Below are 72,089 nucleotides of genomic sequence, written 5' to 3' on the forward strand. Positions count from 1 at the left end.
CAGCTGATGGAATGTGGGATTCCAGACTTTGGTTTGGGCCTTTGTGCTGAAGTACAGCATAGTTACTAATGTAGAATTGATTCAAACATATCTGTTTCCCTAGGAATTGTTGCAGACCTCACTGCAAAAGCTATTAGCACTCAACAATATTCATTAACTCTTCATGTGAGGTAGTCCTAGAAAACTGAATTGCTCCTGAATATCTATTAGCTAAACAAGATGATACCTGTGCTATGGGTAAAACTACATGCTGTACCTTTATACATTTATCTGGAGAAGTCAAGACCCGAATACACAAAATACAAAGACAGGCCTTATGTTTATAGCAGGTTTTACCTACTTCTCCATGGTACTACAATTTATTCAATTGGTTAACTTTAAGCCTAGGTTTAGGTCTCAAAAATTCTGTGGCAATTGGGGCTATAATAGTACTATCAATTTTAGTCTGTACTATTTTTTAAAACTTTGTACCCTTTACCTTTCAAAATTCTGCAGAAATACAACTCCTAACAGAAAAACGTTGGCCCAGTGCTTTTTTTTTTTTTTTTTTTTTGAGACGGAGTCTTGCTCTGTCACCCAGGCTGGAGTGCGGTGGCCGGATCGCAGCTCACTGCAAGCTCCGCCTCCCGGGTTCCCGCCATTCTCCTGCCTCAGCCTCCCGAGTAGCTGGGACTACAGGCGCCCGCCACCTCGCCCGGCTCGTTTTTGTATTTTTAGTAGAGACGGGGTTTCACCGTGTTAGCCAGGATGGTCTCGATCTCCTGACCTCGTGATCCGCCCGTCTCGGCCTCCCAAAGTGCTGGGATTACAGGCTTGAGCCACCGCGCCCGGCGGCCCGGTGCTTTCAAATGACAGCCTGAGATGCCTACAGAATGGATCAAATTAAACTTAGCAATAAACTTTGGGCAGTCTTAGCCTGAGGTCTGCTCCTTCTAAACCTCTTTTGTTGCTGGAAAGTAGTTAAAATGGTTTTCACACTGACTACTTGTCACCAATCGCTTTCTTCCAATGTGGGATGAGACAAAGGACAATCAAAGCCTAAGCACATAATGATTAATCAGTGATACTTCTCAGAAGGCTTTGGATCAAAAGTTGTCAGTTCTAAAATGGAGTCACTTTTGTCAAACCCTCACAAAATAGAGCCAAGGAAGGCTAGGAAAGGAGCGGTCTCATGCATATTTGCCTGATAAACACTATCACAAGAGCTGCTGGCAGAACCACTACAATCTTGCACGCAGAAAAAAATATTTCTGTGAGGACATCTGCCCAGCAACTACTTATTTAGCCGTGGGATGATCTCACTCTTATTATTGATCCTTGTAGCCAAGGATTAATACTTTTAAACTATTTATGTAATCCTCTTCATATTACCTTTAAAAACCCTATGTTTTTTCTGCATCCCTGAATGTGTACATGGTTGCCATGGCATGCATATTTTCATTGCAATGCCCTGCTATTTTTGATTAAGCTGAATGTTTTTAGAGAGCCTTTCTCTGTTTATTATTTATGTTGACATTCAAAAGTAATAAATAATAAAAAGCCAAGTTAATTGTGATTCTATCAAATACAATCCATGACATAAATATTTTCAAATTTGCATTGTCTTATTTTAATTTATACCTCTGGGGGATGAACTTGTTCTTCACTTTATCCAGCTTCCTACACATGTAGGACTTACAAGCAGTTTGTTTACAAACAGAAAATAAATTACCTTTTAGCAGCATGGACGTATATCAAAAACTACAGCTGGAGGAATGAAGGAAGGGGTTCATTAATTTAATGACAATCAGAAGTACTGAAGATTTTAAGAACAGAAGTGACCACAAGTATTATAAATGTTAGAATAACAATTAGCACTATTGGTTTAATTTTTCTTTCCTATTTGGTAAAGTAACAAAACTTCATTTTTCTTTAGAGTTACTAAACATATAAATGCATATCTCTGCAATAAAGTACCATAGTTCTTTTCCAAACTTAAAAGTAACATTTGTTCCAAGTAGGCTAAAATGGTGAAATTTATTTTGAAGATAAATTCTCAAGAAATCAAAATTTTATTTTGTAGGGGTTTCTGTCATTTAATATTCCCTAAGTGCATGTGTACGTTTAGTCTTATATCATTCTTTACTTTCAGCACATTGTTGCTATCACTTGAATTTCCTTATTTTAATGGCACTTTACTTAATATATTTATTTATTTTATGTGAGCTATGAGCATATACTTTATAATAAAAAGTGTCATGTTTTAACACACACAAAAAAATACTTGCAGGTACCTTTCACGTTGAGATAAGTTTAAACTGTGTAGTAGCAATGTAGTAATAATTAGGCCTGAGACCATCATGGCAGACAAGAGTCAGGGCTAGTTTCAGCTCCAGACAAAGCAGCATGCTGATGCTCACACTGTGAATTTTAGCTCCAGATCAACTGCAAGAATAAACTGGCAATCCTGAGAGGACCCACGGACCCTCTGAAGGAAACAGACTGCGTCTGCAGGACCCTGGAGACACCCCAAATACTGTGAGTGCCCCCACTGAGGAATTAGGAAAGGGAGACCCTCCTCTTCCAAACACACACCCCCACTGGAGAACCTAAAGGCCTGTTTGCGGGAGAAATTTATGACTTTATCTGGAGTTGAGTCAATTTAGAGGGCCAAGCAAATACAGAGGTAAAGAAAACAGCAAAAAGGCCCTGGGAGCTCACTGGGTCTCCTAGCAAACCGTTCCTGTCTGGCACAACAGGGTCCATCAGGTGGGCAGCCAGAGGAGCAGGGGATAAAACTCCACGGGGAGGAGAAAATCTCCAGCTGAACTTCATAACAATTTGAATGGGGCAAGAAGCCTCCTGGCCAGAACTCAGGGGAGGGTGCAAATCTGGTGTGCAGACTCCACAGGCAGGGGAAGAACCAAGCCCTTTTCTTTCACAGCTGGGAGGCAGATAGCCTGGGGCAAGTTGTGAAGCCTATCTTGCTCTTTCCCTGGAAACATACTTTGGGCTGTTGAGTAAGGCACAGTGGGAGTGCAACCAGCCCTTCAGTTTGCATGGAAGCTGGGTGAGGTCTGTGACTGCTGGCCTTCCCCCACTTTCCTGACAACCAGCATGACTCAGTAGGAGTAGCCATATCCACCTCAGTACACAACTCTAGTGACCTTGGAATGTCACCCTCATCCTCCACAGCAGCCACAGCCAGACCCACCCCAGGAAAGTTTTATTTCAGACACACCTAGCCCTGCCCCCACTTGATGATCCTTCCCTACCTACCTTGGTAGCAAAAGACAAAAGGTATATAATCTTGGGAGTTCTAGGGCCCTGTACGCCACCACTCCCTCTTCATACTACTAAAGCTGATGCTCCCTGGAAAGCACAACGTCCTGGCAAGAGGCTAACCAGCACAAAAATAGAGCATTAAACCACCAAAGCTAAGAATCCTCACGGAGTCCATTGCACCCCCCCCCCCCCCGACACCTCTACCAGAACAGACCCTGGTATCCACAGCTGAGAGGCCCATAGACAGTTCACATCACAGGACTCTGTACAGACAACCCCTGGTACCATCCTGGAGCTAGGTAGACTCACTGGATGACTAGACCCAGAAGAGAGACAACAATGGCTGCAGTTTGGCTCACAGGAAGCTACATCCAAAGGAAAAGGGGGAGAGTACTACATCAAGGACACACCCCATTGGACAAAATAATCTGAACAACAGCTTTCAGCACTAGAAATTTCCTCTGACAGAGCCTACCCAAATCAGAAGCAACTAGAAAACGAACCCTGGTAATATAATAAAACAAGGCTCTTCAACAGCCCCTCAAAAACAAACTAGCTCAAAAGCGAGGATTAAAACCAGGAAGAAATCATTGATTTACCTGAAAAAGAATTCAGGAGGTTAGTTACTAAACTAAGCAGGGAGGCACCAAAGAAAGGCAAAGTCCAATGGAAGGAAATCCAAATAACGATACAAGAAGTGAAGGGAGAAATATTCAAGAAAATAAATAAAGAAAAAACAATCAGAAATCCCCAAAACTTTTGACACACTTTTAGAAATGCAAAACGCTCAGCAAAGTCTCAACAATAGAATTGAACAAGTATAAGAAAGAAATTCAGAGTTTGAATACAAGGTTTGCGAATTAATCCAATCCAACAAAGACAAAGAAAAAATAAGAAAATATGATCAAAGCCTACAAGAAGTCTGGGATTATGTTAAATGACCCAACCTAAGAATAATCAGTGCTCCTGAGGAGGAAGGGAATTATAAAAGCTTAGAAAACATATTTGGGGGGATAATCAAAGAAAATTTCCCTGGGCTTGCTAGAAACCTAGACATCCATATACAAGAAGCACAAAAAACATGTGGTAAATTCATGACAAGAGGATCACTGCCTCAGCACATTGTCATCAGACTATCCAAAGTTAGGATGAAGAAAAGAGTCTTAAGAGCTGTGAGACTGAAGCACCAGGTAATCTATAAAAAACCTAAATCCAGCAGAAGAAGGGAAATAACCAAGATCAGAGCAGAACTAAATGAAAAAGAAACAATACAAAAGATAAATAAAACAAAAAGCTGATTCTTCGAAAAGATAAATAAAATTGATAGAACATTAGCAAGATTAACCAAGAAAAGAAGACAGAAGATCCAAATAATCACTAAGAAACAAAACAGGAGATATTACTACTGACCCCACTGTAATACAAAAGATCATTCAAGGCTACTATGAGCATCTTTATGCATATAAACTAGAAAACCTAGAAGAGGAGTCTAGGAAAAATCCAACCCTCTTAGTTTTAATCAGGAAAAAATAAGATACTCTGAACAGACCAATAACAAGCAGTGAGACTGAAATGGTAATTAAAAAATAACCAACAAAACAAATGTACAGGACCACATGGACTCACAGCAGAATTCTATCAGACATTCAAAGAAGAATTGGTACCAATCCTTTTGACACTATGCCACAAGACAGAGAAAGAGGGAACCCTCCCTAATTCATTCTATGAAGCCAGCGTTGCTTTAATACCAAAACTAAGAAAGGATATAACCAAAAGAGAAAACTACAGACTGATATCCTTGATGAACACAGATGCTAAAATCCTTAATGAAATACTAGCTAACTGAATCCAAACACATATCAAAAAGATAATCCACCATGATTAAGTGGGTTTCATACCAGGGATGCTTTAACAGATGCAAGTCAATAATGTGATAGACTACATAAGCAAAATTAAAAACAAAAATCACATGAGCATCTCAGTACCTGCAGAAAAAGGATTCAACAAAAGCCAGTATCTTTTTGTGATTAAAACTCTCAGCAAAATCAGCATACAAAGGACATAGCTCAATGTAATAAAAGACATCTATGACAAACCCACAGCCAACATAATACTGAATGGGGAAAAGTTGAAAGCACCCTCTTTACAAACTGGAACAGGACCACTCCTCTTCAAATTAGTACTGGAAGCCCTAGCCAGAGCATTGAGACAAGAGCAAGAAATAAAAGACATCCAAATTGGTAAAGAAGAAGTCAAACTGTCCCTGTTTGCTGATGATATGATCATTTACCTTGAAAATCCTAAAGACTCCCCCAGAAAGCTTGTAGACCTGATAGAAGAATTCAGCAAAGTTTCTGGATACAAGATTAATGTACATAAATCAGTAGCTCTTCTATACAACAACAGTGACCAAGCAAGAGAATCAAATCAAGAACTCAATCTCTTTTACAATAGCTGCAGAAAACACACACACAAACACACACAGACACACACACACACAAATGAAAGCAACAAAAAACCTTAGAAATATACCTAACCAAGGAGTCAAAGACCTGTATAAGGAAAATTACAAAACACTGCTGAAAGAAATAATAGATGACATAAACAAATGGGAACACATCCCATGTTCATGGATGAGTAGAATCAATATTGTAAAAATGACCATACTATCAAAAGCAATCTATAAATTCAATGCATTCCCCATCAAAATACCATCAGCATTCTTTGTAGAATTAGAAAAATCAATTATAAAATTCATATGGAACCGAAAAAGAGCTCACATATCCAAAGCAAAACTAACTAAAAAGAAAAAATCTAGCACCATCACACTACCTGATTTCAAACCTACTATAAAGCTGTAGTTACCAAAACAGTGGGTACTAGTATAAATATAGGCATATAGACCAATGGAACAGAATAGAGAACCCAGAAATAAACCCAAAAACTTACAGCCAACTGATCTTCGAAAAAGCAAACAAAAACATAAAGTGGGGAAAGAACATCCTTTTCAACAAATGGTGCTGGGATAATTGGCTAGCCACATGAAGGAGAATGAAACAGGATTCTCATCTTTCACCTTACATAGAAATCAGCCCAACATGGATTAAGGACTTAGAACTGATACCTGAAGCTGTACAAAATCTAGAAGATAACATTGGAAAAACTCTTCTAGACATTGGCTTAGGCAAGGCTTTCATGGCCAAGAACCCAAAAGCAAATGCAATAGAAACAAAGATAAATAGCTGGAACCTAATTAAACTAATTAAACTAAAGAGCTTTTGCATGGCAAAAGGAACAGTCAGTAAACAGACAAACCAGAGTGGGAGAAAATCATCACAATCTATATATCTGAAAAATGACTAATATCCAGACTCTACAACAAACTCAAATAAATCAGTAAGAAAAAAAAAAGTACCATCAAAAAGTGGGCTAAGGATATGATTAGATAGTTCTCAAAAGAAGATATACAAATGGCCATCAAATATATGAAAAAATGCTCAACATCACTAATAATCAGGGAAATGCAAATCAAAACCATAATATACAAAATCAGAAAACTGTAGATGTTGGCTTGAATTTGTCATCAGGGAACACTTCTACTCTGCTGGTGGGAATGTAAACTGGTACAGCCACTATGGAAAACAGTGTGGAGATTCCTTAAAGAACTAAAAGTAGAACTACCATTTGATCCAGCAATCCCACTAATTGGTATCTACCCAGAGGAAAAGGAGACTTTATACGAAAAATATGCACATGTGTGTTTATAGCAGCAAAATTTACAATGGCAAAATCATGAAACCAACCCAAATGCCCAGCAAAATTTACAATGGCAAAATCATGAAACCAACCCAAATGCCCATCACTGCATCAGTGGATAAAGAAACTATGGGGTGTGTGTGTGTGTGTGTGTGTGTGTGTGTGTGTGTGTGTGTGTGTGTGTATGATTGGAGACTATTTATTCTAAGTGAAGTAACTCAGGAATGGAAAATCAAACATCATATGCTCTCACTGATATGTGGGAGTTAAGTCGTGAAGACGCAAAGGCGTAAGAATGATACAATGGACATTTGGGACTTGGGGAGAAGAGTTGGAGGGGGGCAAGGGATAAAAGACTACAAATATATGGTGCTGTGTATGCTGCTTGGGTGATGGGTGTACAAAAATCTCACAAATCACCACTAAAGAACTTACTCATGTAAGCAAATACCACCTGTACCCCAATAACTTATAGAAAAAAAAAGAAAAGAAGTTAGAATGTTTAACTAAATAATTCAAGATATAACTATCTTAAACCAATATTAATATTTCCTTTATTACAATGGTTTTGGTTTGAGTTATAGTTTTGTAGCCTCTATGCCAAATTTTGAAACCTTATAATGTTTGGCAGTGATATGTATGAAACTGCTTGATCAATAAATGCAAACAAAAATGTATGCTGGCAACCCTTAAGACATTTCTAATATTACGTTAGCAATAATTTTTAAAGCTAGTTATTTATTAAAGATTTTACTTAAGTCACATAAGCTTGAATAAAATAATTTAAAAAAAAAAGTCCCTACTAATTAAAATTTGGTTTAGGTTTCAAGACTTACTTAGAATAGTGGTAAATGTTTAACTGGCATTCCAAAGAACAGGGTAAATGGGTGGATGGGGGTTGAGTAAGCCCTGTTTTCTAGCTTTTGCTGATTTCCATGATGTAAATATCTTCTACCATGATCAATTTCTACCTGTTAATATGATATCATCACGTTTATAAAATTTGTGAAAAATTAATAATTGACTCTTGCAAACTGATATGAGTTGGATCCAGCACACATAGTAACTGGATCCTACTGCTTTGAATTAAATAGCTCCATATATATGAAGGAACTGTTTTATATAATGTATATAATTTTGTACATAAATTTTATGTGACCAAATGTAATAAATACATTGTATTTTTTAAAAACCTTGTAACGGTTCAAAACACTGTTATGCCTCATTTCATAAAACTATTTCTGAAAGGCTTCAAGTGCATTGAAAATTTCCTAAATTCATTACAGGTGAAATCTGACACAAATTGTATTGTCTTAAAGAGATTCCTTCTATTTTAAAAAGTACATATTTTTTAAAAGAGAGAGAGACTTAGAAAACAATTATAAGGCCCAAATCATTAAGGACTATGATAACCCCCCAAAATAAACAATAAATATTACGGATGTAGATGTGTGCAGCTGGAAAAAAATACTGAATATAAGATAGATCAAATGGATCAAATGTGATAATAGAATAAAAATGGATATATCTTGTTCAAAATGTAGTCAATGTCTGAGCATATTCATAAGAAATATGAAGCAAATAAAGAAATAAAAATTGTGTTAAAGGAAAGTTAGATGGGGTTATGTTTTAACAAATATATATAGATTAAGCCTCAAAATCATAAATTGTTTCTATAAAGGATAAATAATCCCTGGCTTGTGACATAATTGCCAGTGAAAAATATTCTCTCTCCCAGTTTCTGTTCTAATAAAACAAAAGGGTTATTGTCTGAAAGGCACAGAAGACTTTAAGTCAAGCTTAGAGGTTGACTAGAGAAGGTCACTTTTGTAGAGCCTGTTAGATATTTTTTTCTAGCTTTATCCCTAGGCTCCAAAAGTCAAAGTGGGGTAAGGAAGGGAGGACAATAGATTTACAGAAACAGTATTTTCTCTCAGGTGACTTCTTGCATAAACTGAAGACAAGCAGTCTGACAATACCAATTCTCTCCCAACATTTTCTAAATCATTCAGCTTCAGAAGCTGGTCCCATAACTTGCAATGCCCCTATTTTCTTTGGTTTTGGCATCTCTACTTCCTGACTTTTGTCTCTGTACTACTTAGTGTGATTCACTGTGACTCAGGTGTTTCTACTGATTAATTTTTCTTCAATAGCCACTTCACCACTTAGTGGATAATTCAGAAAATTGCATTGAACAAAAAATAGTGCCATCCTGTGTCCTCAGTCTTTTGCAGAGATTCTAATGCTCTGTTTCATTCTTTTTCATTCAATGTATAACTGTTTTTCTCTTAAGTAGTGGATAAAAATGAGGGTTGGGGGAGGCATATTTAAGAAAACTGAGTGATGCGCTTCTGTACAGTCTTCTAGTCTCAAATTTCTTTTAACAGTAAAACCTGCTTTAGTCCTAAGCTTGCAGCCATTACATTTTTCTTTTACGGTAAACTTCTGCTCATAACCACTTCAACTTATTATTTATTTATTCAGCAACTTTCTATTGAGGACCTACTATCTTAGGCACTGGCTTGACACAGCATACCAGAACCCATCTATCATGCTTGTATCCACAGAAAATGAGACTGGAGTATGCTATAAGAGACATGATGTGGCTACAAGATTAATGATAGCCATAAAACCCACTCAAACATCTCACAGGGCCTATACTATGTGCCACTTGGCAGTGCGATGCAACCTGGCCTAAGGATTTCCTACCCTGGCTTATAGATTTCCAGGAGACAAGACCACCTCAGCAGAGATATAACTTGCATGAGCCTTGAAACAGAGCTTATCTTTACAAAAATGGCTTAAAATCCCTTATTAAAAAACATACCTGATAAGTGAACCAGACTAAATACAGGTATAGGAAAGCTAGAAGAATCCCCACCTCTAAAAACTGCCTCTGAATGGAGACCTTCTCAGTCAGGTGACTACCGACTGAACATAACTGATGACAATGACCCACTGCCATTTATCTGTCTTGCAAGAGCACTGCAAGGATAAACTGTCTGAACAATGGACTCTGCCTAAGACTCATCTTGGATGCAAATCAGACCAAATTAGAAAAGTTGTTCCCAGGGAAGCTGGCTAACTGAGACCATCTGAGAGCCCCAAATATGACAGGGATCCTGGCATTTACATTGACCAACACAATGTTCAATTTTTGATGTGCACATATCTTATATGGGTGGACTTGAAAATACAGTCTGCATATGCTAACATATAGAAATGATGGTCCATTGTGTAAGAAAACCAAGTATTAGAGATCTTTTTTGTATTGTTTTTATTTAAATAACAATAAAAGTTAAAATTTATGTCTAATTTATATAGAAATTAATACTAGCTAGCATCTTTACTCAACCGCAGGGCACATAGTTCTTGAGATTTCTTAAGATCAATGTGGTCCTATACTTCTGAGGAGTTAACTGTGCCACCTGTTTTATAGTGATTTTTTTTTTTAGCATCCATGGTAGCCAGAAGTTTAAGATTGCCCCCAGTATTGCTGCCTACCTGGTATATATGCCTGGGCTAATTCCTCCCCTCCCTTGAATATGGGCAAGACCTCTGCATAAAATGCGATATCATTCTTATGATTGGACTTCTAACAAATTGATGTTAAATTAATAGAAAGAGAGCTAGATAGGTCTGGCTCAATTATATGTGCACTTTAAAAGGGGTTAAGTCTTTCCTGAAAAAAAAAAAAAAAGAGATTCAAAATCTGAGAGGTCATATGGAAAAATCAAAAGGCAAAAAATAGTGGTTTCCCTTTATGAGTTGAGAGTCCCCAACTGACAGTCAGCAAGAGAAAAGTACACAAAATAACTGAGTGATGTAAAACTACTGCAAAGAAACTGTGAATTAAAGATGGATTTGTTCATACGACTGTTAGCAAAGAAGATAAAAGTAAAAACACTGAAAATTATCGGTCTTTTTTTACCACATGCAAATTTAAAATCACTACAATCTAATCATATATCATAAAAATTAATAAAAGTATGCAACATTTTCAAATATACTGTTGAAACAGATGTAAACTCACTGTATTAATGAAAGAATTACCTTTGTTAATAATAAAACCTTCCAAAGTTTATGTTGTGCCCTAAGATGTTAGCTAATTGCTTTATGAAAATCTTTACAAGATGAGTACTCAGAAAATCATAATCTCATTATGTTGGGAGTTTTCACAATTAAATTGTCACAAATGGCTGAACCGTGATCAAAGGAATGATGAACTGAAGTGGTTTCAGCCCAACTGGGTATGAGCAGATATGCCTTCTCTAAAGTCTCACTCTTTCCAATTATCTATTACTGCACAACAAATCGCCTCCAAATGCAATGATGCAAAATAACAATTTTATTATACTCACAGAGTCTGTAGATTAGAAATGTGAACAGGGATTTGAGGGATGGCTTGCCTCTGCTTCAAAATATCTGTGTCTTCAGCTGGCAAGACTTAAAGACTGGAGATGGCTCTGTAGCTGAAATCTTATCATCTGGAGGCTCCTTCATTTCCTTATCTGGCGATTACTGGCAATAATGTCAGAACTCAGATGAAACTCTGTAATAGAAGACCTATTGCTCCTAGTGCCCCAGGCTTCTTCATAGCACACAGGTTGGAGCATCCTAAAAGAAACAGACCTAATCTCAAAAGTCACATTGTGTCACTTCTTTCATCCTCATAAGCGTGCCCAAATTCAAGGGAAAAAATTGTATTAGTCATTTTTTGTGTTCTTAGAAAGGAACGCTTAGACTGAGTAATTTATAAAGAAAAGAGATCTATTTGACTCACAGTTCTGCAAGCTGTAGAAAAAGCATGGCAGCAGGATTTCTATCTGCTGAGAGCTTTAGGGAGCTTCCATACATGGTAGAAGGCAAAGGAAGTAGGCATCACATGGCAAGAAGAAGAAAATAAAAGAGGGAAGGAGATTACAGGCTGCTTTTTAACAGTAAAATATCATAGAAACTTAAAAAGTGAGAACTCACTCATTACCAAAAGAATGGTACCAAGCCATTGTTGAGGGATCTGACTCCAGGACCTAAACGCCTTCCACAAGGGCCACCTCCAACACTGGGGACCAAATTTCGACATGAGATTTGGATGGGACAAACATCCAACTATATCAATACCCATTAAACAACAACTGGAATGTATTTGAAACACAGAGATAAGGGCATTTGTTGAAATGGCCAGATATAGTGATTGACAAAAAGAAGCAAAAGGACACAAACATTTTGGTTTATGTACTTGGATAAATTTTTTTGCTATAAACTGAAATGTGTAAGACCAAAGAAGATGCTGGTTTGGAATGTACAGAGAGAGCAGAAGTTCCATTTGAATCTTCAAATTTGGGATTTATATTACATATTGAAGAATACATATATATATGCACACACATTCATATGTATGTGTATATATACACATATTCATATGTATATGTGCATATATGTATACATGAATGTGTCTGCGTGTGTGTGTATATGTGTGTGTGTGTGTGTGTGTGTGTATATATATATGTTCTGTTTTTCAGGCAGTTAGATAGATAGATCTTGATTTCAAGTAAGAGATCTGGGTTGGAGTTATATATTGAACAGTCATGCCCATAAATGTCATTTAAAGACATGCTATTAGATGAGCTTGCCAAAAGAGAGTGTCTAAACAAAAGAAAGAAGAGGTAGAAGAACACCACAATGGAACATTCCAATATTTAGAAGTCTGAGAGATGAAAAGTTTCATTGAAAGAGAGTGAGAAAGCATAGAATATGTGGTATCCCAGAAACAAAATGCAGACAATGTTTCCAGTAGGAGAGATTTATCAATTGTGTCCTATGCTGTGGTTAGATTAAGTAAAAATGACCAGAGGTTTAGTCATTTCAAGGTCATTGGTGACTTTAAGAAGAGAAATCCGAATGGTTTTGTAGGATCAAAAATCTAACCTTAAGAAAGTTAAAACAAACAAACAAAGAAACACCAAAATTGTAAATTTTAAATGAATACAATACTTTTTAAAGAAGTTTTCCATAAAAGGAAAAATAAATGGGGGTGGGTACTTGAATGGGAAAGTGAGTTAAAGACCCAGATGGCATAAAGTAATGTATAAGTTCACAGCTTAATTAATTTTATCAAAGAAAATCTTAAAGCATGATATACTAATCACTACACTTTGAAATTAAAGAAGGGTAGTAATAATTAATAGTATTTGCATCACACAGTAGCAGTTGATGATCTGATAATCTTGTGGCAAAGTTTTTAGGAGAGTTATTGTATATATGATGAATTATGCATTTCAAAATTTGCTGACCTTTTCTCTGACAACAATAACTGTCAGTCATTTGCTACATAGCTACATTTTAAGAAAATAAACACAAGCTGTCCCTGCAGGGTAAAAATGACATTATAACACTAAATGAGAAAGTAACTTCTTTTTGAAATTGCTCCCACTGAATAATTTTCCTCCAAGGGTGAGTACAGACCATTCCCCAATTCCCGTGATACACATGGATAGCAGTTGTTAACAGTTAACAGGACTTTACTAAAGACATGTAGAAAACAAACAGTTATAACTGCTACATGTAATCCATATTACATCCAAGATCTCAGTCTTTTACATCCTGGCTCTCAAGAACCCAGAAGACAGACAGCTCATCTCACTGACATACTGCCTATTGAAAATGCTACAGGTCTTTACATGCCTCGGAGTCCCTCTGGGACAAACTTACCATAGACCCAAAAGAGGGAAAAGGTTTCCCCCTCAACTAAGCTTCAGGAGGTCTTCCCTAATTCTGACCAAAGAAAAACAAAAACACTAATTCATTCCCAGAACAAAAGAAGGGGAATGTCCATTGCCTTTATTATAAGGCCATAGTCTGATTCCATTACAGAACTATGAAAATCACAAAAATGTTTGGCACTTGTACATTTTTTCAAAGTTCCAAGTTCATTCAATTTATTTCTCCATACAAAAATTTGAATCACTAACTTGGTGAATGACTATGGCCTGCCATAGATCCAGTATTAATAAAACAAGATCTTACTGGCAATAAATTTCAGTTTTCTTGCAAATCTGCTGACATCTAGAACTTCGTTTTCTAAGTCAGTGTGTAAGTAGAGCATTAAGTTATAAAATGAGGTTCTGTAATCTTTACAATATAACACATTGATTATAAGAAGAACCTTGAAGTCAGTTATATTTGGAATAAAATCCTGATCCCTTTATATGCAGTCTTTACTTCTCTACTCATCAGCTTCCTCACCTTTAATATTGTCATAATGCTACCTATTTCATAAGCTCTTGATAAAGATACATTAGAAATATTATCTGGGGACTTAGAATAGGATGCACCACATAGTAAATGATCAATAAATATTATCTACTATTGTTGATACTGTTATCAACATTGTTGACTGTCCTTTAAGCAAGTCAGGCGTCTTACTGTTTTCTCCTAAAGAGTTTCTGCTAATGGCAGAGAAGAGTAATTTTTTTCTGTGTGAATGTGAAGCCTAACACAAACCTACTCTCCTTGGTTTCATTCACTCTCAGTCATGGCACTGGTGAGGTCTCATTTTACAGCTTTTTAAAATTTATGCTAATTATATCTCCTGTATTATAATATATCTTTGTTGGTATATTGATACATATCTTCCAACTCACTCATCAATTACACTATTTTGTTTCCTCCAATTGTTTAAGTAAATGTAATATTTCAGGAGGAAAAACTGCATTCCCCCATTTTCAAATTACTGTAAAGAACTGCCAAGTCTGGGTAATTTATAAAGGAAATAAGTTTAATTGAGTCACAGTCCAGCATGTCTGGGGAGGCCTCAGAAAACTTAAACTCATGATGAAAGGCAAAGGGGAAGCAAGGTACCTTCTTTACAAGGCAGCAGGAAGCAGAATGAATGCAGGAAGAACTACAACACACTTATAAAACAAACCGTCAGATCTCGTGAGAACTCACTATCAGGAGACCAGCAAGAGGAAAACTGCCCCCATGATCCAATCACCTTCACCTGGTCAGTCTCTCCCTTGACACATGGGGAGTGTGGGGATTATAATTCAAGATGAGGTTTGAGTGGGTCCACAAAGCCTAACCATAGCACAAACCATGCTATGCGTCTCACAGTTTCATTCCCAAGGGTTTCCACGTGTCTCCCTTGAGAAGCAGAATTCTCATGATAAAATGTGCTCATTTCAACATGGCATCAAAACCCCACATTCTGCCACAAAGTTACCTTGCTGGCCTCATGCTCTGATATATCCCATCTCCTATATTACTTTTCAGTAGTGCCAAATTACCTACACATCCCTAACTCTATTCTTTTTCTTGCCTCCATATCTTTGTTTCTGCTGGTTCTTCTGCCTAGAATTATTTACCTGGTAAAGTCAACACTATGATAAAAGCGTCTCTCACTCTGAATCTAATCCTGCCATATAAGAGCAAGATGGCTGTTCTTTATCTTCTTTTATTTTTATTTTTATTTTTTCCTACAGTCACTGACTAAGGTGGTTCTTCTTAATACACAAAGTCCTCTTTTCTATTTGGCTTTTAAATATTACCTGTGATTATTTACTATAAAACTTATATTACCATATAATACATAATATAGAATATAGAATTAATTATTTAAAATTATCAAGGAATGAAGAGATATATTAATTTTCTAGGGTTGCTTTAACAAATTTGCACAAACTTGGTGGCTTAAAACAACAAAAATATATTTTCTCAAAATTCCATAGTGAGTAGTCTGAAATCAAGGTTTCAGCAGGATGACTCTTCTTCTGGCAGCTTTAAGACACAGTCCTTACTCACCTCTTTCAGCTTCTGGTGTCTCTAGGTGTTCTTTGGTTCAGAACTGCATACCTCTATTTTCTGCTTCCATTCTCATGTCTTTCACCTTTGTACATATCTCTCCTCTGTGTGTCTCTTACAAAAATATTAATACGTTAGATTTAAAATTGACCTGTGTAAGCTAGGAAAATTTCATCTGAATAGCCTTAATTTAACTACATATGCAAATATTGTTTTTTTCTCTAAAAAGTTACATTCATAGATTCCAAGGGTCAGGACATGGACATATTGTTTGGGGCCCACCATTCAATCCATCACAGGGAACATGGTGAATCGACTTGTTCTAGTTAATCTGTTACTCAAGGGTTACAGGAAGTTTTTAATAAACTGCAGACTACACTCATGAGGAGTCATGGCTATCACTAAGAATCCTTTGACGTGACTGACAGTCTGTTATAGCAAAAATAAATTTTAATAAAAATCCTAAAATATTTTAAATGTCAAGATAATGGAAAATTCATATACTACTAAAGCAGTTTTAGAAATAAAAATTTTCTGTAAATTTTAAGTTGCCTGAAAAATACTACCTCAACAAGAAATAATGGTGATAAGGTTTAGCTTCAGAAAAAGACATGTGTCTATACAAACATGTTATTTCTTAGAATTGAATCTTAGGATACATGCGTTGTGCTGTTTTTCACCTTTTTTTCATAAAGATGATGGCATAAAGATGGCATAAAGAAGTCATGAATCTTAAAAGTTGTCCCTTCATCTCAACAGCCACTTTTAGGGCCCAGAAAAGATTTGTCATTCAAAGAACCTGGCAAAGTAAGGGTCTGACTCCTGTGTTTTCACTGTAGAACTATCCTTAGCATAGTTGCTTCATTATATTTTCAGATTAAATATGCAGAGTAAGGAATAGCAGGAGAAGCTTTAAATGAGGGGTTTTGTGGTTTTTGTTTATTTATTTGTCCTTTTTGTTTTTTCACGGGTTTGGTTGTTGTTAAAAAAAAAAGTCTATGGAAGTATCCAGTCAATAATTAGCCCCTGTCCCTGCAGTTACAAGTAGAAGACTTTAAACTTTGAGCAGGAAAGTCATATTTGTCTTGATTTGACTTACAGTGAGGCAATAACCCTCTTTTGAAAATTGTAGAAAGTGTAAAAATTAGAGTTGGAGTGGGGAGAAGAGGAGAGAATGAGGTAGAAGGAATAAATATGTTTTTAAAAAAATTTGATATTCTAAATTACAGGACATATACAAGGACCACAGAGAGGTATCGGGGGGAAAATGAAAATAAAGCAACATATGTCACCACAGTTTATTTAAAAGTCAGAACTTTAACTTGCAGAGTCTATATGTATCAAACATAATTAATCTGCTATATGTAAAATAAGCATAGAGTACCGACGGAGACAGGCTGATAGAGAGTGAGAGCAATAAAAGGAAGATGTGGTTCTGTTGGGAATAACTGCTCTAATTCTCTTCCAGTCATTGCAGTTGTAAAGAAAAAACTGACTTTCTTACCAGCATCTGAATCTGCTAATTAGCAACATAATTCTGGCCTGATGTTCATTGCCCCAGTAATGGCTTTTCTACATTAACTCTCAATATAGGCAAGCAAGCATGAGGTATGGAAACGTAAGTAGTTTCTAAGGTTTCAGGAGTTTTGGACTGAAAGTGTATACTGCTGTTGATGAATTAAAAATAAAATAAAACACAAGAAAAGACCTCCAGTCAACAGGCAGAGAATTATAGTTGAAGGTAAAAGAGGTAATAAAATAGTGAGTGATTTTATTTATAGACTTGACTGGTTGACTAGCAGGCAATTATGGGACCTGTTTCCAGTTTGTCCTTTGTAAAAATAATTGGTGCCATATAAAGATCTGTTCTAATAAATGGATCTCCTCATGATGCAGAAGAATGATAGTGTGGACTGGCAGCATGATTTAATACAGTGAATACTAGACGTAGATACCATCAGCTGCAGCATTTCATAAGACACATTATACTTAGAACGACTGCTTAGCCTGGATAAGAGGTGCAAAAGGTAAATAGAGTGGCAGTTTGTAATGTTGTGGGTCCAGCTAAGCTAATTAATTAGTCTGCACTTCTGCATTAGCCATATCTTGGCAGAGTGCTATGGAGCTGCACAGAAAGACCTAGGTTTTGAAGGAAGTCCACATCCAGACAGTAGACCACTTACTGAGTACAGCTCAGTGGGTGAAATAGTAACTTGAGTGGTTTTTTTATTTTTTTTCTTTTTTAAAAAAAAGCAAGTATAAAGGGATCTGTCCATGTCATGCTGCCATTTTGCTAAAATGTATAAGCTTGTAATGCAGCAAACGGCATAATGATATCCTCACATAGTGGTAAATCAATGAAAGCAATCAACATAATTGGTCTCCTCTATTGCACTGGCTCTCAAACTTAGAGGCATATTGGAATTATCTGGAAAAAATTAAAACGACAGATACCTGAAGCTCTTCTCGGGGGATTGAAGTCTGTTCATAGGGATTTTTTTTTAAATCTCCTGAGGTAATTCTAATGTGTGGCCAAGGTTGAAAATCACTATTCTATTTTATTCTGACATCTTACCAAATGAATTGTATATAACTCTGACTACATGTTAAAATCACTTGGGAAACTTTAAAAACAAATCAGATTTTCATCATATTAAAACCTGAATATTGGAAGTATGCAAATATATTAATTCATTGAAAAGACATAGAACAAAGTATGAGTATACACAAAGAACCTCACTTAGTACTAAGGAAACACAAATAAGACTATTACATGTTATCAAAACATGTAGCTATATTGAAAGACATTTTTGGTTTAAAGGGATTTATGACTGCCTAATGGATTGAATATTTTAGGCTTAACTCTGCCCCCTTTCCTGTGAACTATTTCCTTGAAAGTATTTGAAAAACAGTGAAAAACTATTTGAGAAACTGCATTATGATCATGTGTTTTTCAGACTATAGTTTGAAGAAAGATTGGGGAACTCAAATTCTTTTTTAATTTTTAATGTCTTTAGCAATAACCCTTTGTGGAGTAGAGAATGCTATTTATTCATTTTCTACAGCCATTGTATGTGATTCAATGGCTACTGATTTTCTCCATAGAATAAATATTAGACTTTTTAAAAAAGATCATGTGTTCTTTTTCTCTGGCAATTTACAAATTAGAGAGAGAGTAATACAAAAATGAACAGAGAAAACACAGCGTAGGCCATAAAGAAATCTGAGACTTTGCCACTAACTTTTTCTGAAACTTTGGGAAAGTTATTTGATTTTACATTTATAAATTAAGGAAATAGTGTTTGACCAAAATTTCATGAAATTTTGCTGTAGAATCAAACCAGCTCAATCAAATAAGATAATGGATACTAAAATGCTTTGAAATAGATCAAGCTTTACAAATGTAGTTTGATTATTAATGTGGAAGTGGTAAGAAATCGGATCAAAGTCCTTCAGTTGCTTCAGAGAAAAAGAAGACAAACTGGTAAAATATCTGTTTTTGACACCTTTCCATTTCAAAATACTTTCATAACTTGTTGCATTTAATAACATTACCATATATTTAATATTTACTACACATTATCTTTAAATAATTTTCTGATGATGTGATGGAATCTTTATCTTAGCATAATCAAATTAATTTAGCTCAACAAATAATTATTAAATGTGTGAAATATTTTGCATCAAAACCCAGGAAAACTTAAATAAACAAAACACAGTTTCTGTCCTTCAGTGGCATAGTGTTGTTGTGTTGAGATATAAATATAGATATGAACACTATCTATCTATATTGTTATCTACACACCTCAGCCTGTCTATTCATGTATCTGTCAGATCTATCTGTCTATCCAATGTTAAAATGTGAAAATTCAGGAAGTGGTATGAATCAAAGGACTAAGGAGCTAGAGGAGACAAACATTCTATAATAGTTGACCTTCATAGATACAATGAAATTTTAGTTCTTGTGAAGAATAAGTGAGAATTCGCCAGCGAGAAAGAAGAACCTCTTAAAAATAAAAATAAAAAAGCAAGAGAAAATAGAGACAATGAAATGCACCATCTGTCCACATTGTCACAATCCCCATCTTGAAAATTTCTTCAACACAGGTAATCTTACATATACTATGTGGGTTTATCTGAGCATCTTCCTGTTGGGCTGCTCCTTCCATGTCATGCATTTTTATCCACTTCAAAAAATTTATTGTCCAAATGTTGAAGTCAATTATACATGCTTTTTTGATTGTTACCCCAATATTTGACTAAATATTTCAATATATAGTTAGATCAAGTATTTTGGTAATAACCTTTTTAATTTTTGTCTTGAGCTCAACTCTGCCCAGCTGGGAAACAATTTTGAGCATTTATGTGGGATAATCTGGGAGTCTGAATGACTTCGGGAGTCTGAATTTGAATGTAATGGCTTCTCAAATGACCATTGACTTGAGAATTACACATTTGAGAACTACACATTTGAGAAACCACATGGAGAGATGTACGTGAGTTTACTGATTTTATGAAGGTATAATTACAACTGTTCTACATATACAAGTGTATGATTTAGTGAGTTTTTACAAATTTTCCAGAATTTAGCCAAAAGGCTCTAACACATCTGCAAATCACATGATCACTGTATCTCAATGACAAAAGGGTGTTTTTCCTTTGAATGAGATTTCGATTTGAGGAAAAGGCAGTAGCATTTCATCAACATGTTGTCTCCTTAGATTCCTGTGTGACTGGAGTTTCTCATTCCTTGAAGATTGTCTATGTAAAATATTGAGGAAGAGGCAAAATGGAATTAAATTGGGAGATAAAAATACAAAAACAAGTCAGTCATATATATATTTATATATTTCATTTTTATCTTGCATTCATTTTATGTTGTTTCTTTCTAATGATTTATTACATAAGGACACACCCATAATTGACCAAAAAAAAAAAACTGAAAAATACTGTTAGAAAGTGCTCTCTTTAATAGTAATGGGGAATTCATAGATTAATTCTATGCATATCATTTTATACAGCTAAGAAAAATTGGATACAATTAGAAGTAGTAGAATTGTTCAATATTTTAAAAATATAAAATATAACTATGGAGACATTTATAGGCTACAGTTTATTTAAATTGCTTCTTTTAATTTAGAAAATATTTGTATATATCAAAAAATTTATAACAAAAAGCAGCATTTTCTCTCTTTAACGTCTCCATGCCTAGTCTCAATCTGCAGTTATAATTTTTTCAATATTTCTTTAATTGCATTATTTTAAAGATTTTTTTACCTGTCCAGATGATTTTCTTATGCTGCTATTTTATGATTAATCTAGACATAACATATATCTTTTTATATAAGAATAAATATTTTCATAACTCTTTTTCCCTGCCACCCACTCCAATTCACTACTCTCTAACAATCTGTTTTTTGTTGTTGTTGTTTTAACTTGTGTATTCCTTTTTTTTTGGTCATCCTTGAATCATCATATGATGTACTAGTGGGATCCAACTCCAGTGCTAGAAGTAGTGGTGGATGTAGCTGTGGTCTAGTGCCTGGTGGCTGTGACAGAGGTTCCTCACTGCTTCTGTGCTTGACTGTGCTGTGGTTCTAGATCTCTAGGCTTTGTGCACACATTCCAACCTGGTTTCTTATTTCAACAGTTCTATAAGCTACCTAATATTGTTTCAGTGAATTAGTTTTTCTTTGCTCAAATTTTTCATGGTGATTGGTACTTGAAATATTGTTTATCATTCCACGTTAACATATTCTTAAAATTAGATATAAATAATACTAGGTATGTTTTCTTCAAAAATATTTTAAAATTAGGTTTCTTTTATAGTCAATCTGTCATTTCTAGCTGACTGAACAGAATTTATTCTACCGAGAAGTTCAATCTTGGCATTTCAAACAATGAAAAGGGAAAATGATCAGTTGCTCAGCCTTCACAATAGTTCAGTCGAGATTAATAATATAAATGTAGGTTAGAGATTAATAATGTAGGAGCAAAGAGCAGAACTTTGAAGATAGGAAAAAAATACAAGAAAAAGAAGAAGAAGAAGGTCGGCCACAAAGAGTGAAAATAAGCTAGGGGGACATGGTTTGTGAAGTATATAAAGAATTATAAAAATGAGAAAGAGGTCATAAGTGATAATTCTCAGGCTATTTTAAAGGAATATAAGATGTTGGAAGAAATTATAGCATTTAGTAATGAACACATCCTTTGTTAGCTTTAAGAAAGGAGATTAAAAATAAATGTGGAATCAAAAGTCAGACTGTGGAAGTCATGAGGCATATATTGTATAAAGGTAGTGTGGGGAATAACCCTGATATACAAATAATAAATTTGATAGTGTGCTGTAGAGTTAGGCAGAACCATATCTAATCCCAATATTATCATTTACTTGTGACATAGGGTAAATGAAGTAACCCTTAACGCTGTAGACTGTAATTATTTCATCAATAAAACCTGAAGTATTCTATTTGATACAAAATGTGGTTGTTATGCTTTCAACAAATACTAATCTCTATGTCTTTAAATTGAGTGACTGATAGGACTTATGACTAGGAATAATTTATATACATATATATTTATATACATATACATGTATACTTGCATACTTATGAGAACCTAGAACATTTTGTGGACAGATTGAGAAAAACACAAACCTTGCAAGTGAGATAACAGATATAGTGAAGAGAAAAGGAATAGAATAAGGGGTGTGGAAATTGATGGAGCAAGGTGGGTGAGTGTGAAATTTTAGAATCAGTAAAAGCTAAACTGGAAAGAATAAACCTGTTTTCTTTTGATTCAGGGAAAAAGAAAGACAAATTCGTCAAGATAAAATATGTGTGAAGTAAAAAATAAATAAATTTGAGGAGGCTCAAATTAAATAGCTTCTATCTCAGAAAATTAAGAAATAATGACAATTATAATAATAAAATAATGAAGAAGAGTTGAGTGAATGAAAATACTGCAGATGTTTGTGTCTGGTGATGTAAGAAGGAATAAGAGCATTAGTGAAGACAGAGCTACTCTAAAGAAGATAGTATCATGTAGCAGCAGAAGCAATTATCTTTTCAATAATTTTGACATATCAAGTATATTTTAGTAATGTGGGCTTATCTCCACTCAGTACAATAATATAATAATAGCAAAAAAATGGAAGCTCTAATAAATGTTCACTGTTTCCAGAATATACTTTGGATATTAGTATGTTGATTCAGTTCTCAGTGTTTTTTTTTTTTTAAACTAATTGCTGGAAGTTAAATGTAACAGCATTTTTAAAGAAGATCTGATTAAATGAAGATTGTTCTTAATTAAAGTTTCTTAGATGATAAAAAAACAAATCTGTTTATCAAGTTACACTTACACTTACCATAATAAAATATGTGTAAGCAATAGTAATAGGAAATGTAAAAGTCAGGGGTTCTATTTCATTGCTTTATTTCCAGAGGTAATATGCATTTTTCAATGAGTGGATTCATGGAGGACATGAATTTAGAAATATTAAATTCCAGTTTATCTTTATCACATTAAACAACATCAAATATATTGATTTATTTACCGACTTGTCTCTCAGATATCACTGATAGTCTGACTAGCTGTAAATAGAAAGAACAAGAGAGACTTGTGAACTCACTGTCATATACACTTAGTAAAAACATGGACAATGAGATAAGAGCCTTCAAAATTCATTCTTATCTCTTTCTCTCCTTGTCTATTATTTGTTTTCTTCCCTTATGTTTTACCTTTACAGATAGATGTTTTTCTTCATAGTCTTCAATTTTTTATTGTTATCGAAGGCTGCTCCTAATTGAAAATGTGCCAGTGATTATGAAAATAAAGACCAACAGATTTTTCAATGTAATTTACAGTGGTCTATCCTGTACTTTAAAAAAATCACATTGTATGTTTTCAAGTTTTCTTTTTTTCCTTTTCCTTAGTCATGACCTTGCAATAAGGGTTTTTTATAAAGCCTTCTCCAGCTATTTTAATAAATCACTCAGATAGAAAAGCATATTTTCAGCTACTTAACTTTGGAATTTCCATTTTACAGCATTTTCTCAACCAGGTGTATAAAGAAGAGAAAACAGGTGTTGGGATACTTAGTCCCATTTTATACTTTGTCTTTTGATTCTTGAATGTTGAAACATGGAGTACCTCTGCCTGATTAAAGAGGAAGATAGAAGGCGGGTGAATATATCCTTTGTTACACTGGTGTCTTTTAAATTAACAGTCTTAAAAAAGGCATCTATTATCCTTCTCTGGTATGTTTCTATTCTATAGCTGTTCTTTGGATGTGACCATGCCAAAGTTTCAGGATTCCCAACACTCTAGAAGCTTTTGAATTAACACCTCTTAAGTTATTTAGAATACATAATTTCATAGAAAACCAAGATTCTAGGGTCTTATTATTAGCAAAGCTCTGAGGAAGAGGGAGTGCTAAATAAGTTTGAAGCACAGGATGATAGTGGTTTTGTCTCAGCCCATTTTATACAGTAGCATTGGGATCAGTAGTATTACAGGTGTTTGTATCACTTTACACCTCTTTTCACTATGATTGTTACTAGTAATTATTCTCATTAAACAGATGACAATTTAAATAACAAATGGTACATCAATTTGATTTTAATTTTCATTTATTTGCTTATAAATAACATTGATTTTCATATCATGTTTATTTTTAGACCAATAGATTTCTTCTTTTGTTAATTAGCTGCTTATTTTGTCTGGTTATTGTTGTGAACTTTAGCATTTTTTTGTATCAGTGTATGTCAGCTTTTTATTATATGAATCATAATTGTCAACTCTTTCCCTGTTTTATTCTCAGGATGACTTCTTCAGTGGGTACATTCCAATCATGTTGATTTCAAAGTTATATTTTACACTTGTATTATGAATTTTTCAAACACTTTGTTAGAATATTTCCCTATAGTACAGAAATTTCATAAACACCATTTAGCTATTTCAACCTTAATTTTTTAACTCCTTGAAACTTTCATGATTTAGTTTTTGTGAATGTATTTAAATTGTCATAGCATAATTCATTGAATTTTTTCATGCTTCATACTTACTGACAAATATCTCTTTCTCATAAGTTACATACTTATGTATGGTAGAATAATCTATCTGTTGACTCTTCCAACTTTGTTATTGACTATGGTAGCAAATAATTTGTATAAAGTATAACAGAAGGTCTTCAGATTTCCAATCTATATTCTGGTAAAATAATATTTCCCTGTATTACTTATATTTCTTAGTTTTTAGGATATGTTTTTGTCTTTTTGCTAATGTGTGTTATTGTGAACAAGGTTGTTCTTCCTCTCCTTACTCCCATCTAACATCAGGAGAAGTAAATCCTGTAGCTTTGATAAGCTACAGAAAGTAGTAGATTTCCCCCTGGGCATGTAGGGGGAACAATTTTACAATAAGATTGTTGCCTTACTGCATGAGCTGAGAAGGTGGTACATAGAGAAGCAGAGTGGTATACTGGCAGTACACTGTTCATGCCAGAAGAATAACTGGAATCTGGTATCTGATATGCTAATTTGCCACTTAGATAAATTTTCATAGTCTTTTATCCAAATTCTCTTTGAAATAAAATGGTTGGCAGAAATATGTATTATTTTTTCTCCCATTTTTCTTCTATCTAATTAATTTCGTCAATCTTTTCTAGCTTTAATTTTATGTCTACAGAAAAGTGATCATACAATATTGGATAATATGTGCCATTTAAATCACTACCCCAACCAATGCAGGAGTCTAAACAACAATCTCCCAGTGACTTGTCCTCCAGCTGCTAATGACTACCTCTCTCTGCGAAAGGCTTATATTTCAATCACAACTCTGAATGACACTGCTATAAAGAAAGCTTTTCTACATATGTGTCCTGTTGAATTAAAAATCCTAAAAAGGAAACAGGTCAAATGTGATGTCATTAACTTTAATCACTTTAATATGTGTTAGTGGATTTAAGAGAATCTAAGAAAATATGCTAGACCTACATGGATCTTGGATAAGAAAGCTGTTCAAGCTATATTTTAGTGGCAGAGAGTGAAAGAAAGGTAATTACTATAAAACAGGCAATTAAAATATGTACATCTCCAGGTGAAAATATATGGCATGATTCATCTAATTCATTAAAAATATAAATGTATGGAGTTAATTTATTTTCTAATTAAACTTCCACTTTTGTTTTAAATTCCAGAGTCTCAAGAGTCAGTTCTACCTCCAGGCTCTCAGATCATCCAAAATTAATACAAATTATAGCTGTAACTTTTATCTCATGTCATATGTCTCTGAGACATTTGCTACATTTAAATATGTCTAAAATAATTAAAAGTGCATGTAGTAGTATAGCAGATAAAACAAGCTGCAAAGTTCTATATAGCTCCTTCCAATCTGTTAAATAAAATCTGTTTCATTTTCTGGTTGAGGCCAATAATTCTATGAGAGAATATGGGTTTAAGTGCCCAATGCTAGGTAAGGAAATGTGCACAAGTTGGCATGTGTGCATGTTTATTTATCACAACTGAAAACAGGTAAGTCATCTGGAAAGTCTTGCAGCTATACAAGAAGCTGTGAATCTCATGGCAATTTCTTGCTCTGAAACTGGGAGTAAATTTCCAACCAGTAACACATAATCATACATTCCAAGAGGTAGAATTGTTTGTTTTTCATCCTGTTAGGTTAGATTTCTTGGTCAACTCAAAAGAGTTTAAATGTGTTTTGAAGCTATAAAACAATTGAAACTTCTAACCTGTGATTGCACTCCACAGGCTAAAGAGGAAAAGATGCAGTTGATAATGTCATGTTGCCAGAAGAAAGGCACAGGGCAAGTGAACTATAGTGATTCAGTATTCAGCTGTGATACACAGCACACAGGAAAATTTTCACCATACTTTAAAGGTCAGTTAGCATTACTGTTCAGCCCACTGAAGCTGCTTATGCTAAGGAAAAACAAACATATTTTTACTGTGCCCAAGTCCTTTCATCTCCTCTAAATAATTATAATCATTTCTTCTTGGATAATATAGACTAGAAGGAAACATATTCACACATTTAGTTCTCAGCAAATATTTAAAACTAAAGCGTTCAAGGCCTCTTTAGGCCTTGTGCGATTAAAAACAAAAAACAAAAACCCAAAACTAATGTTTTTCAAGGTCTCAATATGAGCTGGGAAAATCAAATACTTATGAAATCTTACAATGGGAAGTATGTTAATTTCCTATTACTGCTGAAACGTCACCACAAACCTAGGGCTTGCAAATTTATTGTCTTACAGTTCTGGAGGTCGAAGTATGAAATGAGTCTTGGCTAAAATCAAGGTATTTTTCAGGGTTGCACTCTTCCTGGAGGCTCTAGGGAAGAACCGTTTCTTTCATTTTTCAGCTTTTATAGGCCACCCACATTCTTTGACATGTGGTTCTGCTGTATCTTTACAGTTAGCAACGCCAGGACAAATTACTCCAATTTCTGTTTCCACTGCCACATCTCCTTCTCTGCCTCTGCCTCTTCTGTGTACCTCTTTCATTTAAAAGGAGGACTCTTCTGATTTACAATTGTTCTCATCAGATAATCCAGGGTCATTTTCCCTTTTCAAAATCTTCTGACAAATTTCTATTGCCATGTAAAGTAAAATATCCATAGTTCTGGGGATTAGGACATGAATGTCTGTAGTGGTTCATTGTTTTGCTTTCTTCAGGGTGGTCCCTATTTTATATACAGGAAACTAAAACTCATAGAGTTGAACTGACTTGCAACTCAGTCCATAATTCTTGAAACTAAAATCTGCCTGACTACAACATTCATGTTCTTTCTATTGCATGATGCTTCATTCATGAGGTGCTATGGCCTAATCTCCTGTCAATTCTCTGTCTCCAGATTGCCTACATTGTCTAGGTTCCTTGGACAAATGTTAGAAGGTCCAGTGTGCCTGAAAGTTTACAATGAAAGAAAGAACCAGGAAAATGTGGAGTTCAGGCATGAAGCCGTTTGTGTCCAACCACATTTCCTGTGGCTTATGCTGACCACACCTATGTTAAAGTGTTCAGAATGTCTAATAGAATTATATTAACACACAAAAAAAATGCTGTTCTTTTTCCTATGGAATACATTTCTCATGAGCAGAGGAAATATATACTCATATGAAGATCATATGAGTAAAGCTGAGATTTGTCTTTAACCTGTTAGAACACATAGTGTTTTTATACCTATAGATAAATAATAAAAATTGAATATGAAATGTGTTAGATTATTTAAACATAAATTAATAATTTGATCTCTCATTTTTTGGTTTAGCAGAACAGGTTAATATTTAAATCAAATTATTATAAGAACTGTTCTTCTGTCAAATTATCAAATCATAAAATTCCTCTGTTTCTGTCAAGAACATAAAATACAGTTATAGTGTCACATTATACTCATTTTGAACTATAAGAATTATCAAGAGCAAAATATGATCAGGAAAAGGGAAGATCTATTTCTCCAGCCTAACTTGTGAGTTTCCATGACATTTAATGCATTTTCAAAAATATGATGAATTCCAAACTTGATCTCCTATATATTGAGACTTTTTTTTTTAAGTTTATGACAAAATGTAAGGGCCCTTCACTCCTCTTGGAAGTGGAATGCTGCATATTGTCTTTGCTCGAGCTATTACTAGGAGTGAATAAATCTGATTGAATAAAATAAGTATTTAGGAAACTCCTTTGCTCTACAATGAAACACTGTTTTTAACTAATTACCATTGTCTGAAAATTATGCTTTAAAGAATTAATTGTAGTTTTTAATATACAATTGACTACATCTTCTTTATTGTACTGGGACTAGAGACAACATTTTTTAAATTCAAAAGAAGTATGACATCTATGATGGTTAAAGTAAATGATGTGGCCACATTAAGGAATATGATGACTAAAATTTAAAAGTTAACGGGGTTTTGGAACAGATTCAGATGATCTAATTAAATGAAGGGCCATCTGTACCTAATGAACATTAACTACTTGGGTTTCATTCATCGCTACTTATAAATTATGCTGATAAATCATTTCAAAAGAAAACAAAATCATGGTAAAAGAATCTGGATCTTATATTAGGATATATAGTACCAGCTTCTGGGAAGACTAAGGAGTACATATTTTCATTTTATCAGTTGATTGTGTGCATGGAACTCATTTTGTCTAGAATGTAATCTTGAAAATGAAGTACCCAAGGATGTGAGTGGTCTACACAAAAGATTCTGAAATTGATGACAGATAGTAAATAAGAAAGGAAATTGTTTAAGATTAGATAATCTTTTGCTCTCGCTTAATTCTGAAATGTCTCCTTTTCTGACAGTACTGTCAAAATTCCCAACAAACATATTGAATATGTTTATCTAGAAATAAAAGTTACAATAACAATAAATATGTTTTCTTGTAATTGGATTATCAAATTTAAAGCCTAAATTGTAATTGTATTTCTCTTCTCTTTTATCGTCCTGGTGAATGCCCATTTCAAATATATTAAAATATAACTTATTATACCAATTGATCATACATGTGCTAGACTCTGTCAGCTGTCTCACCTCATCTCTTGCAATTCATCATTTGCATTACTGGTAACATAATTTTCAGAGTGAAGTGAAAAATAAACATTTGAAGCCAATTGTTCAAAAACACTTAAGAATTATAAGACACTGAGATAGGAACATTAAACCAAGGACGAGGTCCTTATAGACACAGGTCCCTGTCTGACTATAGGTGTTGTATGCCCATTAAACTTTCACAGTGATTATCAGTATTGAAATTCTAAGGCCTTTCATAGTGGTTATCAGTATTTAAATTAATCTCTTAATCACTGTGTTTGTTTAATCTGGCCTCCTGTTGAATGTACTGTCTGTAGAGCTCAGAGCATGACTGTCATATACACTTTAATATCCATATTTAGAATAGCCCCTGGCTCATACAAATATTAAACTGTTTTTAAGGAGCAAATGAAATAATAAGTGAATGAAACTCATTTCTCAATTTCATTCAATCTGATATTTTTTTCTAACCTGTTTATCACAACTATTCACTTAATAATTATCTATGACTTCCTGATTGTAATGTTGCACTTTACCTTCACTTCTCTTAATTTTTTATTTGATCCCATAAAATCATTAGATCCCTAGTGTTTACTTTTTATCAATACAGTATTCTAGGCAGGTGGAGCAAAATGACAGAATAGAACACTTCAGTGATTTTACCAACATAGAAACATCAATGTGAATAACTATCTACACGAGAAAAGTACCTTCGCAAGAGCTAAGTAGATCAGAAATCATAGTACCTGGTTGTAGCACAATGACAAAAAATTCATTAAAGAAGTAATGGAGGGCATATAGTCTTGCATTGTGTATACCATATCTCCCCACATATCCAAGCAATGAAGGGGGAAGATAGACTCCATTTCCTTGTGGAAAGGAGAGGAAAGTGTGCATGAGATTTTGCCTTGACATGCAGTACCAGCCCTGTCACAGTAAAACACAGCACTGAGCAGAAACTTGAGGACTCTGATTCCAAACCAGTGCCTGAAAATGAGGCTTCTATAACTGCCCCAGGCCAGAAGGGTATCTACTGCCTTGGCAGGATGAACCTAAGTCTTATCTCACTTTATATTTGGCTCTATAAAGTGACCTTGAGCACCAAATAAATTTCAGCAGCAGGCAGGTGGTAGTGGCCATGGGCCTTGGGCATGAACCCAAGTCCTGCACAGGTCTGGGAGGCTATGGGCTTCAGGTAAACTAACAAGTTGTCAGCTGCAGAATCCATGAGATTACTCATGTTACCGCTTCCTCAATTCCATACAACATAGCATACAGAAAGACTCCTTCCACTTGAGGGAAGAAGGAATTGAGTGAGGAACTTTGAATGAGAACCTGGAGAACATTCCTTGGTGTTCTCTAGGTCTATAAAGGTCAGGGATCTTAGAGCTTCTGAGAAAGTTGTGGCAAACTCAGGCTTAGGGCAACCTTTAGTGCTAAAATGGCTGCAGTGACCACAGGCTTGGTGAACTCAATAGTCAGTCCCCTGTGAATTCTTGAAATGTCCTCTGAAGAAGAATAGGCACAAACAAAACATGACCACAAAGACTGGAATAAATACCTAACACTTCAATGTTCAGACCTCGGCATACATTCAAAGGCATCAAGAACATTCAGAGAAAAATGACCTCACCAAATAAACTAAATAAGATGCCAGTGACTGACCCTGGAGAGACTGAAATATGTGGTCTCTCAGACAAAAAATTCAAAGTAGTTGTCTTGAGAAAACACAACAAACTTTAATACAACCCAGAGAAACAATTCAGAAATTTGTAAGACAAATTTAACAAAGAGATGGAAATAATTTTAAAAATAAATCAGAAATTCTGGAGCTGAAAAAATACAATGAACAAAGTGAAAAATGCATTAGAGGATTTTGAAAGCAGAGTTGATTAAGCACAACAAGGAATCAGTGAGCTTAAAGACAGGCTATTAACAAAAACTAGTAAGAAGATGAAAAAAAGTCAGATGAATAAAAACAGTTTATTAGTCTGTTTTCACACTGCGGATAAAGAAGCACCCAAGACTGGGCAATTTACAAAAGAAAGAGGTTTAATGGACTTACAGTTACACATGGCTGGGGAGGTCTCAAAATCATGGCAGAAGGCAAGGAGGAGCAAGTCACATCTTATGTGGATGGTGGCAGGCAAAGAGAGAGCTTGTGCAAGGAAATTCCCATTTTGTAAAACCATCAGATCTTGTGAGACTTATCCACTATTACAGGAACACACAGGAAAGACTCGATCCCATGATTCAATTACCTCCCACCATGTTCCTCCCATGACATGTGGGAACTGTGAGAGTTACAATTCAAGATGAGATTTGAGCCAAACCATATCACACAGATTGTGAGATTATAGAATAGCATCAAAAGAGCAAACAGTTAAAACATACTTCCAGAGAAAATCACTTAATCACAAAGGAAGACAGTAAGAAAGATAAAAATAAAGGAGTTACAAACCAACCAGAAACAAGTAACAAAATTGTAGCAGTAAGTCCTTTTCAATATAAACTTGAATATAAATGAACTAAATTATTTAATTAAAAGGCAGAGTGGCTGAATGATTAAACAATTAAACAAGAAGACTCAGCTACAAGGTGTCTACAACAAAATTACTATAAAGACACACAGAGGATGAAAATGAAAGGATGAGAAAAGATACTCCAGGCAAATGGACGCTGGAAACCATAAGAGAGAAGGAACAGCTATGCTTATTTCACACAAAACACAGATTTTATGTCAAAAAGAGGAAAAAAAGCAAAATACAGTCATTATATAATGATAAAGAAGTCAATATGGGAGGATGATGTATTATTGTCAATATATATATGCACCAAACACTGGAGCACATAAGTGTATAAAGCCAATATTAACAGACATAAAGGAAGTGATTGATTGCAATGCAATAATGATAGGGTACTTCAATACACCACTTTCAGCAATAAACAGATCATTCAGATAAAATATCAAGAAAAATATTGGAGATAAACTTTACTCTAGACCAAACAGACCTAACAGACATTAAAAAAACAATCACCTAATGTCTGCAGAATAAAAACTCTTCTTAACAGCATATGGAATATTCTTCAGGATAGGCCACATGTTATACCACAAAACAAGACTTAACACATTTTTTTAAAAAACAAAGGTGGTTGGGCAAGGTGGCTCACATCTGTACTTTGGGAGGTCGAGGTGGGCGAATCATGAGGTCAGGAGATCGAGAACATCCTGGCCAACATGGTGAAACCCTGTCTTTACTAAAAATACAAAACTTAGCTGGGTGTGGTGGCACATGCCTGTAATCTGAGCTACTCAGGAGGCTGAGGCATGAGAATTGCTTGAACCCAGGAGGTGGAGCTTGCAGTGAGCAGAGATCATGCCACTACACCCCAGCCTGGTGAGAGAGTGAGACTCTGTCTAAAAAAAATCAAAAACCAACCAACCAACCAAACAAACAAACAAAAAAACCCCAAAATCAAAGGCATATCAAAAAAGTATCTTTTCAGACAGCAATAGAATAAAACAAGAACTGTGTAAGTGGAGCTTTGGAAACTGTACAAATACATAGTAATTAAACAACATACTCATAAGCAACTAATGAAGCAATGAAAAATTAAAAGGGAAATTTAAAGATTTCATGAAACAAATGAAAATGGAAACACAATGTACTGAAAACTACGGGCTACAGTAAAAGCAGTTCGAAGAGGGAAGTCTATAGCAATAAATGCTCCTATCAAAAAAGGGCTCAAATAAACATCTTGACATTAGACCTCAAGGAAGTAGAAAAACAAGATCAATTGAAACCCAAAATAAGAAGGAAAAAATGATAAAAAACAGAAATAAATGAAATAGACTAAAAAATTACGATGATCAATGAAACAGAGATGACTCTTGAAAGAATAAACAAATTTATAAACTTTTAGCTAGACTATGAAAAACGAGAGAAGCTTCAAATAACTAAAATCAGACACACTAAAAGAAACATTCAAACTGATATCACAGAAATACAAAGGATCATGTAACTCTTATGAACAAATAAATACAAAGAAATTGGAAAACCTAGAAGAAATTGTAAGTTCCTTAACATATCCACCTTACCATGATTAAATCATGTAGAAATGAAAAGGCCACAATGATGAGGCCCCAATGATGGGACTGCTGGCTTTACAAAAAGAGAAAGAGAGACCTGGGCTGATGCACGTGCTCTTCCTCTCTTGGTCTGTAATGCTTTCCACCAAGTCATGATTCAGCAAGAAGGTCCTCACAACATGCCAGCCCCTTAATCTTAAACTTTCCAGCTTTCAAAACCATAAGGAATAAATTTGCTTTTTTTTGGTATATTGCCCAGCCTCATATTCTGTGATAGCAACAGAAAATGAACTAAGACATTTAACTTTCAAAATATTCTAAAAACTACTCTTATTTTATTTATCCAAAATTTATATCTTTTTAAGTCAACTCCATCTCTAGACATATTATACATCATCTACTCCCAAGTTCTGTCTTCTGTCACCTGGGATAACTTCCATTTTTGATTCCTATACATAGTCTTATTTTTCTTTCAGATCAGCCTTGTGTCATTCTGCTTTTGGATATTTTAACTTCAATTTTACATATTACCTGCATCATATTATTAATATTTTTTTTAATTTTTGAAAGTATGTTTTTTCCTTTCAAGTAATTTCCAAACTACTTGATTACAGTTGTATCTCTTACCAAAATTCTCTCATCCTACAAAGCCCTTCATGTATAAAAACTGTTGCTTCTTAGCTAATATTTATTCTTTCTTCAGAAGCAAAGGAGAATGCAAAGATGCAAAATACAGGGAGTTTCCTTAACTGAGTAACAAGTTAAATGGAAGAAAGAATATGTATATAACAAGATAGGTGAACACGCTTGTGGTAATTCTTAGACCAAAATTCTTAAATAAGAGCAATTACAGATAGTAACAAAGACAAATATACAAATTGGAAAAAGAGAAATAAGAAGATAAATTTATGTTTTCTGTGTCTTTTGATAATAACTGGGTATATAAAAATAAAGGACCCAGTTTCCATTTAAAAAAAAAAAAAACATAGTTCCACTTTATTTGAAATGAAAGTTATATAAAACACAACACCTGGACAGCCCACTGATAGTAAGAATGTTTAAAGAAGGTGTGTATGTGTTTTTTGTTGTTGTTGTTTTTTTTTTAATACTGCTATAACAAAATACATGAGAATGGGCACTGCATACAAAACAGGAATTTATTTCTCACCGTTCTCCAAAATCAAGATGCTGGCTGGTGAGGCTGGGTGATAAGTTGCTTTCTTAGCTTCCACAATAGTGCCTTATTTCTGTGTCTTCCAGCAGGAAGCAACATTGTGCCCTCACATGGAAGATGGTGGAAGGGTAAGAAAGTCAAACACTGTGTAAAGCCTCTTTTATAAGGGCCTTAATCCCATTCATGTGAAAGAAGTTATCATGGTCTAATCCCTCTTAAAGGGCCCACACATTAATATCATTACATTAACAACAACTACATTTTAGATAGGGTATGTTCAAACCATAGCAGAAGATAATTCTAATAGTTGTTTATATTAAATTAAATTAGTAAAATTAAATAACATAAATTATTAAAATTAAATTATATTATTGGCTCTATGAACTACCCACTTTGGTTAAAAGAAATAGAGTATTTAACATGAAAATAAACGAAGTGGTAATCACTTGAAAAATTCCTTATGACAATTAGAAACATTGAATGTTAGTCAAAAAATACAAAGTTCAAATTACAATAAAAGGCCAATTGCTTTCTTTATAAAAATGAGTTTTTAACTATTGAAAATGTCTAAAAAGTAGTATAGTCTGCTACAGAATATGATGAGCTTACTGACTCTGAAAAAATTCAAGCAGTGACACTTTTACTCATTACAAGTTTAAATCCTATACAATCTGTAAATTGTGTCCTCCATGAATAGTGAACATAATAAGTAGTCAAAGGAGAAAATTATAACTCTGCATTGGTGAAAACAGAATCCTTTCATTATGGATATCAGATTTGAGCTGGGACTTTTCTGCAAGAAATATTTTAAAGACTTAGTGTGAATAGAACTTTTCTCATATGATGAATTTGTGACAACTCTCAGGAACAGAAGAAAGCAAAGTGGGGACAGAGAGAGAGAGAGAGAAAGGAGAGAGAGAGATTTAGCAACTTTCTTGAGAGTATACAATTAAATATGATAAAGCTTTTTATTTGGATACTGGTCATCCAACATTTGAGGCCAAATCTTTAACCTTTACTCTTCACTGTTTACTAGGCTACATGTATAAATTGTTGATAGGTAAAAAGGAGGTGAGAAAAACAAAGGTAATGAAGAGCTTAGTACCAAACAGAGTCCTCTCATTGGAAGAAATTGAGAAAAATAACTGGAAATTGTGTTGAAGCCAGATTGCCAGTGTAGAGCAAAATGTCCTAGCACTACAAATGTCAAAGTTGTTCATTATGCTTAGGAGTTAAGCTGATGTATTTTGCACAGTGTGAAATGTCTGGAGGATTTTCAACAAAAGTGTTAGGTGTATTGGTTATCCAACTGGGAATTAACAAAGACCAACATGCCATAGGGAAAACTATATCTTAGATAAAGCAAAACTGCATGCCAGAGAGCTTTAAATAAAAAATGTACAATGTGTCCTGCCAACCTTTCAGGCATAGGAACAATAAAAAACCAGTGTGAACCAAAAGTAAAAGCGAAATGGGAATTTTTACTTCTCGAATGCTAACCTGTGTCCTTGTTCACTGTCCTTGTGCCACTTTTCCTTCTGTCAGAATAGTCAACTAGTTCCTTTTTCAAGAAGTAGTTTATCTCATTGGTTAATTTCTGCATTCTGTATCCAAAGACTTTGTAATCAAGACTTGCTAAATATGTGACTTTGGACAGGTTAAGGAACCTCTCTCAACCCTATTCTTACGTTCAGTTCTTATTTTCTAGATAAAGAAATGCATGTAAATTAATGATAACGATATCACATAGGTAAATTGCTTAACAAACACTTAACATAATAATGATAATTATTATATCCTTCTGTTTTCCAGTTTTCATAAGCTCAGCCAAATTAAGAATGTTAACTAATCCATAAATACGTTTTGATATCAAGAAAAATATGACTAAAAATAAATTCTAAAATGAGAATTCCAACCTCAAGAATGAAACATAACTAATCAAAATATTCATTTTCTCATCTTTATCTCCATTTCAAGTTTTTTTTAAATTTTTTTAAAATTTTTATTTATCTGTTTATTTATTTTTTTGAGATTGAGTCTTGCTCTTGTCCTCCAGGCTGCAGTGCAATGGCACAATCTCAACTCACTGAAACCTCCACTTCCTGGCTTCAAGACATTCTCCTGCCTCAGCCTCCCAAGTAGTTGGAACTACAGGCTTCCACCACCACTCCCAGCTTTTTTTGTATTTTTAGTAGAGACGGGATTTCATCATGTTGGCCAGGCTGGTCTCAAACTCCTGACCTCAGGTGATACACCTGCCTTGGCTCCCAAAGTGCTGGGCTTACAGGTATGAGCCACTGTGCTTGGCCCAGTCATACTTTTGAAAGATCAATGAATTTTTCTGGTTGTGTTTTCCTAAAATCGTAGCATAAATAATTTTATCATTTAGCCTCTCTGATAAGTAGTTATAAAATAGAAAAGAATATCCTCTGTAGTTCAATTTAATATGATTCTAAAATTTAGTATGTTGAAAGATTTATATACAAGGTCTTAAAAAAGTTACTGGGAGAAAAGTGCCAGAAATCAGATCTTCAGATTTCCAGCCCTGTATCTTTCCACTTGACTGAAACTTTATGATTTTGCCGTGGCCGATATGGAAACAAGACTGATGAGGATACAAAAAAAGTCTCTGGGATGTTGGCACAGTTGGAGTAGTTCTAGCACTAATATCTTCAAAACTCTTTTCAAAAAAAGACTGGGGACTATATGTAATAACTATTATTAGATTGGTGCAAAAGTAATTGCAGTGTTTGCTTTTTTTCAAATATATATAATTCTAATTTATCAGAATTACTTTAAAATGTTCTAACTCAGGATTATCAGTTCAAGGTAAAGACGCAGCATTGCATTAAATGTAACTGCCAGGGCTCTGAAGGCAGACTGTTAGTGTTTAAGTACTGAGCTGACCTTTTAGAAATTCTGTCACTTTAAGCAAGTTACTTAATCTATCTAAATCTTAGTGACTATGTTCAAAAAACATGAGCATTGTTTTCAATATTTATTTAAATGCTAAAAATAAAGATCCTGACACTGAATAAGTGCCTTATGCCCATTATCTTTCACTGTTAACTGTTAAAATATTTATTATTGAACACACTTCTTCAAAATGATAACTAAATTATTGCCCCAAGATACTTATTAGTCTTTCCAACAAAGTTTTATAAATAAAATTTGTTTTCAAAACAATTTAATCTAAGAGTTTATGTTTCTTTTGTTGTATATTTCCTTCAGTTAGAAGAATACAGTTTTTAAAAGGAGAATTAATACTGACATAAATTTTATAAAATACATTCCAAAGTTACCTATGATATCTATAGTCATGAATGTCTGTAAAAAATGCACTGTTTTTCTAATCATATTTTTTTGCTTAGATACTATATTTCTTCAGTGAGTACTTGAAATAAAAATTCAGCTCAATAATAGAAAAGAGTTCTAAAGTATAACAGGTACGACCCTCAAAAAAAGAACTCCTAGCAAGAATGATGTCTTTTACATAAAAAGTGGGGCCAACGTAGATTTCTCAGTGGAATCTAAGTACACTAATAAGATATGACAGTAATAAGATCCTTCAATAGTTATTTTAGTAGAAATTTCACTGATTAAATAAAAAAAGAGGCCAGTCGCGGTGGCTCACGCCTGTAATCCTAGTACTTTGGGAGGCCTAGGCGGGCAGATCACAAGGTCAGGAGATCGAGACCATCCCTGCTAACATTGTGAAACCCCATCTCTACTAAAGATACAAAAAATTAGCTGGGTGTGGTGGCGGGCACCTGTAGTCCCAGCTACTCGGGAGGCTGAGGCAGGAGAATGGCGTGAACCCTGGAGGTGGAGCTTCCAGTGATCCCAGATCACACCACTGCACTCCAGCCTGGCCGGCAGAGCAAGACTCCATCTCAAAACAAACAAACAAACAAAAACAGACCAGAGAGTATCATATCTCTTAGAACAACACTTTCTTTAAACTCTACAGACAAAGTAATAATTTTGCAAATGATCTTACTGCTTCACCTTAAGGAAGAAATCACCAAAGCTCAGCTTATCTCATAAAGAGGTTCAGTAAGACAGCAATAATATTTTAGAAGATGTATCATCAGGGGTCCTGAAAGAGAGTGCTTAGACTAGGAGAAGCTCAGAGGAATTAGAGATGACTTAGCAAGCACATAATATTTATTTAGGTAATTACTAAGTGAAAGAAATATATGAATTATTTCTTTAATCTCATTAATATAAGAACTTCTTAAGTGTGAGCAAACTTGGAAGAGTCAGGAACCTTTAGTTGTTGATGTAAAGTAACATTGAGAAAGGAAGATTGGAAAAAGGTAAACCAGAAAGTTACCTAAGGCTGCATCATATAAAAATTGCATGTAAATCACGCATGTAATTCAGTAAGCTTGTATTTTAAATGGAATCAGAAAATGTGACATGCTTGTTCCTGACAATGTGTTGGATAGAGAGAGGTAACCTTCTTGTATTTTTTTAGAAATCTAATACTTAAATTATTTCATCTTTTTAAACTTCACTTCACTTATATCTTAACAGTAGGGCTTTAAAAACCACTGGTGTATGTAACAAAAAAGAAATAGCAACAACAAAAAACAACCATGGGAGTCAGAGACTGTTTTCACATATTAAATAAACTTGGCCATCAAGATTCAAATATATATCTTTTTGAATCAAGTCTAAGGTTATTTCAACTTTATCATTCTGCTTTATTCAAGAGCCCTTGAAGTTTGAAGGTAAAATCAGATTATTTTTGGCCTAAAAAGCTCTGAGAAATAAATATGGCATACCAATATTTTTTAAAACGTGTTAAAATTGCATAAAAAATTGTCCCATATTTCAATCTTGGTGGCACATAGTAAAATAGAAGTCTCTACATTCTGAGTGACAAAGCAAACAAATAAACATCAACAACAATCAAACCCAGAAACGTACTGGGGATATTGTATAAACCAGAGTTAAAGATGCACTGGGTGGGCTCTTCATATATTTTTGGCTGATTTTTGGAACTCCCCACGAACAGAACTAAGAGGGCACAGTGGAAAAGAAAAGCAGAGATAGACTTGAAAATTAGTTGATCACAGGAACACACTCTCCAACTCAGATACAGACTTACTAGCATAAACTGGAAGCTTTACAATCTCAAGATATTCGAGCAAAAACACGGTGCAGACGTTGGCAGACCACTAATCTATTCAGACACGGGGATACTTCTAAATCACCAGCCTAAAAAGGTAATTAAGAAAGAAAGATCAGGAATATTAAATACTGTTCACCATGTATGGAAAGATTAAAGAAAGGTAAATTACTACAAAAATACAAAACCTCTTAAGAGAGAAAAAAGAATATGGAGTTGTTATACTATATTATCTAACATGTTTAGTTTTTAACAAAAAAATGTACGAGATATAGAAAGACATTGGAAAATGTCACCCATACTGAAGAAAAAGCAGTCAACAGAAACTTTCATTGTGTGGGTTCATACGTTGTATTTAGAAGACAAAGAAAGCATTCCTAAAAATATAGTCATGCATCATTTAACTACAAGGATAGATTCTGAGAAATGCATCTTTAGGAGATTTCATTGTTTGTAGAAGCACCACAAAGTGTATTTACCCAAACCTAGAAAGTATAACCTGCTACACATCCAGTCTACACACCTAGGTTAGATGGTGTAGCCTGTCACCCCTAGGCTACAAATCTGTACTGTAACCTATCATCCCCCAGATACAAATCTGTAGGTAATTATGCTGACTATTTGCATAGCGAAACATTTTAAAAGACAGAGTAAAAAGACAATACAAAGTGTAAACATGGTACATCTGTATAGGGCCCTTACCATGAATAGAGATTACAGGATTTAAAATTGCTATGGGTGTGTCTGCGAGTGAGTTGTAAGTACATGTGAAGACCTAGAACATGACTGTACACTAATGTAGGCTATAAAAATATTGTACACTTAGTTTACAGTAAGTATTTTTCTTTATTCAATAATAAGTTGGACTTAACTTACTGCAACATTTTTACTTTTTATGCCTTTTAATTTTTTTAACTTTCTGAATCTTTTGTAGTAACACTTTGCTTAAAACGCAAGCACATCATGTAGTTGTACAAAAATTTTTTTTCTTTACATTCTTATTCTAAAAGTCTTTTTTGATTTTTTTTTTTTAACTTTTAAAAAGCACATAACACACAAATCAGCCTAGGCCTACACAGGCTCAGAATCATCAATATCATTGTCTTCCATCTCCACATCTCATCCCACTGGAAGGTTTTCAGGGGTAATAACACTACCAGAGCTGTAATCTACTATGGTAACAATGCCTTCTTCTGGGTGACTTCCTGAAGAACCTGCTTGAGGCTGGTTTTTAATTTTTTTAAAAAAATAAATAAAAATACACACTAAAATAATAAAAAAAATAAATACATAAACCAATAACATAGCTGTTAATATTATTAAGTATTATATATTGTACTTAATTTTTATGTGCTATACTTTTATACAACTGGCAGTGCAATCGGTTTGTTCACATCAGCATCTCCATAAACACATGAGTAATGCATTGTCCTTTGACATTATGAGGGCTACAAAATCACTAGTTATCAGTAATTTTTTAGGTCCATTTTAATGTTATGGGACCACTATCACATATAAAGTTCATCATTGACCAAAACATTGTTATTTGGTGCATTATTGTATATCAAAAGGATGAAAGAAAATTATGTTTAAAGAGTTAAAGGAAAATATGTTTGCAATGATTTTTCCAACAGGGGTTTCAATACAAAAACAAACTATATTTTAAAACTTCTAGAATTTAAGTATGCAAAAACAAAAAATAAAAACCACTGAATGAGTTCAACAGCAGATCTGAAATAATAAAAGAGTCAGTTAATTTAAAAATAGATTTATAAAAATTATCTAATATAAAAATAGATCTCAAAAAAGATAAATTAAAAATAAACAGAGTCAATCATGACTGTTTCAACAGATGCAGAAAAGGCCTTCGATAAAATTCAACATCCCTTCATGATAAAAACTCTCAATAAACTCGGTATTTAGGGAAAATATATCAAAATAATAAGAGCTATTTATGACAAACCCACAGCCAATATCATACTGAATGGGAAAAAGCTAGAAGCATTCCCTCTGAAAACCGGCACAAGACAAGGATGCCCTCTCTCACCACTCCTATTCAACACAGTATTGGAAGTTCTGGCCAGGGCAGTCGGGCAAGAGAAAGAAATAAAGGGTATTCAAATAGCAAGAGAGGAAGTTAAATTGTTTCTGTTTGCAGATGACATGATTGTATATTTACAAAACTCCATCAACTCAGCCTAAAATCTCCTTAACGTGGTAAATAACTTCAGCAATGTCTGAGGACACAAAATCAATGTGCAAAAATCACAAGCATTCCTATATACCAATAATAGAGAGCCAAATCATGAGTGAACCCCCATTCACAATTGCTACAAAGAGAATAAAATACCTAGGAATACAACTTACAAGGGATGTGAAGGACCCCTTCAAGAAGAGCTACAAACCACTGCTCAAGGAAATAAGAGACGACACAAATAAATGGAAAAACATTCCATGTTCATGGGTAGGAAGAATCAATGTTGTGAAAACAGCCATACTGCCTAAAGTAATTTATAGATTCCGTGCTATACCCATCAAGCTACCATTCACTTTGTTCACAGAATTAGAAAAAAAAAAAAAAAAAAAAAAACTGTGTTAAATGTTATATGGAACCAAAAACAAAAGCCCATATAGCTAACAAAATCCTAAGCAAAAAGAACAAAGCCAGAGGCATTATGTAACCTGACTTCAAACATACTACAAGGCTACAGTAACCGAAACAGCATGGTACTGGTACCAAAACAGACATACAGACTAATGGAACAGAACCGAGGCCTCAGAAATAATGCCACAAGCTACAACCGTCTGATCTTTGAAAAACATAACAAAAACAAGCAATGAGGAAAGTATTTTCTATTTAATACATGGTGTTGGGAAAACTGGCTAGCCATATGCAGAAAACTGAACCTGGACCCCCTCCTTACACCTTATACAAAAATTAACTAAAGATGCATTAAAGACATAAATGCAAGACCTCAAACCATACAAATCCTAGAAGAGCCACTCATGGTGGCTCACACCTCTAATACCAGCACTTGGGGAGGCTGAAGTGGGTGGACTGTTTCAGTTCAGGAGTTCAAGACCAGCCTGGACAATATGGCAAAACACCATCTCTACTAAAAATGCAAAAAATTAGCTGGGCGTGGTGGCAGGTGCCTGTAGTCTCAACTACTTGGGAAGCTGAGGCACGAGAATCACTTGAACCTGAGAGGCAGAGGTTGCAGTGAGGCAAGATCATGCCATTGCACTCCAGCCTGGGTGACAGAGTGAGACTCCGTCTAAAACAAAACAAAACAAAACAAAACAAAAACAAAAACAAAAACAAAAACAAAAAACTAGAAGTAAACTTAAGCAATACCATTCAGGACATAGACATTGGCGAAGAATTCATGACTAAAACACCAAAAGCAATGGCAACAAATGCCAAAACTGACAAATGGGGTCTAATTAAACTAAAGAACTTCTGCACAGCAAAAGAAACTATGATCAGTATGAACAAGCAACAAACAAACATACAGAATGTGAGAAAATTTTTGCAATCTATCCATCTGACAAAGGGCTAGTATCCAGAATCTACAAGGAACTTAAACAATTTTACAAGAAAAAAACAAACAACCCATCAAAAAGTGGTCAAGGGATATGAACAGAACTTCTCAAAAGAAGATATTCATGCAGCCAATAAACATGAAAAAAACCTCATCATCACTGGTCATTAGAGAAATGCAAATCAAAACCACAATGAGTAACCATCTCACGCCAGTTAGAATGGCAATCATTAAAAAGTCAGGAAACGGTTGGGTGCAGTGGCTCACACCTGTAGTGCCAGCACTTTGGGAGGCTGAGGTAGGTGGATCATGAGGTCAAGAGTTCGAGACTAGCCTGACCAACAAGGTGAAACCCTGTCTCTACTAAAAATACAAAAATTTGCTGGGGATTGTGGCATGTGCCTGTAATCCCAGCTACTCAGGAAGCTGAGGCAGGAGAATCTCTTGATCCTGGGAGGCAGAGGCCACAGTGAGCCGAGATTGTGCCACTGTACTCCAGCCTGGGTGAGGAGACTCTGTCTCAAAAAGAAAAGTAAAGAAACAACAGATACTGTAGAGAATTTGGAGAAATAGGAACACTTTTACCCTGTTTGTGGGCATGTAAATTACTTTAACCATTGTGGAAGATTCCTCAAGGATGTAGAAGCAGAAACACCATTTGATCCAGCAATCCCATTACTGGGTATATACCCAAAGGATTATAAATCATTCTAATATAAAGACACATGCTCACATATGTTTACTGCAGCACTATTCACAATAGCAAGGACTTGGAACCAACCAAAATGCCTGTCAATGATAGACTGGATAAAGAAAATGTGGCACATTATACACCATGGAATACTATGCAGCCATAAAAAGGCATGAGTTAATGTCCTTTGCAGGGACATGGATGAAGCTGGCAACCACCATTCTCAGCAAACTAACACAGGGACAGAAAGCCAAACACCACATGTTCTCACTCATAAGTGGGAGTTGAACAACGAGAACACATGGACACAGGGAGGGGAACATCACGCCCTAGGGCCTGTAGGGGGTGGGGGACTAAGGGAGGCATAGCATTAGAGAAATACCTAATGTAGATGGGTTGCTGGGTGCAGCAAACCACCATGGCACATGTATACCTGTGTAACAAATCTGCAAGTTCGGCATATGTAGCCCAGAACTTAAACTATAAACATAAAAAAGAACAGAGCCTCAGAAATATTTGAGACAACATCAAGTCCTCCAAAAAAATGTGTAGTGGAACTTCCAAGGCAAGAAGAAGGAAAGAAAAAATACAAAGAAAGTTGAAGAATTAATGGCTAAAAATTTTCCAAATTTGGTTTCATTTAATCTCAAGTTGGACAAACAAAAAAGATCCACACCTAGACCATCACAGCAGACGGCTAAAACATAGAGAAAATTACGAAACCACTGAGTGATAACATTACTTTGAGAGATAACGTTACTTAGTGACAATAATATGAACTTTCACTGTGTTTTTGTAAGAAACAATGAAATGACAAAACCCTAAAAAAAAGAAAAAAATCAACAACTGATTCTATTTCTGGTAAAATTATTCTTCAAAATAAAGGCAACATATATTCACAGAAAAGTAAAAATAGAGAGTATTAATTGTTAGGAATTGTGACTCACAAGACAAAACTCTAAAAAGAGATTTTGCATACTCAAGCAAAGCTGTTTCTCTTAAAACCTGCCTTACTAGAAATTGTACCAAAAAAGTAGATAGCTTTGCTGTGCACTCGTTCACAGTTATCATTCATTGTCACCATAATAAAAAAGCACAAAATGCTCATCTACAATTTGATATAGAATGTATGCCAAAGCTAAATCATCTACATCATTCAGCTAATTTAATAATATTATTTTCTTTATAGCAAGATTTTCTCAGTAAAGCAAGCATGAATTCTTCTTTTAAAACAATTCTAGTATATTAGCAAATAGTCTATGTTCTGCCACATCATCTATTCCCACATTTAGTAGGATTGCATATGATTCCATTTAAGAGCACCACATGCTCTCACTCATAAGTGGGAATTGAACAATGAAAACACATGGACACAGGGAGGGGAACATCACACACCAGGGCCTGTCAGGGGGTGGGGCATAAGGGGAGGGAGAGCATTAGGACAAATACCTAATGCATGCAGGGCTTAAAAACTGGATGACGGGTTGATTGGTGCAGCAAACCACCATGACACATGCATAGCTATGTAACAAACCTGCACATTCTGCACATGTATCCCAGAACTTAAAGTAAAATACAATTTTAAAAAAGAAACAGATGCTGTATTTTAATACATGTCAATATTCCTTATTATAAAATCAATATTAATACTATTCTGACAATTATAATCTTATAAAGTGGAACAAATTTAAGTTTTACTTTTTCAGATATTTTCAAGTTTTTATTCTTATACTTGTTTCTGAATTGCATGACAAGATAATAATTAAACATTGCTTAGTTCAGTTTTTCTGCAGAAAAGTTGATTTACTTTTTTTTTTTCTTTGAGATGGAGTCTTTCTCTGTTGCCCAGGCTGGAGTGCAGTGGCACGATCTCGGCTCATTGCATCCTCCATCTTCCGGGTTCAAGCGATTCTCCTGCCTCAGCCTCCCAAGTAGCTGGGACTACAGGTGCGTGCCACCACGCCCTGATAATTTTTTGTATTTTTAATAGAAATGGGGTTTCACTATGTTAGCCAGGATGAAACTTTCTATGTTTTCATGTCTCACCTAGTTATTTTCTACATTTTTGGTAGGTAAAAATATTTAACATATTTTACCAACAAGGGTATAAAAGTAAAGTCATATTCTCAAAACAATCTAGAATAACCTTCTGTAATATCTTCCTATAATTTGATGACACTGTTTTTACTGCATTCAGCTATACAGTTCTAGCCCTGAACTTATTCTGGTAATTCAAAGAGGAGTGATGTGTAACACAGACACAGGAGGCTAGCAGTAGACTTCATATTCAGTAGCAGAATTTTATAGTAGATTATATATGACTATGGTTACCGAAAAACAAGTACATAAAGCTGTATAACTTCACTAATTCTATAACTGAGCAGGTGTGACATACAAATATATAGTAAATAGTAAATATGTGAAAAAATTAGTGGTAGAATGGCATATTAAAATGTAAGTTTTGTGTAACAAACATACAAAGAAATTTGATTTGTTTGTTAGAGAACCTTCCAGAAAAAGGAGATAAATGAAAAAGAATAAATTGGATAGAAACAGAAATAAGTATGAAATGGTGGGTGACCTGTGAGAAAAGAAATCTGCCTGACAGCAATGAATAAGGGCATGTGTATTGGAGTAAACAAAAAGTTTGTTCTTACATTTTACTAAATCAAATTCAGTTGTCATACAAATATCTCATTAGTCTACACAAATCTCACCATGCTTCAGCACTTGGTATTATTTCTTCATTGCTAATTTTCACTTAAAAAAAGATATATGCCATTATCTAATAGAAGCATGTGAAAATTGCCATTCTAACCCCTTAGTCAAAATGAACAAATGAGATTGATTCTATTTCCTAGGAGTTCTGAATTTAGATAAAGAGAAATTTCATTAATCAGCTCAGAAAGTTTACAGTTAATGTGGAATCAATGGTTATGGCTAATATTTTGCAGGGAGAATGAGCAACCGAATTAAACTCTGTGCAAGTAGTACCAAGAGAGTTGGACTGTAGAATGGGAAATAAAATGAGACAGACATACAGAGGATGGGACAGAAGTGAACAGATATTAAATATCTTGAAGACATAGTAAGAACAAACTGAGAGCTTTCCATTCTTTAGGAACTGCTTGTGTATTCTGTTCAAATTGATCTCTCTCTTCTCTGAACCAAAATATAACTTATTCAAATTATTTTGTGATACTAGGCTATCCATGACCTTAATAGTTCTATACATTTTATTTGAAAGTATAGCATTTGTGGTTATTTATATAACTTGTATCTTTAAAAACATTTTTGGTGCTTTAAACTTTGGAGGAATCTGTAGCATTTTGTAAAATAGATTTCAATTGTTTTACATTTTAGAAATGCAAAGTTATCATGCAGTTTTGTTTCTATTCTACAAAAGTTTCACAGAGACCATAGACCCAGTTTATTATAACTATGAATGATGAATTGAGGATTATCAGTTGCACTGACCTAAAATAGAGTAAGAGAATAACCAAGAGTCTCATTATTTTCATTTGCAAGATACAATGAATAACATAGAACTATGCATAGATACGCTATAATAGTTAATATTCAGAGTTCAGATTGTCTTTAAGACATAAAACCAGCTAGGCATGGATGAGATGTTTAAAATTCAATTGTAAGATAAATTCACACTCTGTGTCTATAAAATATTATAAATTCCACCTCATGAACAACTCACTGTTTTGAGAATCAGTCATGCAAAGACAAATTCCTGTTCTAGGCAAAATAGAGAGCATAAGAGAAGAAACACTTAGCACAGAATTCCTTCAGTCTATGATCATAGTTATTTAGAACAGGTGTGCTTATAATCATAAGAAAGTGGGAAAATAAATCTTTAATGGCAAACTATGTTCTTCCCTGAAGAACATAGTGTTAGAATATAAAGCAGGAATTTCGGCAGAAAGAGGTCTTGTTAATGCATCTTATGTACCTCCTGTGGACATTATCTCCCTATGATACTCCAGCCCCTTAATTTTGTTATTGTTTTCAGACACATTTTAAATACAACAAAATAGTCATTTTACTGGGCTACAAAGTCTTTTGGGTGGCAGCAAATTACATTATAAAATAGCCATAGGAGTGTAGCCCATGAAGTGGTAAAACATGATTTGCAGAGATTTGATGACAGACCCGTCTCTGTAAGGCTCCATCCCAGGTTGTGCCCTCCATCTGTTCCACAGGTCTTCATCTGGTTGCATCTAAAGGAAGTAAATTGTCCTCATCTTATGGTGTAATGGAGTGATATAAAAATGAATTAATTTTGATAAAGTAAAAGGGAATTTAACACACTTATTTTGATTAAAATATCAGTAAAATCTGTTACTCATCTAATTTAAAAATGCTTCCTACTTATTCTACAGTAACGTAAACCCAAATACCATTCCAAGTACAAATCAGCCTCATTGGTTAAAGCTAATATTAGTAACATTTCCTCTACTTGATGAATTAGCATAGTTTTTGTTTTAGCTCTTTATCTTGCCTTTTCAATGGAAACATGAAAACAAAAGTAAAATTTTCATTCAAGTATTTAAGGAGGTTCTTTACTTCACATTTTCCTTGCCTTGATCATTCTATTGTGAAATTCCTCCATTTTTAGGTAGGCTAAACTTTAAGGCTGATTATAGAAATAAGTAAACAATATGTAAGAGAAGTATACACCAAGGCAAAAATCATATATGCAAACGATACATATAGAAGAGCTAGTTATTAATCAAAGACATTTACGTTTTTCTGGCTTTAGCTTCAGGGGTCATTTGGACCTCTTTTGTAGGATAAACATGGAAGAAATGATAAGATTCACATGAACAGGTGATGTCCTCCCCATTTGCTTCCTATTTTAAATTACATTTATTGTTTTATATTTCTTCTTCCCCAGTTTACCCATAAGTAATTTATTATACTAGGCTAAATTTTGAATTGTAAAAGCATATGAATTAATGTTTTCATACCTTGATGCCCACTCATTTACATGTATTATCTCTATAGATAGTATCTATTGAACTTATCTGGAGTTCTAGAGAGAGTAATGAGATATTAAAGGGCATGCCAGTACTTTGAACCTGGATTGAATACTGACTCCAGAACCTTAACAGTCAGAGGCTGGTTAAGCACAAGAAAATAAAGATAGCCAGCATTTTTAAAATGTACCATTTTTCCCTAAAGAAAATTTAAAAGCCTTTAATTTCTCCTGCTTCAAAAATTAAAAGCACAATACTTCATAAATGCCATTACTGCATATGTTTTAAAATTTAGTCTTAAAAAGAATAAATGAAGCAGATAATGGAACTAGAAAGAAAGGAAAGCTAAAGAAATGTCAAGAAAGAATAGAGTTGTTTCAAGACATGTGGCTGTATTAGTCAGGGTCAAGTCAAGAGACAGAACCTGTACTGATAAATTGAACAAGGCAAAGTAAATGGTAAGAATTGTTACCTAGTACATGTGATTAGTGAATCAGAAAAGGAAGTCTTTAAGGGGTGCAAAAGCAGCAAAGATATAAAGTTGATTCGACCTCTAAGGCTAAGAGAAAGTGAATAGGGAAGTGACTTAGAAATTTATGGTAGGAGAAAGCCCCCAAAGCTGTGATTCAAACCTCTTTCCAAAGAGTGGAGCTATCCCAGGAACACTTTCACTGATGGCAAGTAAATTTGCTGGAGGGTACAAGCCAGCCCTCTAAGTGGTGAAGAAACTTGCTCAAGAGTGTGAACCGCAACTAGCCCATAGCAGTAGCCTACCGGGCTTCAGAGAAACCCACCAGAGTATTTCAGCCTCACTGAGGTTTATGGGCTGGCTCACGAGGGCCTCTGAGGTTAATACTACCCAGCCATCCGCTGCTCGTGATGTTGAAACAGCAGAATCCCTTCCTCCTGCCCAAGATTTGGGATGTCTCTCTAGTTCCCTTTGTTGACAAAGCTCAACATCAACATCAGTTGGCTAAGTAGTGTCCAGGTCCCCTATAACAATGCAGGAAAGAAAAGACTGATCTGCAGTTGAAAGTCAATAAACTGACAACTGTCATATTCTATGTGGATGGTTATTCATATTCCATCCTCACCCTTCTTCAAACATTTACTTTCCATAAAACAACAAAAACAACTCTGTTTCCACCTATCAAGATGTCATTATTTTATGTACTAGGGATGAAGTTCTTACCCTCCACCACCATGAGGGGACACTAGGTCTCAACTGTCATTTTATCTATCACTAGCTACTTTGGTTACTTCTCAAATCCAGTAACCATTTAACTGAGTATTTCTTATCTAAGGCAAAAAATTGTAAGTTAAATCTTCAATAATGTGTATATAAAACAACAAGTAGAAAGACTGAGAGGAAAATACTTAATAACTGGATATAAGTAAATATGTAAACATAACAAGCAAAGAAAATATATATAAAACTATCAGTGTCTTCACTTCTGTAATTGGTCACGAGACAATATTTGATATCTGCAAACTGTTACCTATTCAATATATATATATATATATATTTTTGCTTTCAGCCATAACATTAGCAAGTTGGAATTCTTTACCAGGTAAAATAACTCAAACCTTTTATTTCTCAAGTATTTGAGTCCTCATTATTTCTGCTTTCTTAGGTTGCTCTAATTTTTCCATTACTTTTACTATTTGCATAAAAGTCCTCTGAACCTCTTCCTTTTAAAAGCATCGAATCCTCTGTGCCCCTGTTGTGTGGAAGCAAAACAATTTCCTCTTGGTAATCAGTATCAATCACTTCAGCCATTAGAGTAACTTCTTTTTCTGTGGTTAGTTCAGTGGATATGTGGCCCAAGGTTATCAGGGGCAAACTTATTTTCCAGTTCAGCAGTACCAAAGTTACCTTCTCTGAATAAAGCACTCTTTCCCTGATAACTAAGTTCACCTTAGAAGCAGAGTTCAAAATTGCCAAGAAAAAAAATTTTCTATTAGTGGTTTATCAGGAATAAGAGCAAGGGAAGTCACTTCTATGATAACTCCTTGGTTTGCTAATTTTTGTTTTTTAACTATGAAGGTGAAAATATCATATAATGGTCTCTAATTCAAACCATAAACTACATCCTGTAAGGGAAATTCCTATCATTTCAATGTACTGTCTCTCAACTAATGCTATACTTTAGTCATCAGCAAGCCATTTCATTCAGTCAGCCACTTCTTAGGGATGAGGCATGTGGTAAGTTCATTAATTCCAGGGGCATACATTATCTTGAGCCAGTTAACACAGAAACAGAAATTAAATACCACATGTTTTTGCCTATAAGTAGGAGTTAAACTTTGCATACACATGGACACAAAGCAGGAACAATAAACACAGGAGATTCCAAAAGGGAGGAGAGAGGGGAAAGGAAGTTGAAAAACTACCTGTCAGATACTACGCTCACTGCTTTGGCAATGGGATTATTAGAAGCACAAACCTCAGCACCATGCCACACACCCATGCATCAAACTTGTATATGTACTGCCAAAGTCTAAAATTTGACAAAATAAATAAACACACAAACAATTTTTTTGCTACTATTTATTTTCAGGTTTCCTCTCTTCTTCCAAGACATAAAAAATTACAAACAAAAAACTAACATCAGGCTCTTACATTTTCGTAACTTTGAAAATACAAAATTGGTAACAAAAATTCAATAGTTGTGGTAGATGGATCAGCTTTGATAAGATGTTGAATCCATTACATACCATATCCCTCTCACCACACACAGTTTTCAAATACCCGTTTATAAAGCAATGCCATGGCAAGAGAAAGAAGTTGAATAAAATCAATTTAAAATAGACCATATTGTCTATGGTGGCTATTGAGAACCATCTCTGTAATAATTGTCCGTTGGTGAGCATGGAATACCCATCTATTATGTACACATATATTTATATCTATATATGTATGTGTCCTTGTGTATATGTATATCGGTAACTGATGTACACACCCAAACTATGGCATGTGGCTGTGATATTATGATGGAAATCTCAGACAGCATGATCAACTAATTGGCATCATGATTACGCTTTCACCTTCTATGATGGCTGAATAGCAAGCCACAAGTTTTTGCTCACCTTTTTTGTTTTTGTTTCTTTCTAGAGAAGAATAATTATTTGTAGAAGATGACATAGATTTGACTTAAAATCTTAGAAGTCTTCTCTGTGATTCTCCCACTGTTATTTGTCAGATATACCATAAAGCATCCCTATTTTCAAGAAACATATTGAATGTTATTGAATTTGCTGCACCATAAGATCCCAAAGAAGAGCAGCTTGTACTGAAACCTCACCTCATTATGGAGTATGCTCTTCTGTTGGTCCCCAGTCAAAACTGGCAGCCTCACAAGTGGACAGTTTGAAGTAGCACATGCAAATGTGGCTGGCATAAGTGTTCTTCCTAATTCTTGGCTAAGAGAACTGCCCTCTCTTAGTTCTTCATACGTATGTGTGACATGCCAGGAGAATGTCAGCAGAAAGGAGGCCAAGGAGATAGAGTCACTTCATGTTTCTCCATTCCCTAAGGAATCTCAGTCATGTATTTCTGTTGTTCAATGCCTGAAAAGAATTGCCGTATGCATATTTTTCTTGGTTTTATAGTTGTTTTCAGAGGAAGAATACGTCAAATATAAATTACTCTGAAATGATTGAAAGCTGTAGTTGAGTATGCAATTTGATTTAAAAGTGTCTAGCAACATTGCTAATATTAACTACTGTACTATGGATTGCATTTAGGTCATTATAATCTGCTCAATTTTTATTAACTTCATATCACAGACTTTAAATTAATAACTAATTAAAAATTGTTAAAGTCTCCTTATTAATACAGCCATTCTTTTGCAAACAAATTATACTGAAAATATTTTGTAAAATAAATATTTTGCTGCACAATGTTAATATTACAAAGTAATGGATAGAAGCAAAATTACCTTGATAAAGTTTAGCATGGGAGCTAAAACCCAGGCATGTTCTTGTCTTGAATCGAAACTTTTAGACTGCCCTGAAAATCCCGGTTTTCTGTAGAACTCTTCTTGAAGACCAGCGAGTTTTAGCAAGAACTAGGTAAAATCAGTCTGGATATGTTTTTACTTATTATTAATATATTTTTACAAAAGCATTTTAAAATTTACCACCTCCAAAACTCTACATTTTCCTTGAATTTACATTATAAAGTAACCATAGTTATTTTCTTTATTCATAATTAATTTGTAGTTTAAATTGTTTCTACATTTTATTTTATATGCTCCACTTGTGGCTGGTGAGTTTTCAAATGAAATAAAAATAGAAATTTGTAGGCCAGACATGTTGGCTAACACATATAATCTCAACACTTTGGGAGGCCAAGGTGGGTGGATCACAAGGTCAGCAGATAGAGACCATCCTGTCTAACATGGTGAAACCCCAACTCTACTAAAAATACAAAAATTAGCCGGGTGGTGCACTCCTACAGTCCCAGCTACTTGGGAGGCTGAGGCAGGAGAATCGCTTGAACCTGGGAAGTGGAGGTTGCAGTGAGCTGAGATTGCACCACTGCACTCCAGCCTGGCGACAGAGCGAGACTCCATCTCAAAAAAAAAAAAAAAAAAAAAGAAAAGAAAAAATAATTAAAATTTGCATGTGTGGGTCAGTCTCCTGCTAAGTCATCTCAGATTGATACAAGAAGAATGACTCAGCTGGTCTACGGAACATAACTGTCACTGCCTTAGAAGACACTTGGCGGATGGGTTACTCATTTACATCTAAATTAGCCATTCTGATTCAGTAACTAGAATTTGGTCTCCAATCTGTCAAAAAAAGTAGAAATCAATATTTAAGTTCCCAGATATTTTTCATTTTTATCACTAACTAGAAAATAACATAATTTGTGAATCATTCCTACCATATAATAGTTTAGCTCTTCCACATCCCATAGATAAGACATTGGGAAGAGAGATGCATTTATATACATACACACACACACGTAGATGTGTATATATATATATATATATATATATTCACATATATTCATGTCTGATCATATTGTATACATGCCTTCTCTATTATATTCTCTTTTATTTTATTTACCTTGGAAAATAAAATTTTTTCAGGGATTTATGAAGTCCTAGTTACTTGAAAGTGATATTCTTGATTGTATCTTTTACAGATTTCTTCTAAAAGTGAAATGTTATTGAAACTTGAGTATTTTAAGTCTATCCTTTCAACAACTTGTCTAAATCTAGTTATTCTAATCAGTAGTAATGACAGCCATTCACAGTAGAACTTCATGCAATCTTGCTTTTTGTAGAGCATGATTAAATAAATTATTGTCTGGATTCTCCGCTGGTGTTATGTGAAACCAGTTTTACATTGGTTTTATATCGAAGCTTGCCTTTGGCATCTTAACTCGCTAGATGTTAAAAAATTATATGCAACACAACCTGGTTTTTTTCTACATTGTGTTTGTTTATTATGCTGATTTAAGTGATTTGGTTTCTTTTGCCGTTGAATATAGACTTTGTGTTCCAATCAGGTGACTGTGAGTTTCCAAACATAGCTGTTATTCTGGAGAGAGAATTGAGATTTTATTCTTTGTGAGTTAGGCTTGGAGTACACACTGAACTAGTAACATAAGCTAAGAATCTCACAAATGTTTGCATTGACACAGCAAGAACCAGGCAGAATTTTATGATGGCAATGAAAATTCACTTATATGTCTTACTGAATTCAGCCCAATAGCATCCTTACCTTTAAGAAGATAAAACATGAGTAGGTAAAACTAAGTTCAATGTTGATGGGTTATAAAAGACTTGACAGCAGTGAGCAGCACTTAGAAGAATTGCTCCAGATAGAGCTTATCCAGATAAACCAAGTTACTAAATGTTTAAGTAAAATTTAAGGGAGACTAAAGCTTCAATACTTGGCTTTAGGCGGCTTTTCAGAACATGTTTTTTAAGGTATCCCCAAGTAGTTATTCATGCATCAAAGAAAATATCAAAAAAGAAAAAAAAGTTTTCAATTACCAGACTAAAAAGAAAGCTAGGTGATCAAAAAAAAAAAACAAAAAACAAAAAACAAAAACAAAAACAAAAAAAAAGACAAATATAAAAACTCTCAAAGCATTTCCCTTGTGAATTAGAATAAACTAAACCTAGTCATGTATGACTTGTTGGTTAGTCTACTGTTCATAATACATTCACTGTAATATCCTCACACTGTAGTAAATTTACATGGCACACTTAGTAACTTACTCAAGTATTTAATTTCAGTTACCCATTTTAGCAAAAGGACAGAAGAAGAAACACGTCAAACTATCTATGAAAAATAAAGTAGTTGTATTAATTGGCTATTGCCAAATGAAACAAACAAAATCAAAAGCAACAAAAACAAAAAACAAAAAACAAAAAAACATGTAGTAGTCCATTTTCACACTGCTATAGAAAACTGCCTGAAACTGGGTAATGTATAAATAAAAGAGGTTTAATTGACTCACAGTTCTGTTATGGTGGGGGAGGCCTCAGGAAACTTATAATTCCGATGGAAGGCAAAGGGAAAGCAAAGCATGTCTTACATAGCTGCAAGAGATGGAGAGATAGAAGTGCCACACTTTCAAACAACCAGATATCTTGAGAACTCATTCACTATCATGAGACCAGCATGGGGGAAACTGCCCCCATGATCCAATCACCTCCCATGAGGACCCTCCCTCGACACATAGGAATCATAATTCAAGATGAGATTTGGATGGAGACACGGAGTCAACCCATACCAAAAACTGTGATTTATATCAAACTACATTGAGAATCATAGACCTGCTAATGCCCTGAGACATTAACCGTGAGTTGGCTGACCAGGGCAGGGCTCAGATTTATAAGGTCTTCTGATTTTGACTGTTTTTTCATGAAACTGAGGTCATCCAGGGGTCATCTGCTCCAGGTTGAGTTTAGATGAACTGTTTTTCTCCACACTGCAGGTCTGTGAGTTCTAGTCCACTCCCCATCTATGCCATCCTCCATGGATTAGCATGTCAGCAGGGCATGCTCTTCTCATAGTGATGTCAAAAGCAAAGGCAATACATGAGACCCTTAAGACTTAGACTCAGAAAAGCACACTGTCATGGATGACTACATACCATTAGTCAAAGGAAGCCACAGGTCAAGTTCCAATTCAAGAGGCTAAGAATGATACTACACCCATACTAAGAACATGCCAAGGGTAAAAAGTCATAATTCAAGTTTAGCTCAGTGGCTGGTGTCAGGAAACATTCTGTCTATAGAATTCTAAATTACATACAAATTTATGTCACATAAAGCAGCAGTCTCCAACCTTTTTGGCACCAGTTACCAGTTTCGTGGAAAATAATTTTTCCATATATTAGGGGTGGGAATGGTTTGGTGATGATTTACAGGCATTACATTTATTGCACATGTTATTTCTACTGTTATTAAATTGTAATATATAATGAAATAATTATACAACTCACCATAATGTAGGAATAGTGGGAGCCCTGAGCTTGTTTTCCTGCAACTAGATGGACCCATCTGGGGGTGATGGGAGATGGTGACAGATCATCAGGCAATAGATACTCATAAGGAGCATGCAACCTAGATCACTCATATGTGCAGTTCACAATAGGGTTCATGATCCTATTAGATCTAATGCCACTGCTGATCTGACAGGAGGTGGAGCTCAGGCGCTAATCCAAGTGAGGGGGAGCAGCTGTAAATACAGATGAAGCCTTGCTCATTTCTCTGTTGCTCACTTCCTGCTGGGCTGCCCATTTGCTTACAGGCCACGGATCATTACCTTATGTCACTTAAAGCAGCAATCTCCAACCTTTTTGGCACCAGGGAATAGTTTCGTGGAAGACAATTTTTCCATATGCTGGGGGTGGGAGATAGTTTGGGATTATTTACAGGCATTACATTTATTGTGTACTTTATTTCTACTGTTCAGTGGCCTGGGGTTTGGGGACCCTTGATTTAAAGAACTGCATTAATCACAAAAACATACACATAATTAATCTTGAATAAAAATAAAAGAAACTCATTTAGCATAAATATGGAATATTATAATTACTGTTGTGCAGGAAATGTTAATGCTAAGCAATGTTTTTTAAAACAAGTAAAGATTAATAATAGATTCAACCAAATGTGTGAGAAATTTTTAATTTGAAAAAATGCAGTCGTCAAAAATAACTATAATTCAATAACATGTTTGCTTCCATGTTTTTGAAAACTAAATAATATGCAACTTTCAGAATTCTAGTTTTTAAATGTGGAGAGTAAATTGGACTGATAGCCCTTCTTAACGAAAGGTAGCTCAGTATCAGAGTGTCTAGAAGCATATCTGTTTGATTGCAGATATCACTCAAATGTTAGAAATTTTTCCAAACATTCCCATTAGCTGCTAATGTAGAGACCAAAATGCTTGCAGGGTAAAATGTGGTTTCTGTAGAAATATTTGATTAATTGCTACTTTTTCAACCTCTAATGACCACAGTAAGCATTAAGTTTGTGTTATGAGTTGATAATTCATTATTTTTTCCATAAACTTTTATGTAAAATTTTGTTTAAAAGAAATATCTCATGCCAGGCATGATGGATCATGACTACAATCCCAGAAATATTGGAGGCTGAGACAGGAGGATTGCTTTAGCCTAGGAGTTTGAGACACAGTGGGAACGTGTCTCGATAAAAAAAAAAAAAAGTAAAATAAATTTACAAAAAAAAAATAAATGTTCGATTCTTCATTCACATTGGTGACAATCCATATTACTTATCACCGTCTTTGTCCCTACTGTTAATGTTCTGTTGAATGTTCTGTTCATCAGACCTGGTTCCACCATGAAAGCATCAATTTCAGTGCTTAAACAAGTACAAGAATATCTTGATGAAGACATGCTGACATATTCCCAAACACATTGCATTTTATCTGCAGCATGAATGACCCTCATTACAATCACATCACTTATATTACACTTAATATATTAAATTTAACTTAAACTCAAATCTTCTTCAAAAGCTATCCTGCTCTATCACCAACAAAATCAAAAGCAATAGTAATATTTGAAATATCAATTTATAATTGTTAAAATGTTATTTAAATAATTGTGTGTGAATTAAGATACACGATAAAGGGAGACAATTCATGGGCCCATATATCTATTTACAGATAAATAGCATACTAAATTATATATTTGCCTTTTTCATACATGTGTACATAGCAATTATTGCAATATGTATATTTATATTTATATTTAAATGTAACTAGACTTACATATTAAGTTATAACCCAAGTTGCTGTGTGTTTCAAAAACTCAAGCATTGGTACCAAGATAGTACAAAGGTAAATATTGCTGTATCTGAAGATAAAAATTGCTTTTTCTTTTTCTTACTTTAATATTCCTTAGTAGGCACTGGGAATATTTTTTTAAATGCCCATTACATTTTGGCTTGTATTCATTTTATTATCCTAAAACAACATGCATGACATAATATGTATGAAAGCGCTTTTTAAGTTACAAATTTTAAAATAAGGGAAATTGTTGTGTTTTTTTTTAAGAAAGAATTAGTGATGGGTACAATAGTACTTATCTTCAGAAAATATAAGATTTTTATCAATGATTTAAAAGTACGAACTCTCACACAATTTTTCAGCCTTTTTTTCTTTAACCAAATAGCACATTTCCCTCTCAATGATAAGCAGACTTACTCAAAAGTCTCATCATAAATTCAAATATTTCACTATACCAATAAATATTACCCTTCCTCTAATTCAATAATGATGCTTTTTAAAGGAGTCCTGATGATAAAACAGAGTGTATCAAGTTTACCTCCTGCTGTGTGTTTGGGTCATTGCTCTTGTGTTGCTCAAAACAAGAATTCACATCTCTTGGGGTAGAGCGTTGGGACCATCAGCTACACTGAGCTGACACTTAGTGATGTCCCTGTTGTCAGTGTACAGAATTTCCACGGTTGCAGATCACTGCTTCTCCGTTTGTCTTCTCTTTCCCTCTCACATAAGCACGAAGGAATGAACATTATCTCGTAAACTCTTCAATAAGTGTCTTACATGCATTGGAGTTAAAAAATGTAGCACTTGTCACTCTTTTTTCTAAGTTAATTTTAGACCTGGGTTCAACACATTTTTAGAAAAAAAAAAGTTGTAGATTTTTAGTTTGTGTTATCAAAGAAGAAAAACAAATCAAAACAAGGAGATAGTTACATTGAATGTATTCTACTGTTATGTTTGAAAATGAGGCTTTATATGCTTTCTTTATGGAAAAATCCTGCACTGTCAATGTAGGGTAAAGACCTGTCATGTACTCAGACTCACAGGTTTATTCTCAAGCTAACCTAACGCTAGTCTGCCACTCATTTTTCCTGAGTTAACAAACACCTATTACCTGATCAAGAACTCAATTATTTATTTTATTATATTTTATTATACTTTATTGGTAAGTACATAAGTTGTTACCAGTCATTATGATAAGGAGTGTTGATACCATGAAGCAAATTGTGGATCAACTAAACAGAGGATATCAAGAAAGATTTCTACATAAGATAGTCATTCTTAAGGCCAATGGATAGACACAGAATATGGTAATGTGGGCATTGCTTTTGCTTGTCTATTTTTTTAATTTTATTTAGGTGTTTAACCACAATAACATGTGTTTGTCATTATATTTGGTAACAGGATTCCACCTTCAGCTTGAGTTGAGAAAACAAGGGTTTATAATTGATTTTCTTCACTCCCTCACTATGATTATGTTGCATTTTGCTAGGACCCAGATGATGTTAAGGAGATGGATAGAAATAGCAAGAAGAAAGGAATTGAAGGATAAAAGTTACAGGGTATGACAGAAATGTACCTAGAGAGAGGTAGAACTAACATTGATAGGAAGGCTGCAGGGCTGCCTTTCTCCTTTAATTGTGCTTGTCAAATTTGCCCTGTTCCAACTAATGAAAAGAAAAACAGCATGTTAATATGCCTGCCTTCTCTTATCCATGCTAAAGACCGCAGAGTCTTATGTAGTACCTCCGGTTTCTAACTATATCCCAACTCTCCATTGCATGTTAAGTTACAAGATTAAATCTGAGAGAAAAGAAAACAATATTGATAGGTCAGACAATTCTTTCAGTACAACTGCATGCTGCTCAGACATTTTATGATAGCTCAATTGGCTCATTATAATCACATTTCTCCAATTCAAAATTCAAGAATGGAATAGTCAATATTATATTTACCCTTTACGTCATTAGAAAACACTTGTACCATAAATTGGAAAAAATACCTACCAGAAGAATCTGTGATGATGTTATGAAATACGGAAAAAATAAATACCTGACCCATATCATTAGAAGATAATTATAGACAATACCACCTGCTTTTGATGTTTCTACTTTAAGATCTCTTTCAAAAACACATAAGCAAAACAAAATGAAACAAAAAAAGTGAAATAAATGGTAAAAGACCTGATGAATCCAAAACAAAATAAAACCTGCACCTATAGCTTGGTTTTCACTTTTGCCGTTAACACTGAGATCATTTTTGTTGTTTCATTACCAGCTGGAAGAAAAATTTTATGATTGGTTAATGCTTAAAGATGTATTTATACATTGCTCTTGGTTATATTTCTGTGCATCAGACTATTCGTTGTCGACAAAATTTTGACTCTGGAACCTACAATGTGGGTCTGGGTTCAGGCCTGTGTGAGTGATGATGAAGCCATTTGAAAAACATTATTCACAGGTTGCAATGGGTTGACCAAAGATGAATATTGTACATCATGTTCATGGTGATAGTTGCATTCTTCAGCTTTCAATTCTGAGTGCACATCTAGTTGAAGCTCTAATGCTTTTACATTTTTTATTCATTTTCTGTGATAATGTATCCTATAACTTCTCCATTTTCACAGGCTCTTTAAGAAGACATACAGTTACTTTTGTTGAGCTTTTTTATTCAAAGATTTTCAGTGCCACCTACAAAACCACAAGCACCAAAGTTTCATCCCTGCCCCATGTTTCAAACTCTAGCGATTTTAATTATCTATGTTACTTTCTTTCTAACTCATGCTGTGTCCCACTGCACTTATGTATGACCTACCTTGCCCCTGTTGTTTGAAACTACATAGAAGGCTGCATGGCAGAATTCAGTCATGTAGTCCATTTATACCAGTTTGTCTTATTAAAAGTCCTTTATATTGCATAAGAAGAGTTTATTTCAATAAAATATTGAATATATATATATAAAATATTGAACATATGTATTTGGCTATTATTTGATGAACATCTTAATTGTAATACTGATGCAAATTGCATTAATTACAATTACAGTTAAAAGTTAAAAATGTAGCTCATGACTAACGCATAAGCAGTTAAGCAGTGAAATCGGTTTATTTTTTAAATAGAACAAGAAAATCCAACCATGAACATGTATGAACACTTCACAGTTAAATGATAAGTTTAAGCAATAAAATAAGCTAATGAAGAATAATATATGTTATTGGTGAAAAGTAACGTATTTAATTTAGTGCAACTTAGTAGTTGTTTTTTGGGAACTATATATACATTTTTTGTTGTTGTTTTTTGTTTGTTTGTTTGTTTGTTTTTTGTTTGAGACGGAGTTCCATTCTGTCGCCCAGGCTGGAGTCATAGGCTAGAGGGCAGTTGTGCAATCTCGGCTCACTGAAACCTCTGCCTCCCAGGTTCAAGCAATTTTCCTGTCTCAGCCTCCCGAGTAGCTGGGATTACAGGCACACACCACCACGTCCAGCTAATTTTTGTATTTTTAGTAGACATGGGGTTTCACCATGTTGGCCAGGTTGGTCTGGTACTCCTGACCTCAGGTGATCCACCCACTTTAATCTCCCAAAGTACTGGGATTACAGGCGTCAGCCAACTTGTCCTCCAGGGAAACCATATTTCTCGAAAAATGCTGAAAGGAACAGAAGTTCCTCGTGAGCTAATCTATTAATCTATGTAAAGAGTAATTTTTAAAGTGGATTTCAGTTTTACTTGATTCATTATCTTTTTGGACTTTCTACTGAGGCTAAAGTTTTATGCATTATTTGGCTCCAAGTAGACAGTTTTCTGCTACACACCGTTGATTGTTTATATATAAGAAGACTAGCTTTAAATCCACATCTTTATCTTTCTATCCGTCAATGGTGAATTGGTTAATGTTTGTAAGATGTTCATTTATTACATTATCGTTAGTCAATTTCACACTAACAGCAATACTACTCAATTTATTACTGTCATTTCAGGCAATGATCTACAGATGTGTTAACCTGTGAAAGAGCATGTAAAAACATGTAAAATGGTAGGACTGCCAGAAATGGAGGGTCATAGCAGTATGGTTAGGTGAACTTTGCCCTGGATTTTCTTTTCCATTTTACCTTCTATGGCTCAAGTCCCAGTCCATATCTGGTAAAATATTTAGAGAGAATCATTGTATAACATGAAATAACAAGTAATAACATAAAAATTGTTATTACTTGTAAGGAGAGATGTCTCAAGTGATAAAAGCAGTTTGAATATCTGCACAATCTCCCAGAGATATTAACCATTCCTGTAACATTGTCTTTTTCTCATCATAATTTCATTCTGACATTGAATTTATTTATTTAGGTTTATCTCTAAGTTTTCACATCTCGAGAGCCTAGGTTCTTTGAGTTAGGTCACGTGGTCTAGAGAAAAGGGAAACTAACTGCTCTAGATAGAGAACATTGTCTTAAGTCTATTAAAGTTGAATGTAATGGCTTATAACCAAAATCAACTATAATAAAACATAAACCAGAAGCTTGTTATAAACAGTGCAATTTAGAAAGTAATTGACAATCAACAATAAGTGATTCATACAAATGATGGGTATGAAAAGTGGACAGTATAGTAAGTATATGCTTACTGTGTAATTTATTGATTTGTTTACATAATAATCATAATCAAAAATCTGATTTCCAAATATAAAGCATATATAAAAATAGATAAATACTGTACTTGTTTACTTCAAAAATGTTTACCAAATGCAATTTTGCAAGATTTTTAACAAAAAAATACTTTCTATTACATAATCATAAATGTATTCATGTATGAAGACATGATTTACTTTTATGGGTTTTACTCACCAGCATTCTGAATTATACTTATTGCACTTTGTTTTACTAATAAGTACCATTTGATAAATTATTAAATTGGTTCAAAAGTAATTACAGTTTTTGCATTAAAAGTGATGAAAGAAACCACAACTACTTTTGCACCAACCTACATTAACCAATTTTAGAGTTGCAATCTGTGGCTGGTGAACACATTTTTTCTCTTTGTGAAATATACTATGAAAGAAGTGGTTCCTTCATTTTGTTCATATTGGCAATATTCTTTTAACCAATTTCCTAATGCCCCAAATTTCCAAACTTGTATCATTTCTGCATTAGACATAGTTTGCTTTGGAAAATGTTGGGCTATAAGTAATACGCCTAGGTTACAATCAGATTGCCTCGAAAAGTGTTTTCAATTCCTTCCTTCTACTGTTATGTTAAAAAAAATTTGCTGCAAAATCAGTGGCTTAAACTTGAATAATACAAATGTATTATCTTACAGTTTTGGAGATAAAAAATCTGAAATGAGTCTCATGGGCTAACATTAAAATGCTGACAGGGCTTCATTCCATCTGGAGACTCCAGAGAAGAATCCATTCTCTTCCCTTTTCCAGCTGTTAGAAGCCAACCTTTCTATTTTAACATAATCTTAAATTAATCTTCCTATCTTGAGGTCAACTGATTATCAATCTTCTTCAACTTTATTTTTTCTTTGCTATGTAATCTAACATATGCACAGGTAGTAGGAATTAGAAAATGGACACTTTTGAGTGGCCATGATTGTGCGTTCCAAAGTGGTCATAATATATAATATATAATACATTTGTGAATGATAGAAATATGTTTTTCTAGAGAATTTGAATGGTAATGATACTTAAAAGTGATGGGGCATTGATAAAACCATTCTTCACTATAATGAAGTATACATGCACGCAAACGCACACACATATAATGTATATTCTCTCTTCAAAATACAGATAGATATCATGATAATCTCAAATTTCAAATATAGCCAGGCAACAAAAATTTAACAAATTTTAAAGAAATGTTAGGAGTTATAAAAATAGACAGTAAACTTAATAGAAGATTAACTTCAACTCTATTGAGTTGTTCAAAAAAGTGGAAGATAATTTATAAATTACTACAATAATACAAAGCTTTTGAAGATACGAATTTATTTTAAAATAACATCTATAAAAGTAAATCCACAAATTGATGAAACAGTTTTAAGAAAAATCTTAATATAAATAGCTAACATAGAGGGGAACAACACATAGTGGGGAGACTCTCAGAGGGTGAAGGCAGGGAGGAGGGAGAAGATCAGGAAAAATAAACAATGGGTTCCAGGTTGAATACCAGGGTGATGAAATGATCTGTGCAACAAACCCCCATGACACAAATTTACTTATGTAATAGACCTGCACATTTACCCCTGAACTTACAAAAGAAATTTTAAAAAAGTAAAAATAAACAAATAGCAAAAATGCATAACAAAAACTTTGAAAATGAATAATCAGTGAATTTAAAGATTGGATTCATGCATTCTGTTGGATATCTATTTCAAAGAAAAAAGAGAAGAAACCTATGAGAGTAAAGTTAAGAATTGTGGATGAAAACCTAAAATAGCGTTCATCTGATACATGTTAAAGGAGATAACTGAGAATAGGGCAAAAGTAGGATGATGTGAAAAATCTTCCTTATTTAAAAAATAAACAGGTTTACATCTTAGAAAATGAAGGAATCCAAAGAATAGCAAGCCTAATTTTATGACTCCACATAAACACATTCTAAATTTCATAATTTCAGGAATAAGAGATAATATTGATGTTATCAGAGGGAAAGTGAAAAGCAAGCACATATCACCTACAACAATGAAATGATTAGTTTGACATTTTTCATTAGCACTAATGGAGTTAAAGGACAGTAAAAGAATGCCTTCAAAAGTACAATTGTTTTCAATCTAACAATATTTACCGGTTATCTGGTTACATTTTTAGGTGTGTGATTATTTAGAGTTGTAAAACTTGTGATGATTCAGTAGTCATGTGACTACTAAGAAATAACTTATTGAAGGTACATTGGAAAAACAAGCAAATAATATAATCAATCAAACAAATGAACAAATAAATGTAATTTTGAGAATGAAAATGGTCATATAAAGTACTTTTGATCAAGAAACAAATACTACTTATAACTATAGGTTTAAAGATAATTGTAATATAACTGTAAAGTTTTAAAAATGGTAAGAAACATTTTCTTAAAAAATATAGAGGAATAAATAAAAAATAGCTTTAATTTTATCTACTGGATTAAAATTACAAGTCATATAGAAGCAACCATCAAACATGAAAAAAATGCTCAATACCACTAACCACCAGAGAAATGTAATTCAAAACCACAATAAGATAACCGTCTCACACCAGTCAGAATGGCTACTATTAAAAAGTCAAATAACAGCACATGCTGTTAAGGCTCTAGAGAAAAGGGAACCTTTATACGCTGTTGACAGGAATGTAAATTAGTTCAGCTCCTGTGGAAAGCAGCTGGAAGATTTCTCGAATAACTAAAACAGAACTGCCATTTGGCCCAGCAATCCCATTCCTGAGTGTATATCAAAAAGAAAAAGACACATGCACCCATATGTTCATCAGAGCACTATTCATAATAGTAAAGACATGGAATCAACTTAGGTGCCCTTCAGTGGTGGATTTGATAAACAAAGTGTAGTTCATATATACTATGAAATACTATGCAGTCATAAGAAAGACAAAATCATGTCTTCGCAGCAACATAGATGCAGCTACAGGCCATTATTTTAAGGGAATCAACACAGGAATAGAAAATCAAATATCACATGCTCTCACTTATAAGTAGGAGCTAAACATGGGATGCTCACAGATATAAACATAGCAAGAATAGACACTGGGGACTACTAGCCGGGGAGGGAAAGAGAGGGGCAAGGGTTGAAAAAGTACACATTTGGTACTATGATCAATACCTGGGGGATAGGATCGTTTGAACCCAAACCTCAGCATCATGCAATATATCCTTGTAAGAAACCTGCACATGTATTCCCTGAATATGAAATAAAAGTTAAGATATATTTTAGTTAAAAAAAGCAAACAGAATTATAGGTCATTTCAACAAAATTTTTAAGATGATGAGGGAGAATTTAAACACCACAATAACATTGATTAGTTTGCCCTAAGATAGGAAATGTATATGTAAACTCTCTCTCTCTCTCTCTCTCTCTATATATATATATAAATATATGATATTTATATATATGATATTTATATTTATATATCATATGGATATTTGGCAGAGACAAAATATCTATCTATTAATCTAAATTTCGATATACATCATTAAATGATGTTGAGGCAATCATTTGAATAATGGATCAACACCCTCAATTCAAATAATCAATGGGATAGTTTTGAAATTGAACTGTGAATATTTTCATTTGTTTTGTGGTCATGGAGAGCAAGTTTTTTGTTCTTGTAATAAACGGGCATGCATGAATAAAATACCCACATATAATGAATTATATAGAGTTTGTGTGTGTGTGTGTGTGTGTTCATTCTCATGCAATTCAAGTGTCAATGGTTTGCAGCCTGATTTTAAATCTTTCTTTCATTGAAATTCACAAGGTAGAGAGAATATCATAGATGTATTAAGGATCTCTACTTCAGATCTATATTTTAAATGTTATCCAAATAAAGTAAAATTCAGGATTAAAATAAGGTGGGAAATATGACTACTTGTATTGTGCAATAGTCCACATACTACCTTATGTGATTGTGTATGCAGACGACTCATGGCATTTTCTGGACCCTGTAGCTCTCTTATTTTAATGAATATTTTGAACCTTTGTTTACTTTCCAGTATTACAAAAGTTTGTCTAGAAAAGTGAAATATTGCCATGTAATGTTAGAGGATTAACAATTCCATTACAACCAAATTGAGCTGTATTTTAGAAAGAATGAAACCTCTTTGTAGAACATGTACAATTAATGGAGATCAATAAAATTAAAAAAAAAGAAAAAGACAAAACCTCTCACCTGATCTCCTCCCTAAATTGGTGTTTTGACCTGGCACTATGAGAAAGGCAAGTCAAACAGGAGGAAATTACAGATGATTCTTTTGGTTACTCCACATTTCATAAGATGCCTTTTGATATGCATGTTAAGAGACAACTGATTAGTACATACGCCTTAATCTGTAAGAAGAAACAATTTATTTAATGTGGAAAGATACTGGGCAGAGTGAAAAAAGATCTGGAATGTAAACATGGCTCTGCAACTCTTTAGCTTTGTACTGTGGGTTGTTTATTTAATCTCTTTAGACAGCAGTTCCCCATGTGACATACTAGAGTATTAGGTCAAAATCACCTTCAGCAACCTTGTTGGGTTAGCTCTGTCTCCCAAGTGAATACTTAAGTGACTATACCAGCTTTTCTTATTTCCCTTTTAATTATTGTTTCACATTTGCATTTTCAATGGTTTCATTTATCTGATTTTTTGTTACCCTTTAGGCTGAATTATTTGAGAACTTAAAAGTTTCAGGAATAGTACAAGAAACTGGGGTATCATTTATCTGGATCCACCTATTATCGATATCTTGCATCGTTTAATCATTCTCTCCCCCCTCACCTTTTGTGTGTGTGTGTGTGTGTATGCGTGTGTGTGTATGCATGTGTGTGTGGTGTGTGTCCCTTTCTGTCTCTTCCTCCCTCTCCCATGTATGTATTTGTATGCATGTGTGCACACGTTTTTTTCTGAAACATTTGAGCATAATCTGGCGATGGTTTCTTCTGAAGAACGAAAGTACTCTGTTACAGAGCTATAACACAGCTATCAAAATCAGAAAATTTAACCTTGATATAATATTATCATTTAATCCACAGCCATATTCAAATTTCATCAATTGCCACGATAACGTAATTTGTAGCTATTTTCTACCACCCCCTGCCTCCACCCAAGTGAAGTCCAAGATCCAATTCAGGATCATTCACGACATTCGATATCACGCATGTTTAGCTTCCTTTCATCGTAAACAATTCTTTAGGTTTTCTTTCGTTAACACTGAAATATTTTAGGACTTCAAGGTAGTTACTGTGAGAGTGTCTGACATACTTGCTGAAATGATGTTGTATATCAGGAGTGATGTTCCTGTTGTATATCAGGAGTGTATATCAGGAGTGATGTTCCTGCTATATGGATTTGTCCATTTATCATGGACAAATGATGGTGATTTGTCTCAATATTGATGAGATTCCCCTGAACCCTTAGGTACAGTGATATCCCCAGGTTTTTGTATTACAAAGTTAATATTTTTCTTTGTAATTAAGAAGTGCTATGTGAAGAAAATTCTATCATCCAGTGATAACTTTCTTATTCTGTCAGTCCTATTTTTATTAGGTACTTCTTTTCCATTTTTTCATACTATTCATTCATGTATGCCAATGCAAATTCAAGATTTCTTATTTTATTCAAAGATAAAAAATATAACTATCAATAAATCTTGATGCTGAATTTGTCTCATATTTGTCCAGTGAGGGCCTCTTCAAACTAGCATCAATGTCACTTTGACATGTTTGCATCATGCTATTGAGTATTTTCTTGGTTTCTGTCACCAAGATATTTTAGGTTTATCTTATATGTTCGATGTAACAGCCTTGGAATCATTAATTTCTCTAATGAGATATAATCTCTTCAATTAAATAATTTTATTTAGAAGGCAAATTATGGATCTCATTTTGTCAAGGCACTCTCAGGGCACACAAGATGAGTTCACACTGGTATATTAATTTCCTTTTTTTAAATTTTAAGTTCTGGGACACATGTGAAGGACGTGCAGGTTTGCTACGTAGTAAATGTGTGCCATGGTGGTTTGCTGCACAGATCATCCTATCACCTACCTATTAAGGCCAGCATCCATTAGCTATTCTTCCTGATGCTCTCCCTCCTCCTCTGCCACCCTCTGACAGGCCCCAGTGTGTGTTGTTTCCCCTATGTTTGTCCATGTATTCTCATCATTCAGCTTCCACTTGCAAGTGGAACATTCAGTTTTTAGTTTTCTCTTCACTGATTAATTTTCTGAAGATAAATGGCCCCCAGCTTCATTCATGTCCCTGCAAAGGACACAATCTCCTACCATTTTATGGCTGCAGAGCATTCCATGGTGTATATATACCATATTTTCTTATATTAATTTCCAAAACAACAGCACAGGATATTAGAAGTTCTCCTTGAGGTCAGAGCCCCATAACCTGCCCGTCTGTATGCTCCCCTGGAGATCTGAGCAGAGGGGGCGCTGAAGAAGCAAGCCACACTCCCATCACATGGCTAGCGAGGGGGACAAGGGGGTCAAGGGAACTTTTCTCGTTTCATTAGGGATAGCAAAAATGCTTTTGTTCCTTTTACTACTTACAAAATCATGAGAATGTTAGAAGCTGTGTATCAGAAACCAGAGACAAAGACCAAATACATATTTATTATATCACAATATCATAGATATATACTTTTTCTTACACCTTTTGTTACATTGTTAAATTTAACATTTGTTTTTAAATTTAACAATTGACCACTGTTGGTTGTTAAATTGTTTTTTTTACTGACTTTCTGTGGCACCTCATTCCACACCCAAATGAACAAATAAGAATGAGTCAAGTCATGAATCTCTAATCTGTTCTATTAAATTTAATTTTTTATATACCAGTTCAATACTGTCTAGATTTCTGAAGGTTTGTGGAGTGGTTTGAGGTTAAATTGTATATATCCTCCTACTTTGTTCTTTTTATCCAAGCCACATTTTACTACTCTGGATATTTCACATGTACATTTACATTTTAAGGACTATTTGCAATTCATATAGTTTTAAAAGCCTTCTGGAGTTATAATGGGATTGCTTTGAATCAATAAATCAATTTGGTGAGAACAGACATCTTAACAATCCTGAGCTTTCTAATTTTTGACATTACTACAGTTTTCCATTTATTTCGTGCGTAAGTTTTTCTTAAGCTACTGTGCTTAAATATTTATAATAGTTGCTTTAAAGTTTTTGTCTGTTAACCTTATCTGTTTTATCTCAGTGTTATTTTCTCTTGACTATTTCCTTCCTACTTAGAAGTCTCCTTTTCTCATTTCTTACTTCCACTGATTTTAGATTATATGCTGGATATTGTGGATGCCTGAGTCTTCTTAAAAATGTGTTTTTGCTCACAGGAAGTTAATGGGTCAGATTCATCTATATGACAAGATTTATTTTTAAGCTTTCTTAAGGTAGATACAAAGTTGTCTTTAATTTAGATGTGCAGTGAGTTTTCTTTATTCTAGCTATGTGAAACTTCTATGTCTCTCAGACCCAAGTGACCTACAGAGTCTCCCTTCAAGACAGAGATTACCAGCAGCTGTTTCCTGCCAGGCCTTGTAGAGTCTTGGTTAGTGTAGGCACTCTTAGTCATTGTCCAAAGACCAAATGGGACATTATTACATTTCTGGAATTCCTTCTCTTTACAGCTTCCATCTCTTTGATACTTTCCCTCCAAGTTCTTTCAGCCACAGCAGGCTCATGTTCTGGTGGCTGTTTGTAGTGCTGATTAGGATATTATGTTCTGCTTGAATTCAGTCTCCTTATAGCTCATTCTGATTGTGCTCCCAGAAAGTAAAGGCAATCCTAAATCTCACCTGGCACGTTTTCTCTCTAAAATAGACCACAACTCTGTTCTGACAGTTGTACAATGTCTGAAAACTGGTGTCATATATTTTATTTGATATTCTTACTTATTGTGGGAATGGATTCTATACTAGCTACCATATCATGGTCTGAAAAACAATTATGCTGTTTTACTTATTCAAAAATCATTTCTAATATTTATTATTAGGAATTGGCTAATTAAAATATTAAAAAAGCATATTGCAATATAAATAAAATTCTATTTTGTGATAAAGCATCTGCAGCTACATAAAAATTACAATATATTTTTTTCAGACAAAAATATTACTTCCCAAAGAACCAATAAAAAACAACAAAACAAGTCAGTCTGAAAGCTTTCCTAGTAATACTTGTCTCATAACTTTACTGATATTAGTTCTCAGGTGATTAATCTATTTTAAGAGGGTTCATTCTTCAATGAATGAGTTTTTTAAACTCCTCTCTCTCCCTAAGTATATATGTACATATATGTATACCCATATCTCCAGAGAGAATCAAGAGAGAATTGTTGAAGTTTATATAAATGTAGGTACCTCGCAGATCTCTTCATTTTACCGTAGTCTTCATTTCGCTAGATAATTTGATCATAACCACAAATCTCTTGTTATGGTTAAATTATTTGTTTCAAGGTCAATTCTAAAAGTTCTTCCTGAAAAGATTGAATTGGTATGTATCTGAGCTAGATCATTCTAATATTTTAAATCACATGAAGTAGATCATAAAAAGACCACTGATAGGGAAAAAAATTTAAGCTTAAAACTAGATTATTATTTATTTTTTCACCTTGTTAAAATCCTAATGAATCAATGCCAACTTTCAATCAAAATGCATATAGGCAGGAGAAAAATGACAATAATATTTGCAGTTATTCATTTTAAACTTCTCTAGGAGCAGAAATATTAACAAATGTCAAATCTTTATAAAATAATGCATTATATCAAGGTTAATAACCATAAAATTAAGAATTATTTGGAAATTTACTTTGTTGCAAAGCCACAAATTAGAAAGAAAAGTAAAATCTGGTAGACTACAATTGAAAGGAAAATGATGTTATCCATAGATGCTCCGTCTCTAATATTGCATTAATATTACTAATAAAAAGAGGAAAAGTAACTGAGAATGTTATTTGTAACACAGGATTGAATATCTTAAAGAGTGATTCCTTCATCTTTCCACCTATGTGTATTATAAGTTGAAAGGAAAGATAACTTTCTTCTCAAAAGTTCTTTTGTTCTCATTCTTATTATCCCTTTTTGTTCCTCCATAAATTATTTTT

Source organism: Colobus angolensis, unplaced genomic scaffold, assembly GCF_000951035.1.
Source record: "Colobus angolensis palliatus isolate OR3802 unplaced genomic scaffold, Cang.pa_1.0 Scaffold353, whole genome shotgun sequence".
NCBI classification, from domain to species: domain Eukaryota; kingdom Metazoa; phylum Chordata; class Mammalia; order Primates; family Cercopithecidae; genus Colobus; species Colobus angolensis.